General features: G+C 46.9%; 1 protein-coding gene across 2 annotated transcripts; it reads right to left on the reverse strand.

Annotated features, from left to right (window-relative positions):
* Positions 1-3,100: 3,100 nt before the first annotated feature.
* LOC132835990 (adhesion G protein-coupled receptor E2-like) lies at positions 3,101-60,543 on the reverse strand. 2 transcript variants are annotated; one of them, XM_060855168.1, is made up of 17 exons: positions 60,451-60,543; positions 47,960-48,052; positions 40,538-40,696; positions 36,396-36,536; positions 33,834-33,974; positions 24,307-24,344; positions 22,006-22,183; positions 20,035-20,154; positions 18,431-18,606; positions 17,831-17,989; positions 15,341-15,541; positions 11,892-12,112; positions 11,314-11,380; positions 8,942-9,033; positions 5,582-5,750; positions 5,136-5,225; positions 3,101-4,483 (listed from the first exon to the last, which is right to left on the reverse strand). In XM_060855168.1, exons 1-17 carry the CDS (start codon positions 60,482-60,484, stop codon positions 4,451-4,453), a joined length of 2,112 nt encoding a protein of 703 aa, XP_060711151.1. In that variant the 5' UTR covers positions 60,485-60,543; the 3' UTR covers positions 3,101-4,450. The 2 variants fall into 2 exon arrangements, with proteins under 2 accessions (XP_060711151.1, XP_060711152.1); XM_060855169.1 differs by lacking the exon at positions 47,960-48,052.
* Positions 60,544-72,089: the final 11,546 nt, after the last annotated feature.

The following is a 72,089-nucleotide window of genomic DNA, read 5'->3' on the forward strand; positions in this document are numbered from 1 at the left end:
TCTGACAGTGCAGCACTCCCTCAGCACTGATCCTCTGACAGCGCAGCACCCCCTCAGCACTGACCCTCTGACAGTGCAGCACTCTCTCAGCACTGACCCTCTGACAGTGGAGCACTCCCTCAGCACTGATCCTCTGACAGCGCAGCACCCCCTCAGCACTGACCCTCTGACAGTGCAGCACTCTCTCAGCACTGACCCTCTGACAGTGCAGCACTTCCTCAGTACTGACCCTCTGACAGTGCAGCATTCCCTCAGCACTGACCCTCTGACAGTGCAGCATTCCCTCAGCACTGACCCTCTGACAGTGCAGCACTCCCTCAGCACTGACCCTCTGACAGTGCAGCACTCCCTCAACACTGACCGTCTGACAGTGCAGCACTCCCTCAGCACTGACCCTCTGACAGTGCAGCATTCCCTCAGCACTGACCCTCTGACAGTGCAGCACTCCATCAGCACTGATCCTCTGTCAGTGCAGCACTCCCTCAGTACTGACCCCCTGACAGTGCAGCACTTCTTCAGCACTGACTCTCTAACAGTGCAGCACTCCCTCAGCACTGACTCTCTGACAATGCAGCACTCCCTCAGCACTCACCCTCCGACAGTAAGACACTCCCTCAGCACTGACCCTCTGATAGTGCAGCACTCCCTCATCACTCGCCCTCTGACAGTGCAGCACCCCCTCAGCACTGACCCCCTGACAGTGCAGCATTTCCTCAGTACTGACCCTCTGACAGTGCAGCACTCCCTCAGCACTGACTCTCTGACAATGCAGCACTCCCTCAGTACTGACCCTCTGACAGCGCAGCACTCCCTCAGTACTGACCCTTTGACAGTGCAGCTTTCCCTCAGTACTGACCCCCTGACAATGCAGCACCCCCTCAGCACTGACCCTCTGACAGCGCGGCAATCCCTCAGTACTGACCCTCCAACAGTGGAGCACTCCCTCAGCACTGACCCTCTGACAGTGCAACACTCCCTCAGTACTGACATCCTGACAGTGCAGCATTCCCTCAGCACTGACCCACTGACAGTGCAGCACCCCCTCAGTACTGACCCTCTGACAGTGCAACACTCCCTCAGTACTGACCCCCTGACAGTGCAGCATTCCCTCAGCACTGACCCCCTGACAGTGCAGCATTCCCTCAGCACTGACCCTCTGACAGTGCAGCACCCCCTCAGCACTGACCCTCTGACAGTGCAGCACTTCCTCAGTACTGACCCTTTGACAGTGCAGCATTCCCTCAGCACTGACCCTCTGACAGTGCAGCACTCCCTCAGCACTGACCCTCTGACAGTGCAGCACTCCCTCAGCACTGACCCTCTGACAGTGCAACACTCCCTCAGTACTGACCCCCTGACAGTGCAGCATTCCCTCAGCACTGACCCCCTGACAGTGCAGCATTCCCTCAGCACTGACCCACTGACAGTGCAGCACTCCCTCAGTACTGACCCTCTGACAGTGCAACACTCCCTCAGTACTGACCCCCTGACAGTGCAGCATTCCCTCAGCACTGACCCTCTGACAGTGCAGCATTCCCTCAGCACTGACCCTCTGACAGTGCAGCACTCCCTCAACACTGATCCTCTGACAGCGCAGCACCCCCTCAGCACTGACCCTCTGACAGTGCAGCACTCTCTCAGCACTGACCCTCTGACAGTGCAGCACCCCCTCAGCACTGACCCTCTGACAGTGCAGCACTTCCTCAGTACTGACCCTCTGACAGTGCAGCATTCCCTCAGCACTGACCTTCTGACAGTGCAGCATTTCCTCAGCACTGACCCTCTGACAGTGCAGCATTCCCTCAGCACTGACTCTCTGACAATGCAGCACTCCCTCAGCACTCACCCTCAGACAGTAAGACACTCCCTCAGCACTGACCCTCTGATAGCGCAGCACTCCCTCATCACTCGCCCTCTGACAGTGCAGCACCCCCTCAGCACTGACCCCCTGACAGTGCAGCATTTCCTCAGTACTGACCCTCTGACAGTGCAGCACTCCCTCAGCACTGACTCTCTGACAATGCAGCACTCCCTCAGCACTCACCCTCCGACAGTGAGACACTCCCTCAGCACTGACCCTCTGACAGTGCAGCACTCCCTCAGCACTGACTCTCTGACAATGCAGCACTCCCTCAGTACTGACCCTCTGACAGTGCGGCACTCCCTCAGCACTGACCCTCTGACAGTGCAGCACTCCCTCAGTACTGACCCTCCGACAGTGAGCCACTCCCTCAGCACTGACCCTCTAACAGTGCAGCACTCCCTCAGCACTGACCCTCTGACAGTGCAGCACTCCCTCAGTACTGACCCTCCGACAGTGAGACACTCCCTCAGTGCTGACCCTCTGATAATCTTTAATGACTTGTACTGTAACAACACAGAGATTGTTGAACACAATCCCGCTGTAGATGGCTGAGCTGTTAAACCATTAGTCCATTCCATCGGCTGGCCTGTGAAGTTCAGAGGAATGAGGGGATTCTCATCGAAACCTAGAACATTCTGACAGGACTAGACAGGGTAGATGCAGGAAGGATGTTCCCCATGAGCAGGGAGTCCAGAATCAGGGGGCTCTAAGGCTAGCGGTGGGCTATTTTGGACTGAGATGAGGAGAAATATCTTCACACAGAGTGGGGAGCCTGTGGAATTCATGACCACAGCATGCAATGGAGACCAAAGCACGGAATGTTTTCAAGAAGGTCTTAGATACAATTAATCGGACTGAAGGGATCAGAGGGAATGGGAGGAGAAAGTGGGAAGAGGGGAAGTTCCATGATCATATGGAGTGGTGAAGCAGGCTGGAAGGGCTGAGTGGCCTCCTCCTCCCCCTGGTTTTCCATGTTTCTATGTGGGAATACTGAGGGATGCCAATAGCTCGTGTTGACTTCCTGTAATGGCTGAGGTCACCATGAAGAGTCTGCTTCCAGAACCTTCCCTGAGAGCTGATGGCCCTCAGTGTGAACACACCCCACCAGCTGTCTCTCTCTGACCGAGAGGAGCCTACGGGCACTCTGGGGAGATACACGGTTGGAATGGTGAGATTATTACACACTTGCACACTCAGACACACACTCGCACACACACACACGCACACTCACTTTATTGTAACAGGGCCAGGAGTGGTCCTGCTGCGCTTTTCCAGCAACACATTTTCAGCTCTGATCTCCAGCATCTGCAGTCCTCACTTTCTCCACGAGTGGTAATGCCAGGATAGATGGGTATCCTGGCCAAGGGATGGTGCTGACTCCATTCCCTCCCCACCCCACCCCATGCCACGTGGTTCAAGTGTCACTTTGCTAAGCCCCAGCTTGGGTTCTCAACCTGCCAATGCATGACTGAAGGTACCTGTGCCCAGGTCTGAACAGACGGTACAGAGGGGCCAAGCCCTGTGCTAACCACCTTGTGACACCATCCAATGGTGCCAATGTCTGTAGATGGTGAACTCTAGGTTGGTGCCCGTCCACCTGCCTTACATGTTAAATGTTCAGAATGCACATGGGACAGAGCAAGTCCGAAAGCCGAACAAAACAAAGAGCTTTATGGAAAACAAATAAAGCTGAAGGCACTTCCTCGGCTAATATCGAAAAGCACATGATGCAAATGAAAGGGTTTGACTGGGTTTGAAAACCTCAGGCGATACCCTGCCTGCCCCTTGGCACCAGACTCAGCTGGTACAGGATTTGCCAAGCTTCCAGTGAGCTGGGTTGGCACTGATTCCGAGATTCCCCAGCTGATTCCAGGCTCAATTCCAAAGGTGCACTGCAACGAAATTGGAAAACTGAAGAGACTTGGCTTGAGTCAAAACCAGGGTATATTTTTTTCCTCTCGGTGTGGGGCCCTGTCTGATTTCACAGACTGCACCACAATCGTGCCCAGGATCAGACAGAGCTCTGCGTTTGGCAAAACCTCCTTCACCCAACGGATGCTTCAGAAAACCATGGACTGACGGATCATTGGGACAATTATCGTGGGGGCAATTGGAGTGTGAACGAGATTGAAAATACCCCCACCAGCCACATTTCACCTTTAACACAGCAGCCCAGGGAGCAAGAGCCCTTTCACGACCTGGGGGATCCATTTAAGGGGAGAAGATGGTGTATAATCCACCGCAGCATCGTTATTGTGCAGTGAGGCCAAATCCTCAGAGTTGTACAAGCCCATTGCGAAAGATGCCCATGGAAGCAAATGCACCCCAGTGGGTGAGAACATTTCGGAATTTAGGAGTGGCACCCACCCCCCCCACCCAAACTCCATTGAACTCTCTTCCATTGAAAGTTCGTACCACGTTGAAACAGAGAGGCTGTGGGAAAACTGGGCAGCAGGAGCGGGACAAGTCAGACCCTCTCAGTTCCAGGCAGAGTCAGTCAGTGCAATGGCTCTCTCACTGTCTCTCGATTGCACCAAAATAAGCAGCTCTCCTGCTAGCTCAGTGTGTGACCACGTGTTCTCCCCTTCACATTCCTGTTTCGTTTGTGCTTTTCAAGCCCTGGAAGAGAAGGAAGGCAGTTACTTCAAACTGCTGAGCCATTTTTGAATCCACTTGCCTGAAAGCAGAAGGGAAATGGTGACACGATGATAATGTCACAGGGCGAGGAATCCCTGGCTAATGCTCCAGGGTCAGAGGTTCTAGTCCCTTGCGATTTATAAACAATTAAAAACATCGGGAATTGAAAACTACTTTCAGTAATGGTGACCATGTCAACTTCCTTCTGTTCACCCAGAGGATGTGGTGTCGCTGGCTAGGCCCTGCGTTTATTACCCGTCCCTAGTAGCCCCTTGAGAAGGTGGTGGTGAGCTTCGTTCTTGAACCGCTGCAGTCCATTTTGTGGAGTTAGACCTATAGCAATGTGGGTGACTCTTTAATAGCCCAGCAAGACTTTTTAACCTCATGCTGGTTGAGGACAGAGTGGAAAATTCACACATTCAGTATCTCCAACAGTGCAGCACTCGATCAACACTGCACCGAGAGTGTCCCTTCAAGCCGTGTGAGCTAAGAAAACGTATCCACACGGACAAGATTATGGGCAGGAGTACGGCCCGGTCAGTATGCAGAGACGTGCTGTCTGGTGGACAGCGTATCAGAAGACGTGGGTCCCTCCTCTCTGACCTGTCTGGTCTGGTATCAAACATATACCTACCTGGGTGGAAAAGGTCGAAAATTCAGAGTATTTAGATGCTTTCTTCATTTGGCAAACTCTGATGAAGGCCTTGCTGTATTCATCCCTCACCTGCAAGACAATAGGAACATGGAGATTGTACCGGAGATGGAGAGAGCAGAGAGAGAGAGAGTGCAGTGGAGAGAGCAAGTACAATGGAGGGAGGGAACACTCTATCCAAGGCCATCCTACAACAGCCCAGTGACTATCCCAGGATGGTCCAGGGCATGTCTGGGAGAGGAAGAGACAGTGTGTGTCTCCTCTATATCCTCTTCACAGAATTCGGTGCGGACTCCGGCAGGTTATAGAAAAGGGGCCGGCACTATTTTGTGTTCGGTCGTTTGGAGGTGAAGGGTTAATTCCACACGGGGGGAAGATCACAGTCCGAGTGGGGGTAAGGTGTCCCTCCAGTGGGTTCGGCCTCGTACCTGCTTGTTGAAGAGACAGTGCAGGATGAAGATGAATGCTCCTTGCAGGCTGTTGATGACGGTGAAGATGTAGGCCATGACAATGGTGTTCTCCTGGAAATGCAGCATTCCGAATATCCAGGTACATCCCAGGAGGCAGAGCTGAGCGATGGCCGTGAACGTGAAGGCCCTGAGGAGAAACAGGGGAATATGGAATGAGTAGGTCACGGATATTGTCTCTCACCCACGTGTCGGGAGCACTTTGGGAACACTCCTGCTGGGAATCAAAATCCTGGAACTCTGTCCCAAGTTAATGTTGATCTTGCTGTCTGGGCACCTTCCCTGCAGCTGTAACCTTGTATTCCTCTCTCTGTTCTATTACCCGAACACACTTTATTTGGTACGATCTGCCTGTTACTGCACGCAAAACAAAACTTTTCACTGTACCTCAGGACATGTGGCAACAATAAATCAAATCAAATCAAAAATGTAATGATGGGACGGGCGTGTTGCTGAGAAATCCCACATTGATTGACCATCCCTAACTATCCTATGAGGAGAGTGAGCCACCCTCTAGAAAACCCAAACACTCGGTAGGCCGGTTCAGAGGGTTGTTACAAATGATCCACTCGAGGCTGAGACTGGAGTCACTTGTAGGCCAGACCATGTACAGACAGCAGGTATCCTTCCCTAATGGATAACGATGAACAAGCCTGTCTTTTATTTCAAACCGACAGTTATGTTCCTCATAAACCTCCTTTTATTCTTCAAAAAATGTGTTGGCATTACTTCCTGATCTGAGTTTAAAATCCTGAGGCAATGGCAGGATTTGAACTCATGTCACTGCTCATTACAACAGCCTATCGCTGAATAGTGAATGCTCTTCCATAACTGCTCCTGTTGCAGTCATAGGAGCACAGCTGACAACCAGCCTCCAGTACTTCAAGACGGAGACCCATCACTACCTCTAACAGTAAGTATTGGTGGGGAAGGCAGGTATGTCATTGTTCCTTCACTGTCTGTGGGTCATAAACCTGGAGCTCCCTCTCATACAGCACTGTGCATCCATTCACAATCAAAGGGCAGCAGCAGTCATAGAGTCATACAGAGGTACGGCACGGAAACAGACCCTTCGATCTAACTCATCCATGTCAACCAGATCTCCAAACCTAATCTTGTCCCATTTTTCACGGCCCATATCCCTCTAAACCCTTGAGTTTCTGTATGTTTCAAATACATCCTCCTTCATCCTTCTAAACTCCATCAAGTATACGCCGAGACTCCTCATGCCTCTACTCTTCCTGCATGACCTCCCATTTTCCCACAATGCCCTTCATCTGACACTTCTTTTCCCACTCTGCTGACCTGTCCAAATCCTCCTGCAGCCTCCCCCCCACTCCTCAGTACTATCTATCCCTCTACCCAGCTTTGTATCATCTGCAAACTGCAAAATGTTGGCCATAACACAACTAATATCATTGACACATTCATAACGATGGACCAAGTCACATTGTTAATGTTTAACCTGCTGTTATTTGTTGAAATGTGAACCTCTCTCTGACAAGGCACGGACAGTGGGTTACCCAATCTCTGAGGCCTAGTAGTTGGGCCTCATAGCCCCAAGCCACAGGCTCATTTCCTACCTTCATAATCAACATTATTCTCAGCGTGGAAGTAATGCTACACCTCTACAAATCATTGGTTAGGCCATATTTGGAGATTTGCGTTCAGTTCTGAGCACCTTATTTAGGGAAGAATTTTGAAGCCCTGGTGAGAATCCACAGGATGATGTCCCAGAAGGATAGCAGGAATGAGGGATTTTAGATACAGGGAAAGATTGGAGAAATTGGGCTTATTCTCCTTGGAGTGAAGAAGATGAAGAGGTGACTGTATTGAGGTGTCCGATGTTCTGAACAATCACGACAGGGTAAAGAAGGATGTTCTGTTTCCATGAGTTGGTGTGTCAGTAACTAGGGCCCACAATTTCAGGACAGTCTGCAAGGGAGCTAGGAGTGAGATGAGGAGAAATGTCTTTACTCAGAGAGTTGTTAGGATTTGGGATGCGCTGCCTGGGAGCGTAGAGGAAGGGGATTCCACAGGAGCTTTCCACAGAGTGTGGGATCATTATTAGAAAAGGATTAATTTAGAGGGTTACGGAGATAGGGCTGGAGAATGGGACTAGCCAGTATCGACATGATGAGTCGAATGGTCTCTTTCTGTCCTGCAAAATTCAATGATTCTAGTTTGGGTTTGTGAAGGAAAAACTTTGAAATGATTACAGTCTTTCGGAGAAAAGATATGATTGCCCTGGAGGGGGTGCAGAGGGGATCCACCAGGACATTCCCTGGATGGAGCATTTCAGTGATGGAGAGAGGCTGGATAAGCTCGGGTTATTTTCTTTGGAACAGAGAAGGTTGAGGGGGGACCTGATCGGGATGTGTAAGATAATGGAGGGGCATGGACAGTGGGGTGGAGGGGCAGAGTTAGCAGCTGTTCCCCTGAGTGGAAGGATCAGTAAAGTGTGCAGTAAAAGATTTACAAAGATGTTACCAAGACTGGAGGGTTTGAGTTATAAGCCTGGCCAGGCTGGGATTCTTTTCCTCAGAGTATCGGAGGCCGAGGGGAGACCTTATAGAGGTTCATAAAATCACGAGGGTCATGGATAGGGTAAATAGACAAGGTCTTTTCCCCAGGATTGTGGAATCCAAAACAAGAGAGCATAGGTTTAAGTTGAGAGGGGGAAAGATTTAAAAGGGACCTTTTTCACACAGAGGGTGGTGTGTGTATGGAATGAGCTTCCAGGAGGCTGGTAAAATTACATTGAAAAGGCATCTGGATGGGTCCAGGAAAGGAAGGGTTTAGAGGGATATGGACTAAATGTTGTCAAATTGGGACTAGTTCAGTTTCCCAAACCTGGTCAGTATAGACTGGTTGAACAAGGGGCCTGTTTCCATGCTGTATCACTCTAGGACTGGAGGTATAGAGGGGGTTTGAGGAGAATCTTTTCCACCTAGATGGTGGGTGTGAATCTGGAATGCACTCTCTGGGAGGTGGGAACATTAAAAAGTTCTTGGATGAGCACTTGAAGTGTCGTATCATTCAAGGCTATGGGCCTAGTGTGGGGACGGCAGACTGGTGAAGGTAGTAGCATAGTTTTGGCATCACAGACTTGATGGGCCGAAGGGCCTCTGTACCATATGATTCTACAATAACAGCAAGATCCATAATGGTAAGTATATGTGACAAATTCATGGACTGATCATCTCATGAGATTTAAACTTGAAGCCTGCTGAGCTCCAGGTGAAGACAATGAATATGAAGACAAAAGACTGGATCCATTTTCCATTCATTAAACAAGGAAGGCAGCAGCAATCTCCTCACCTGACTTTCTTCAACTCGCTCATATCGGGATTAAGGCTGGAAAACTTATTGACGAGCCGCCATACAGTAAGGATGAAGAATCCTGTGTTAACCTGCATGGAAAAGGGAGAACACTTAGATCAAGGTAAACACGGTGGATACAGGAGCAGGTCAGAGGCTGGGAATCCTGTATCGAGTAACTCACCTCCTGAAACAAACTTCTCCTCGATAAGAAATAGGAACAGGAGGAAGCCATTCGGCCCATCAAGCCTGCTCCACCATTCGATAGGATCATGGCTGATCCAACATTCCTCACATCCGCTTTCCTGCCCTTTTCCCTTAATCCTTGATCCCCCTGACTGATTGAGAAATGGAAAGTTCCCCACTTGCTTGGATGGGTGCAGCTCCAACATCACTTGGGATGATGCTGCTCCTTTAACAAGGTTATCTTGTCCTTGTGTTTTTTTCACAGGGGCCATAAAAGCAGAGTTACCGCGATGTCTGGCTCAGGTGGGTTTTAGGGCCAATTTGATTATAGCTAACAGATACTGCCTCAGGAAAGAGGCTTTCAAGTTTAATAAAAACCTACTTGTGCAATGAAAGTGGAGTGGCCAGTTCTCCCAGCTCAGCTTAGCTCTGGTTTGGTTTGGTTTTAACAAGCAGTCAGTTTTGAGGCTGCTGGACCAAATCACAGCTCCCTGGAAGAAGATGTTCCTGGCTGAAACGCTCCGTCATCTCACTCTCCCCCGGAAGACCCTGGCTTTAATTTTACCTGTTTTTGCCGAAAGGTGTTTATGAGGATTGTTGCAGGAATTTGGAACAGAATCATTACATTGGGATAATCTGTTGGGTTTGTGGGTAGGTTTATATTCTATATCCTTTTCTCTTTTGTTTGTGTTTCATTCAGTAATCCTGTAAATAAATCCTGTTTTGTTTAATACTAAGTGGTTTGACCAGCTGCATCCCTCCTGGGATATCCCCATCAGACCTGCTCAGAACAATGAGCAAAGTTGAGATCTGGTTTACTATCTTGAAATATGTTGAGGAGGTCTGGCCTGGGCCGTAACACACTCAAGGAGCTCAATACCATCCAGGACAAAGCAGTCTGTTTGATTGAAAACACATCACAAATGCTCACTCCCTCCATCACTGATACTCAGTAGCAGCAAAGTGCACTATCTACAAGATGCACTGCAGAAATTTACCAAAGATCCTCAGACAGCACCTTCCAAACCCACAACCACTTCCATCTAGAAGGACAAGGGCAGCAGATACATGGGAACACCACCCCCTGCAAGTTCCCCTCCAAGCCACTCCTCATCCCAATTTGGAAAGATATCGTTGTTGCATCAGTGTCTCTGGGTCAAAATTCTGGAATTCCCTCCTACAGGGTATTGTGGGTCTTCAGGGAGGGCATTGTTTGAAGAGACATGACAATTCTCACATTCCGGTCACTAAACCTGCACTCTCGGCAGTCGCAGAATGTGGTGCTGGAAAAGGGCAGCCGGTCAGGCAGCATCCAAGGAGCAGGAGAGTCGACATTTTGGGCATAAGCCCTTCATGAGGAATGAGGCTCACTCCTGATGAAGGCTTTATGCCGAAACGTCGTCTCTCCTGCTCCTCGGATGCTGCCTGACTGGCTGTGTTTTTCCACCACCACACTCTGCGACTCTGACTCTCCAGCATCTGCAGACCTCACTTTCTCCTGCACTCTCAGCTCCCTTTCTCTCCCAGCACTCCACCCCTATCGCAGAAACGCTGCCCTCTCCACACTTCCCTCCAGCTCTCATGAAGATCCATTGAGACTCAAAACGTTAGCTTGCTCTCTCTCTCTCTCCTCTCTCTCTATCTCTCCCATTGGCTGCTGCCTGACCTGCTGTGACCTCCAGCATTTTTTGTTGTTAGTTTGTCTCAACTTGGGTGGAAGTGAAAGCATCAGATCGGGGCGTTGGTCATAAACTTGGAGGAGGAACCTTACTCTGAGGATACTCCCTGCTGTCCTTATTGGTTGAGGAGAACATCTTAGTGTGGCTCTGTGAACTATCTTTCTCCCTCGGGATCCATTTGAAATTTGTTTAAGGTGCCGGATGTTTGCCAACACAGTCGGGTCTGATCCCAGGATAATCTGGAGGTCATCGTGTTGACCATTGGAGCTCCCACGGTGCCACAGTGAAGGGATTTTGATCTTGCGTGGTAGTGAGGTGGGGAACAGTGAGGGAACAACTGATATAGATCCCCGGTCAGATGGTGACTATCTTGGAGGGAGATGTGCGATGTTGGCTTGCCCTTCGAGGTGATAGAGGTGGCAGGGTTTGGGATAGAGGTGTCGAGAAGAAGCATGAATCCAGACGGAAGGTTTGATTCTTGTGTGTTTATTTTAATGGAAGACTTACCAGAATAATGACACAGACTGGAGCAATGAAAGCCCACAGGAAACCTGACTTCAGGCTCAACCAGCAACTGGAAGAGAAAATTGTGAAGGTTTTTGTTACTTACATTCCCACTCTCCATTACTAAGCATGTACGGTGATCTCTCCCCCAGTCTATAGATGTTAGCCCATTCCCCAGTTACTCTACTCAAATGGCCGTCCCTCCTCATATTCTCCCATGGGGTGCATCGTTGACTGCCCAGCTCAATCCTGCCCTCGACGTGGGGACCCATCAGGAACAGGAGCCTGATATTTTGTCTCGGGCCTCTCGGGGTTGGAAATGCAGGAGTGGTTTGGAGTCAGTCTCCCCTCTCCCTGTCCGTTCATCAGGAAGGTTAGGATAACATGTATTGTGGACATTTTACATAACAAAAGGCTCAAGGGGCCGAATGGCCTATTCCAGTTCGCATGTTCGTCATCAGTGATGAGGTAAAGGTGGAAATCAGTAAAGGCTAATCCCATCTCAAGAGCAAACTCAACTGTAAGAGTTCCGACAGTGAGAATTCAAAGTGTTGTTCAGTCAATGTAAAGTCCATACTTACTATCTGTCTGTCCCGTATCCTTCAGAGTACACAACGGCTGAGATGGTGACCACCAGCAGGGGAAAGCCGTAGCCAAACAGGCACATGTACCTCAGGCGCATGCTGTTTGCATTGAACACTTTCACCACCATGAGGTAGAGCTGGATACCTTCCAGGAGCATCCAAGAGAAACAGGCCAGGAACAGGTAATGCAGGAGTCCAGCGATGATAGCACAACTGGTCTGAAAGGGACACACAGGGCTCATTCACTTTGTGAATACGTTGGGAGCAAGGGGGGATGGGGGTGGCGTGGTTTGTGTTGGAGGGTTCAAGGGACAAAGTGAACTGAAGCCAACTAGAATGGCAGATGGAGGTCAGTCCAGATAAACGCCAGGTATTGCATTTTGGTCCAACAATTAGAGATACGACTTACATCATTAATGGTCAGGCCTTAGGTAGTGTTGGAGACCAGGCGGGCCTAGGGGTGCAGGTACATAACTCTTCGAAGTTTGTGTCACGTGTAGACAGGCTGGTTAAAAAGGCATTTGACATATTTGCCTTCCTTGGTCAGTCCTTTGACTATTGGGAGAAAGTGAGGATTGCAGAGGCTGGAGAGTCAGAGTTGAAGAGTGTGGTGCTGGAAAAGCACAGCCGGTCAGGCAGCATCCGAGGAGCAGGAGGATCGATGTTTTGAGCATAAGCCCTTAATCAGGACGACAGGAGTTGAGACGTTATGTTGAGGATGTTAGTGAGGTCTCTGCTGCACTATTGTATCCAGTTCTGTTCTCTCTGTTACAGGAAGGGTTGGCGAGGGTTCCGAAGAGATTTACCAGGAAGTTGCTGGGTATGGAAGGTTTCAGTTATAAAGAAAGGCTGGATTGGCTGGGACCTTTTCTCAGTGAAGTGTAGGAGGGTGAGAGGTGATTGAAGTTTATAAAATAATGAGGGAGACAGCCAGAGTTGCTGGGAATTGTCTTTTCCCTAAGATGGGGGGGGGTGTTCGAGCAGAGGGACCACATGTTTAAGGTGAGAGAAGAGAGATGTAAAAAAGGCATGAGAGGGAAATGTTTTACACAGAGGGTGGGTCGTGTGTGGAATGAACTTTCTGAGGTAGGGTTGTATCGAAGGGTCTGTTTCCGTGCTGGATAACTCTATGACTCTGTAGGAAGAGAACCGAGCGAGTGTGTAAAGAAGTTCCTCATGTGTACGGACGCTGGGTGCAGGAATGCCTTGGTCAGGGTTTCTGCTCCTATTCCCTGGATAAAGGATAAACCAAACAGGGCTCCTGATCACTCCAGCCTGCCCTGGATATATGAGGGCATGGTTAAGGCCAAACGGATTAGATTGGGCAGCAGAATACAAGAAAAGTTAGTAATGAGATCAGGGTCAAAGGTCAGAAATGGGATTCGGAATGGACCAGACTTCTCCTTCAACTAATTGATTATTCAATATGGCCAATAATTCTATCGTCATACACACCTTCCCACACTGCCCCTGAGCCCCTGCATTACTTTCACATCCATAAATACATTGTGCTATCTCTTGAACATATTCAGAAGTCGAGCATTTCTCTGAGGTTCGGATTCCAAGGGTTTATAACTCTGAAGGAAGAAATTTCTCCTCATCTCAACTCAAAATGGGGGACCCTTTACTCTGAGAGAGTGACTCTTGAATCAAACTTCCTCAGCCAGGGGAGATACTTTCCTTCACATCGACACCATCAGGTCCATTAAGAGTTTTATGTGTTTCAATGAGATTAACTCTTGTTCTGCTGCACTCCAGGCAATACAGCTATAGTCTTCTCAGTCTTTGTGACAGGAACAAGTCTAGGGAACTTCTGTTATACTCATTCCAGGGCAACTATGCCCTTCTCAGGAAAGGAAACCAAAGCTATCCCTCTCCCAGAGTGGCTCAGTGGTTAGCACTGCTGCCTCACAGCGCCAGAGACCTGGGTACAATTCCAACCTCAGGTGAGTGTCTGTGTGGTGTTTGCACATTCTCCCTGTGTCTGTGGGGGTTTCCTCTGGGTGCTGTGGTTTCCTCCCGCAGTCCAAAGCTGTGCAGGGTAGGTGGGTGAGCCATGCTCTATGTGAGGTTATTGGGTGGGGGGGTGGGAGGCTCTTCAGAAGGTGGGCTGAATGGCCTGCTTCCACACTGTATGGTTTCTATGATTCTGTAGCCCGGTGTAATTGCAATAAAATCTACTTTTCTCATTCTTATTAAATGTACTGTGGGTTCATGGAGATTCAATGTTAGAAATATAGAACATAGGAGCAGGAGTAGACCATTTAGCCCTTCGAGCATGCGCTCTCATTCAATATGATTATGGCCAATCATCCAACTCATTCCCCTGTTCCCACTTTTCCCCTTTGCTCCCTTTAGCCTGAAGAACTATATCTGACTCCTTGTTGAAAACATTCAATGTTTTGGCCTCAATTGCTTTTTGTGGCAGTGAATACCCCAGACTCCTCACTCTCTGGGTGAAGACATTTCTCCCCATCTCAGTCTGAAATGTCCAACCCCATTTCCTTAAACTGTGACCCCTGGTTCTGGATTCCTCAGGTATGAGGAACATCCTTCCTGTGTTTACCCTGTCTAGTCCTTTTTGAATGTTATAGGTTTCTATGAGATCCCCCCTCATTCCTCTAAACCCCAGTGAATATAATCCTCACCAATCCAATCTCTCCTCATACGTCAGTCCTGCCATCCCAGGGATCAGTGTGGTAAACCTTTGTTACCCTCCCTCCGTAGCCAGAACACCCTTCCTCAGATACAGGGACCAGACCTGCCCACAATGCTCCAGGTGTGGTCTCACCAAGACCCTGTACAATTGCAGCAAGACATCCCTGCTCCTGTACTCGAACCCTCTCACTGTGACGACCAACATCCTATTTCCCTTCCTCACCTCCTGCTGCCCCTGCAATGCTCCCTTTCAGTGACTGGTGTACAAGGACACCCAGCTCTCACTGCCCCTCCCTCTTTCCCAATCTATTGCTATTCAGATCATAATTACAAGCTGTTGGCTCGCTGCTCCCTTGTCAGGTTCTCCACTTCACCTGAGGAAAGAGCAGCGTTCCAAAAGCCTGTGATTTTAAATAAACCTGTTGGACTGGAACTGTGTGACTTCTGACTTTGTCTGCCCCGGTCCAACACCAGCCCCTCCACACCCCAGATAACAATCTACCTTCCTGTTTATGTGGATAATCTCACATTTATTCACATTATACTCGAAGTGCCATATATTTACCCAGTCCTCAATTTGTCCACATCACACTGAAGTACCTGTGCACGGCTCCTCTCAGATCACCCACCTACCCAGCTCTGGGTCAGCTGCAGACTCGGATTAGTTACTAATCTCAATCATTAATGAATAAGTCACTGATTAGCTGGTTTGGAGAGGTTGGGCTGAATGGCCTGTTCCTTACTGTCCTTCAGACAATGAGAGATTATGAACATTCACGTTCTCTGACCTGGTTTTCAGTCCGAGATATCCCAACGAGGAACAAGAACTCAGCCAGGAACAGGCTCACACAGAGGTGGGTGTGAATAGTGGTCCTCACACTCTTGATGGAACGACACAAGATGAATGTGAGGATCGAAATGAAGAGGCACACGAGTGATAAAATGATGCCGACTGTGGTGATCACGTGTAGATTGAAACTGTGAATCTCCTGAAGAAGGGAAAATGGAAAAGGACAGATTATGAAATGGCTTGACATGTCAACCTGAAGATGACTATTTCCCCTGGAGCATCATCAGAGGCTGAGTGGTGACCTTGTAAAATCCAGGAGGGTAAAAAATGAGGTCTGCAGATGCTGGAGATCAGAGCTGAAAATGTGTTGCTGGTTAAAGCACAGCAGGTCAGGCAGCATCCAAGGAACAGGAAATTCGACGTTACGGGCCAGAGCCCTTCATCAGGAATGGGGGGCATGGATAGGATGAATAGACAAGGTCTTTTGAAGGGAATGATGTAAAAGGGATCAAATGGGTGTGTGTGAAATGAGCTGCCAGAGGAAGTGGTGGAGGCTGGTACAACGACAGCATTTAAAAGGCATCTGGATGGGGATATGAATAGGGAGGGTTTAGAGGGATATGGGCCAAGTGCTGGCAGATGGGAGTAGATCAATTTTAGATTTCTGGTCAGCATGGACGAGGTGGACCGAAGGGTCTGTTTCCGTGCTGTACAAGTCCGTGACTCGATCTTCTTTGGAGGGGCATCCTGCAGAGAGGTAGCAATGATCAGATAATGCCAACCTTCACTTTAAACATCGGTGCATTGGATGGAGAAAGGAAGGCTGAGGGAGATGCAAGGACTGACATCGAGAACACTGGAGAAACTCAGCAGGTCTGGCAACTCTGTGGAGAGAGAAAGAAGAGTGAAATGTTTCGAGTCTGATTCGATTCTACTTCAGGACAGCAGTTCTGAACTGAACTGTGCCCAGTGGGGTTCTGAACTGAACTGTGCCCAGTGTGGTTCTGAATTGAACTTGCCCAGTGGGGTTCTGAACTGAACTGAACTGAGCCCAATGGATCTCTGAACTGAAATGTGCCCAGTGGGGTTCTGATCTGTACTGTGCCCAGTGGGGTTCTGAACTGTACTGTGCCCAGTGGAGTTCTGAACTGAACTGTGCCCAGTGGGGTTCTGAACTGAACTGAACTGAGCCCAGTGGTGTTCTGAACTGAACTGTACCCAGTGGGGTTCTGATCTGAACTGAACTGAGCCCAGTGGATCTCTGAACTGAAATGTGCCCAGTGGGGTTCTGATCTGAACTGAACTGAGCCCAGTGGATCTCTGAACTGAACTGTGCCCAGTGCGGTTCTGAAATGAACTGAACTGTGCCCAGTGGGGATCTGAAATGAATTGAACTGTGCCTGATGGGGGTCTGAATTGAACTGTGCCCAGTGGGGATCTGAACGGAACTGTGCCCAGTGGAGTTTTGAACGGAACTGTGCCCAGTGGGGATCTGACCAAGACCCAGCTCGATATGTTAACTCTGTTCCCCTTTGCACAGACATTGCCAGACTTGCTGAGTTTCTCGCACCTTCTCTGCTCCTTTCAGATTTGCACCATTCTGTTTTTGTTACAGAGCTGGGAGTTATTGGAGCCAATGGTGAACTGCATGCTGGTGTCCAGCACTATCACTAAGTTAGCGACACAAAACTCAGTCCAATCTCCTGGGGACATGGAATTAAATCCCTCCATAGCTGGTGGGGAGGGAGTGGGGGGGACATTAATTCCAGCATTGACGCTACTCTCAGGAACTATGATTATTGTCAAACTCTCATTTACAGCGGGAAATCTGTGGTCATTACTCGGTCTGGCCGATATGTGAGGTGGTTGACATCAGTCTGGCCTTCACCATGGCGCGGTGACTCAGTGGTTAGCACCGCTGCCTCACTGTACCAGGGTCACGGGGTCGATCCCACACTTGGATGACTGCCCAAGTGGAGTTTGCACGTCTCCCCTGTCTGGGTGGGTTTTCTCTGGGTGCTCTGGTTTTATCCCACAGTCCAAAGATGAGCAGGTTAGCTGGACTGGCCATGCGAAATTGCCCCTAATGTCCAGGGATGTGCAGGCTAGATGGGATAGCCATGGGAAATGCAGACCTTACAGGGATGGGATAGGGGACTCAGACTGGGTGGGATGCTCTTTAGAGGGTTGGTGCTGACTTGATGGGCTGAATGGCCTCTTTCTGCCCTGAAGGGAATCTAAAATGGCTGAGCAAGCAGGGGCAATGTGGGACAGGGACCCAAATCCCACACGAGAGAAGAAATTAATCTCCTGCACTTCAAAACTCTGCAACGGGTTTTGGCCTTTTGTCCAGAAGACAGGCTCTTTGAAGATTGGTCCATTTCAGAAGGGGAACGCAGCCTGTAGTAACTCAGAGCTGGTCACCCCCACCCACCCCCCAACCCCCGCTCCACCCAGTGATGTCCATTCCCTTCCCGTGAGGACATACCCCAATATCGTGCAGGGCCATGAGCACAGCAAAGCTCGACAGATGTGTACAGCTGCAGACGGTGACTGTGACGTTGGAATCCCTCAAACTGCAGCCCTGGATGGACCAGGCAGCCACTGAGCTGTCCCAGTAGACGCACTTCACCTTCTTGTTAGAGTGCTGTGGAAGGAGCAAAACATTCAGGGGGATGTCAGATCAGTCGCCTCGGGAAAATCTGCACGTTCGCCTGTCAGTTAGCCAGGTCCCACCTCCTGATGGACATCCCTCACCATCACCGCCCCCCACAACCCTCCCATCAATGGTGGAAGAGCAGTTACAGAGAAATATTGATGCTTCCCTCCATCCCTTGGCATTCCCACTGTGGTCAAACTCAATAATCAGCTCACATCCCCCTCTCAACCTCCTTCATCTCTGTCTCCAGTCACCGATCCCCCACCAAGGGGAAAAGTTCCTTCCTGTCTCCCCTTTTGATGACCCACATAATGTTATACATCTCAGTTCGTATCCCCTCTGAGAGATCTCAGTTCGTTCCTGAAGGCTCCTCACTTCGGAGCGCTCTGGTAAACAATGTGGAAACTCTGGGACTAAAAGGGAACAAACCTTCTTGTTTTCAAAGGTCAGGATGACTGGATCATTGGGGTTCTCCTTGACCTTATTGGTTACTGCCGCAGTGACAACTTCGGAGATCAGCTCGAGCTTCTCGCCACTGTCCAGCTGGTTGTCTTTCATCAGGGAGTCCAGCTCTTTGTATGAAATAAGGGCAGCGGCAGCAACATCTGGGTGGGAGGAGACGACAAACGGTAAATGAAGGTGACACCCACCAGCAACACATGATTCTTCGAGTGGGAGTCAAGCTGTGAGCACTCTGCTTGGATTAGTGTTCTCAGCCTTCCTGGATTCACCCTGAAACCTTCAAGAATTCAAGGCGTGATAGTATAAACGTTGCAACTTTAATAGCTGCTCATGGCTTTAAAGATGAACCATTACACACAGAGAGAAGCAGCATTAACTGTGTCTGGAATAAGCTTTTAAAGAACAAAGAAAAACTTATCCAGGAGTTGGAAGCAATCAGCCATGGCTGGGAAAAGAAGGAGTTCCACGGACATGAACAAAACTGTTTTAACATCTGCTGAACAACTGCCTGCTTTCTGTCATACAGATACATGATTGTCCTGCAGAAGAATTTAAGGTGTTAATAATCTTCAAACAGACAGTCAGCACCAAATGAAGCAAGGAACAGAGAAGCTACTTCTGATAAGAAAGCAAATTACAGATCGGTGGTTCCGGGAGCGTGATCAATGTTCCAGATGGATGAATCTCAAAGATTGTCAGTTATGTCACTCCATATACCTGAAGGATGGGAAACACTGGGTTGGAATCCAGCAGCAGAACAATGAACAGCAGAACTTTGAAGGAGAATACTGCTCAAGGACTGAACCCTGGACATCAGAGACAGATGTTATTGGTTTGAGTTGGAGCCACACCAGGTTATGGGCTGACAGGTTTATTTGAAATCACAAGCTTTTGAGCGCTGCTCTTTCATCATCTGACAAATAAACCTGTCGAACTATAACCTGGTGTCGTGTGACCTCTGACCTTGTCCATTCCAGTCCAACACTGGCACCTCCTCCTCATCATCAGGGAGTAGCCAAGTTGGGTTGTGAGGTTGCCCCTGTACACTTGGGGGGGTCTGAGTTTGGTTGCTACATCCTATAAAGTTTAACTCCTTTTTTCAGGACTTGATTGTCTGTGAGATTCCTGAATAATTGCTCGTATTAAAGCTGTCTTGTGATGATTTACTCACAACAAAGGCTAATTCTGCTGCCAGCATGTTGGGAAGTAATTCCAGGGGGAACTGGGGCGAAGATCAAGACTGGAGCACAGTGGCTCATAGCGCTAGGGATCTGGGTTTGAGTCCATTTTCAGGCAACTTTCTGTGTGGAATTTGCATGTTCTTGCCGTGTCTGCTTGGGTTTCCTCTGGGTGCTCTGGTTTCCTCCCACAGTCCAAAGATGTGCAGTTTAGGTGAATTGGCCATGCTCAATGTCCAGGGATGAGTACGTTACGGCATTGGTCATGGGAAATGCAGGTGTGTAGGATAGAGGGGGGAGTGAGATAGTCTTCAGAGGGTGGGTGTGCACTTGTTGGGCCAAATGGCCTGTTTCCACACTGTCGGGATTCTATGATTACGCACTAAGACTCACCAAACTTCTCCTTCCCTGCCACATTGTTCCAGCTAATATCCATGCTGTTCCTGGAAGTGGATAACTTTGTCCTTCCGCCCTTCGGGATTGTGCTGTTCCGGATAGCTTGCATGTTGACATCTGCAAAAGACGGCAGATACAGAAAGGTCAGAATCAAAACATCAACGGGAAGGCAAGGCATTACTCGAAACATCGACCCTCCTGCTCCTCAGATGCTGCCTGACCTGCTGTGCTTTTCCAGCACCACACTCTCGGCTCTGATCTCCGTCATCTGCAGTCCTGACTTTCTCCCATTACTGACAACACCCTACTCCCACCCACCCCACCACCCACTCGCTAAATCTGTTTTCAGGCGTGAGTCCGCTAATCCCAGTGACCTTTGCCCCTCCCCACAAATGCTTCACATTTTCATCAAGTGGCTCCCAAGACAAACAAAGTATTAATTTCAGATTGAGATGAGGAGGAATTTCTTCTCACAGGGGGTTATGGGTCTTTGGGATGTCCTTTTGCCTCAGAGAGCTGTATGGGGGTAGACTCCTTGTGTGTAGTTAAGGCTGAGATAGATTCGGGTAAGAGAGGGTCAACTTTAATTTGTGACAGAACCCTTTTCTGGAGCAGCTAGGATGTGGTTACCAAAATGTCTTGTCCCGTACTCATAACCCTGATCCCTGAGCTAATGTCCTGGACATGTGGGTTCAAATCCTACCATGGCAGGTCTGTCTTTTTAAAGATCGGGAATTAAAGCTTGCATAATTATAGCCATGTAACCAATCTCGATTATCATAAACATGACTGACCTTTAGGGAAGGAAATCTGCCGTCCTTACCTGGTCTGGCCGACATGTGACTCCAGACCCATAGCCATGAGAGTGACTCTGAACTGCCCTCTGAAATGGTCTGGGAAAATCATTGAGTTCCAGCCCCATTAGGGATGGACAATAAGTTAGCGATTTTTGAGAAGATTTGAAGCTCAGGTTGATGGTAAATATGTCAGTTAGCTCGCTGAGCTGGAAGGTTTGGTTTCAGACATTTCGTCACCGTGACTAGGTAACAGCATCAGTGTGACCAGTGCTTCACCAGAGACTCCCACTGATGAGTCTCAGTGAGCTAACTTACAGACTGATGGACAATATGTGCTGACCCAGCCGACAATGCCCACATCCAGTGCATAACAAAACCTAAAGCTGTAGGTCAATGCTGCATTCAATTTTCACACAACAAAATCCCACAAGTATCACCAATGCGTGCAGATAGATGGCTCTGGTGGGGGGGGGTGTTAGCCTGGCAAAAGAACATTCTCAGGAAACGAGAGTTCTCTACATGCTGTCCAAGGGTACCATTACATTCTAAATGATATATTGAGGATAAGGTAGATGGGAATTAACAGCTAAAACACAAATGAATTGATACACAGCCTGGAACAAGTGACTGTCAGAGTCATAGAGGTACACAGCACAGAAACAGACCTTTCGGTCCAACCTGTCCATGCCGACCAGATATCCTAACCTAACCTCCTCCCATTGTTCCAAATCTTGGCCTGTATCCCTCTAACCCCTTCCTATTCATATACCCATCCAGATGCCTTTTAATTGTGGCAATTGTACCAGCCTCCATCACTTTCTCTGGCAGCTCATTCTATACACGCACCACCCTTTGTGTGAAAACGTTGCCCCTTAGGTCCCTTTCATATCTTTCCCCTTTCATTCTAAACCCATGCCCTCTACTTCTGATCTCCCTATCCCTGGGAAAAGCCCTTGTCTATTTACCCTCTCCATGCCCCTCATGATTTTATAAACCTGAATAAGGTCACCCCTCAGCCTCCAATGTGCCAGGGAAAACAACCCCAGTCCATTCAGCCTTTCCCTGTAGCTCCAAGCCTCTAACCCTGGCAATACCCTTGTAAATCTTTTCTGAACCCTTTCAAGTTTCACAACATCCTTCCGACGGGAAGGAGACCAGACGATGACATTACCGAACCCATTAGTTGAGAAGTTCTTCATCTCTTCATGACCTAAAGTGTTGGCAAGTGCCAGGGTGTGTTTCTCCATCTGCTCGAGGAAGTTGGAAACCAGTTTGCGGAACATTTCTGAATGTCTGTCCTCGATCTTCGAAAGGCTTGAGAAATACTGATTGGTAAACACATCGATATCCTGTGGGAACAGGAGGGGGAAAACACCAATTGAGGAAGATGCTACACATTGTAGAGAGGGACCTGCCCTGATCTCACGTCATGTCAACACAATGAGATTCACTCAATGAGTTTGTGAAGGAAGGAGAGTTTTATATTGAAGCCAAAGATTTGTCATTTGAACTGGGGAAGCGGCAGATGCTGGTGGGTGAGGGAGGGGGTGGGGAACGTGACTGGTTTTGGATTGTGCAAGCAGGGAGTCAAACATAATGGGCAGAAAGGTCTCCACCGTTACAAACCTCTAGGGTTTTATCAACTTCGGGAGAAAGTTCCGATCTTAGCTCAGGTTTAGATTAGATCAGATTACTTACAGTGTGGAAACAGGCCCTTCGGCCCAACAAGTCCACACCGACCCGCCGAAGCGCAACCCACCCATTCCCCAACATTTACCCCTTACCTAACACTACGGACAATTTAGCATGGCCAATTCACCTAACCTGCACATCTTTGGACTGTGGGAGGAAACCGGAGCACCCGGAGGAAACCCACGCAGACACGGGGAGAACGTGCAAACTCCACACAGACAGTCGCCTGAGTCGGGAATTGAACCCGGGTCTCTGGCGCTGTAAGGCAGCAGTGCTAACCACTGTGCCACCATGCCGGTATCCATGGGTGACGGGGAGAGACAAGTGTGGATGAGATGCAGGGCTCATGGATTTCATCTCTCTCATTAGAGAAAGTCAAGGTTTATATTTTTCATAGCTATGAGTGAAATTCAAGGGGCAGGGGCAGTTAGGGACATTCAGTTTGGGACATTTAGAATTAGAACCACAGAATTTTACCTGGATACAAGTACCATGAGGTTCATGTTGCTATGGAGAATGGCTCTGAAGTGATTAAGATTCACAGCCCACCACTATAGTTTTAGATTAAAGGGGTTTTCTAAAGTTATTAGATCCTTACTTATCTCTAGGCAGACTCCCTCTGCTGGTACATGTGGATATGGAAGCTGCAAGTGAACAAAATGTCCACTGCAATTTTCAATTTATGACACCACCCAATCAGTTCATTATGAGTTGTGGCCTTTGAGTCAGGACAAAGGTCAGCTTTGTGTTCTGAAGAATAGTCACTGGACTCGAAATGTTAACAGCGTTTTATCTCCACAGATGCTGTCAGACTCTCCTGAGTTTTTCTAGCAATTTCTGTTTTGTGTGTTGTCCTGCTTGAGCACCCATAATCCTGTTAATGACACAGCAAGAAATGGATGGGACCCATTGCCGAGTAACCTCCACTCATGGAAATGTTATTTGCAGGGGCTCAGGGTACTACAGGGGGATGTTGGAAAAACAGAGAGAGAATTGGATCAAATCCTGTCACTATGAATGCATTGACAAACCGAGTCAACAATGGACTGGGAAATAATGGTCTATTGAATGTATATTCTTGATAGTCTTGATAAATATAAGTGACGTGGTCAAGAAGACAGATGGCATGCTTTCCTACATTGAATGGGGTATTGAATACAAGAGTTGGCAGGTCATGTTACACCGATATAGAACTTTGGTTTGGCCACATTTGGAATACTGCGTACAGTTCTGGTCGCCACGTTACCAAAAGAGTGTGGATGCTTTAGATAGGGTGCAGAGGATGCTCACCAGGATGTTACCTAGTATGGAGGGCGCTAGCTATGAAGAGAGGTTGAACAGATTAGGATTATTTTCATTAGAAAGATGGAGGTTTGGGGAGAGGGCGGGATCTGGTTGAGGTCAACAAAATCATGAGAGGTATAGACAGGGAGGATAGCAAGAAGCTTTTTCCCAGAGTGCAGAAAACAGTTATTAGGGGTCATGAGCTCAAAGTGAGAGGGGAAATGTTTCGGTGAGATTGGTGTGGGAAGTTCTTTACACAGAGAGAGGTGGGGGTCTGGAGCACGATGCCAGTAGAGGTAGTAGAGGCTGGTACGATAGTGCCATTTAAGATGTATCTAGACAGATACATGAATGGGCAAGGAGCAAAGGGACACAGATCCTTAGAAAATAGGCAGCAGGTTTAGTTCGAGGATTTGGATCAGTCCAGGCTTGGAGGACACAAAGGGCCTGTCCCTGTGCTGTAATTTTCTTTGTTCTTTGTTCTTTGATCACTTACCTGGAGAGATGAAGATCTCGGCCGAAGCAATGTCAGGTCTGCAAAAAGAAAATGAGGTGATCAATTTGGAATCAAGCTCACAACTCAACAGGGAATAAATTCCAAAATGCTGACACTCCCAGGGGAGCGCTGAAAGATTGCTATATTCCCAAAGGAGATGGTTTTAACACGGAATCATCGACCAAGCGCCTGTTTGATACAAATACCAGGTCTGTAGGACTGTCATGTTTTGTGAGGGTCTCTTCCATTTCCAGTAAAATAGAGGAATGAGGTAGAGTTCATATTATCTGTTATGAATTGTGCTTGACAAGTTTATTTTGTGAAAATCTCTCATGTTGTCTTATTTGGAAGAAGATACAAAATATTCTAATTAGTAAACAATGATTGGGGAAGATCTGCTAAAGTTGGATATATTGTTAGTCTCTAGGTCACAAAGAATTGTTATGAAGGTCATGGTTTGTAAAGGGTCAGGCTTTAAATTGCCTTTCTAACTTCAAAATTGACTTGTCTAGGGTGCCTATAGTTTATTAGATGTTTTACCTGGATATAAGGTCCATGTGATTTATATTTGGTTAGATTCGATTTGTACCTATTGGTGGGATCCATTATTAAGGTTAGGTAGTGTAAGAAACTTTATTGTTAGGTAGTGCTCACGTAAGGTAGTATTAGCAAGTCTGGAACTTGTTAGCTTCACTAGACAACAGTAAGCCATTATGTTACACTAAGAACAGACTGAAAAGCTGATGGCATAGCCTGAAGAGGCCCCAGGGAGGGTGAGAGATAACAGGACATTAGAGCCGTGTCTAGAAGCACGTAGCTCAAACTGAGGTAATAGAACGTTATCATGTGAGACCCAATCACATACGAAAAATTCTGCTTTTTACCAAATAAGGATGTAACTCTGGAATGTGAGAGAACAAAAGGATAGACAAATTTAAAAAATAGTCAGAATGCCTTCTCCAGCAAGCCTGATACCTTGCTGTAACTCGATTCTCTCTCGAATAAAGCAGTCTGTTTCTTAAAATCTGACCCGGTGTCTCATTCCTCCGAAACGAACACGGGGACGGTAGAACCGTCCTAACAGATGGTGACCCCTGACGTGCGGAGGGAATGGAGACACGCTTGTTGGCAGGGGTTGAGAGCCGCCGGGCGGCCGGCCATTCTGAACTGGGTACGGGGACGCCTTTTGCATGAAGGTCTCCAGTAGACATTGACCACTCTAAATTAGTAGTTGTTCCGACGTCTCGAATACCTTTGCCAACCTAAATTGCAGACTTGAGTAGACGACAGAGAATCGCTTTGTTCTATGTGCGAGTCCTTTAGGTGTGTTGGTCGTCCCGGAAAAGCCGGAGGTATTGGACACGGTGAGTTTCTTTTTTATTTGTTGCTTTCTATAGTGAGAAGAGTGAGTCCTCCAGGTGTGCGTTGAAACACCCCTGCAATTCCAAAAGTCCTGGAGACAGTGAGTTATTTATTTTTGGTCTCTTATGGTTATAAAAGTGAATCCTCTAGGTGTGCGTTGAAACAGCCCTGCAATTTGAAAGTCCTAGAGTGGATGAATTCTCCAGGTGTGCGTTGGAACACCCCTGCAATTTTAAATTCCTGGCGATGCTGAGGCATATGTTTATAGTCTCCTATCGTTAGACAAGTGAACCGTCTAGGTGTGCGTTGGAACATCACTGCAGATCGAAAGTCCTGGAATCGGTGAGTAATATTTTTCATTCACTTTCTCTCCTGGTGGTGAGTCGGTGATTTCTCCAGGTGTGCGTGGAAACAACTTTGCAATTTCAAAGCCCTGGAGGTAGGACGCGGGGTGATTGTGTCTTACGGACCGCACGGCTCCCGGAACGGGAGTTGGGTCGGGGGATAGTGTAAGACGCGGGTACTGGGGTTACGGGAGTATAAACCCACGCGCTGACGGACTTGGGGACTGGGAAGCTTCCACTGCGCTGACAAAATAACGGACGTAACGGCACGGGGGGACAGCGTATTACCTAACGGGACGGTTAGATCGGGTGGTTGACGGGATTTTTTATAACGGTCGGAGACCTTTGAGACTGACACAGATGTCGATTGAGAGGTTTAATTACGGGCCCCCTAAACTGGTGGCTTTGCGCCCAACACCTAGGAGTGCCGTGGTGGAGAAAGAGACAAAGACAGAGGACAGGGGACAGAGACAGACACAGAGTTCCGGACAGAGCGATTGTGCGTGTGTGAGAGGGAGTCTGTTCATGAGAAAGATAGAGTCTCTGAGTGTGTAAAAATCTGTGTGTGTGTGTAAGTATTTCTGTGTTTGTAAAGGTCTGTGGGAGAGAACAGAGAGAGAGAGAGAGAGAGAGAGACAGTGCGAGACACTTAACAAAGGACTGCTCGGCCAGCAGACAGTTTAACACTTTGTGTTTCGGCTTAAATTCATCTGCTTGTTAGTGAATGAATGTCTGAGTGCTATCACCTAGAGCTTGAGTCCCTGGACTTTTTTTTGAATGTGATTCTTTTTATGAATGCTTAACATGATTTTTTTTTCAGGTTGGAGATTTTATTGAGATTGAGTGGAGATGGGAAAGATTAGTTGGTAACTGATATTGATATAACTGATATAATAATCTGAGTGGGTCTGTGGAATTAAGAAATTGTGTGTCATATCCCAAGGAGAGAGAGAATGCGAATGCTGCTGAGCACTAGCAGACCGTGTCTGTGAGAGAGATAGATAGAGAGAGTAGGGCAGCACGTTTGAAGTAAACATTTCGGGAGTACAGCCTGCAAAGACTTTAACCCTTCATGAACTGATTCAGATGCATCTGTTTGTTTGGTGATTATTTTCTTGGTTTTGTTTCTAGAGCCTGAGTTCCAGGACTGCTGTTTAAAGTGATTTCTTTTTATGTGAACTTAACATGATTTTTTAAGGCTAATAACTTCTGTTCTTTTATGAGTCATGACTCCCTAACTACTTTTCTTGTTAACCTCTTTTACTTTTACATAAAAGCAATATATGAAGGACAGTCGAAGTTTCGTTCGACAGTGGGTAGTTGTAAAAAACGAAAGTTTCCATGGTTATTATCTGTGACCTTGGATTCGACCATTGTGCATGTGTTAGAAGTTTTTAACTTGAATTGACAAATTGTTGTAAGACAGCTCTGATTATTTTTACGACCTAAAGTATTGTAATTGAGAAATGATTGGTCAGGAGTACATAAGAAAACTAATTTTGAATCTAAATTAGAGTACTAAATCTGGACGATTACAGTGGATTTCAAAATTGGGAACGGTACGCATTTTACATTTTAAATATTAAACACTGAATAAATGGACGTAAATATATAAATATGTTTACAAGTTAGGAACAGGCCTTAAAGTTAGTCAAGCACAAATTGATAAATTGGTGTTTGAGCATATGGGAAGATAGGAACATTGGAAAATTTCTGAAAAGAAAGAAACAGGGAAGAACATAACGACTTGTCCCCTTCGGGAAGTGTTGATAGGGGACAAGGAGATTGGGTTTGTGTGTGACCCCCTCACCAGTAGGGAGGTTGGAACATTCAAAGGGAAATGACGGTCCTGGTTGAGAATCCGATAGGATTGTCAGAACAAATTAATTTATTTTTGAGGCCCAGTCTGTATTTGTGGGCTGAGTTAATGTCTATTTTGAATATACTATTTACTGCGGGAGAAAGGAGACTTATATGGGGATGCTGGATAGGGAAAGATACGGAAGATAGAAGGGTGAAGTGGGATAAATCCATTAAATGAATTGTTAGGAGGGGCACAGAAAGTGTTTGTAAAGAGAGAAAGGACGAGTGACAGGAGCAGAACGCGTAAATGATGGTAGCTGCGGTTGATGAGGTAATTAGGAGAAGAATGCAGCCAAAAGTGAGCAACCGGAGCAGCGAGTGATAGCATGTAGGGCAGAGAAGAAAGGGGATAGGGAGAGACATGGAGGAGCATTTGATAGAGAGTTTGAGCGACAGGGGCAGAGACGAAGGTCTCCACAGGCAGGATGCCATTATTGTGGGAAGATAGGGCATTTTGGGCGGGAGTGTCCTGATCTATAAAGGGAAGAAAAAGCCATTCAGCTTATGATTTTGATAACGACAGGGAGGGGAACAACAACTGGCATCATTTCTGAGCAGTCAGGGGTTAAAAAACCCAGTCATAGATTGGCTGAATAGCACATTCGGTAGATGGGGAACTGTGCTGGGACAGCTGGCCCTTGGTTTATGAATCTCTGTTGCTATCTTTATTACCTGTGGTTGTTGTTGTATACCATGTATCAGGACGCTTGTGACACGAACGATCGACCATGCCCTGATGGGAAAGGATAACCCCCCACCCGCATACCAGGCAGCGGGGCTGGAGGAGCCTGTGATGGGGGCACCCCATGGAAAGATTACGGGATCAGTATCAGAGGGAATGGAGGAGATATGCCTAAGAGAGAAGCGTGGGACAACTTATGATTTTACTTTATAACTGTATCTCTCATTTCTAATCCTTCCCATATTAGGGCCTCAGAATGTGAGGGCTGATGTGCAGAGACCCCCTAGTTGTGTATTTTTATTTTCTTTCCCGTTCAAATTGACAACAGGTAAATTTGTGCTTTTATGCTGCAGTTAGAGATTGTGAAGTGCTATATGCCTCGAGACTCAAGAGACTATTGTTCACTCAAGAGATTCCTAGCCATCATCTGGTATTCCTAAATGGCTTCGATTGGTCTCGACGGCCACTGTTCACAATGATAAGCCAGTTACCACTGCCCGTGTCCGTACTTGACAGCTGTAAAATGGATGTGGGTTTTTATTGGTCAAGTGAAGGTGACTGGTTAGCCAATGACGGGTAAGATTCCTCGAGCGAGGGATAACCTAAGACAGGCACAGTCGTGCATTGACCTTCAGAATAATGGCCTGTGGTCATGTGGTTTTAACAGATGCCTGGCTTTTGTATCCGTGTCGGGAATCTGGTCAAGTTTCTGGCTTGCAAAGCAGCTTGATATAAGGAAAATCGTGGACCCAGCAGTTTGACATTGTATTCACTGTATTTTTGACAAAGGAAAATGCCAGCGACTTAACAACAAACCTTTGGGAAGGAAGGAGAGCTCATTGAATCCTATTACAAAAAAGATTTGACACTATGTCAGTAGTTTGATGTCATGGTATAATACGACCGATTTTACTGGGAGGTTGTACAATTGGGTGTTCTTTGGACAGCAGACCTTCATCCTGCAGGCGTCCTAACTCATCCACTTTGTGTTTTCCCCTGGTTCTCTTCGCTTTTGTTATCATACTCAGTAATCGTTTTGTTAGTTTTGAGATAGCTTTTTGTAGATGTTTACGACTTTTGAGTGCTTATGTCGGTTATGTATTATTTCACTGCTTCTCGTGCCTTAACGATTGTACACGAACTGGAGAGGCGCCTAGAGTAGGGATTTTTTGCGACGCGGATTGCTTTGTGAAGTTGTATGCTGCTTAGGGACTCCTATCCCCTATAACTATGTCTCCCTAGAGTCAGACAAGCCGGGTTAAGCTAATTGGTCGGTCTTGCAAAGGAGCGACGGAGGGGCGCTCACTGACTGTCCGGGTCCTGACTGCTGTGCGCGAACTGCTGTATTTTGTGTGGCCTCTTTCGAGGCCAAGGGAGGGAGTGTTGGGATCCATTATTAAGGTTAGGTAGTGTAAGAAACTTTATTGTTAGGTAGTGCTCACGTTAAGGTAGTATTAGCAAGTCTGGAACTTGTTAGCTTCACTAGACAACAGTAAGCCATTATGTTACACTAAGAACAGACTGAAAAGCTGGTGGCATAGCCTGAAGAGGCCCCAGGGAGGGTGAGAGATAACAGGACATTAGAGCCGTGTCTAGAAGCACGTAGCTCAAACTGAGGTAATAGAACGTTATCATGTGAGACCCAATCACATACGAAAAATTCTGCTTTTTACCAAATAAGGATGTAACTCTGGAATGTGAGAGAAATAAAGGATAGACAAATTTAAACAATAGTCAGAATGCCTTCTCCAGCAAGCCTGATACCTTGCTGTAACTCGATTCTCTCTCGAATAAAGCAGTCTGTTTCTTAAAATCTGACCCGGTGTCTCATTCCTCCGAAACGAACACGGGGATGGTAGAACCGTCCTAACATTACGTACAGTGAAAAGCTTTGGTTTGTAAGCAGTACAGGCAGATCATAGAAAACAAGGACCTACTGATCATAGAGTGCTGGGACAGAGTGAGGCACACAGGGTTACAGCTGTACAGGAGGGTGCACAAAGCAAGATCAACATTAGCACAATCAATGTTATTTCAAGTTTGAGGTGACCATAATGTTGGCCTTGCTTTACACACCTCCTGTGCAGGTGTAACCTTGTATATCTTGTTCTGTCTAAGCACCTTATTGCTATGGAGGTGGGATTTGGAGTGATTAACATTTGTAGTATTGGCTTAAAGGGTTTTATGAAAGACATTACCAAATGCGACAGACAGTTTAAGGTGAAGGAATTGTCAAGATATAGAGAAAGAGAAAGAAACAAGGGTTGGGATCCTTAAGATTTTGGAGATGATTTGTAGCTCAGGTTGGGGATCAGGTTGTAAGTTTGCTCGCTGAGGCAGTAGTTTTGTTCTCAGACATTTCGTCACCAGCTCAGTGACATCATCAGTGAGCCCCCGGTGAAGGGCTGGTGTTCTGTCCCACTTGCTATTGATGTGTCTTGGTCTGTTGTGGTGGGTGATATCACTTCCTGTTCTGTTTCTGAGTGGTTGGTAAATGGGATCCAAATCGATATGTTTGTTAATAGAGTTCGGCTTTGAATACCAAGCCTCTAGGAATTCCCGTGCGTGTCTTTGTTTAGCCTATCCCAGGATGGATGTATTGTCCCAGTCGTACTGATGTCCCTCTTCATCTGTGTGTATGGTTACTAGTGAGAGTTGGTCATGTCTGTTGGTGGCTAGTTGGTGCTCATGTATCCTGGGGGCTACTTTCCAATGGAATGTTTGCTGCAGTCCTTGCAGGGTAGTTTGTATCTGATGTTTGCTCTGTTGGTCGTTGGTGTGAAGTTCAGGTTGTGTTTATTCTTTACAACTGAGCGACTCTTCCAGACTTCTCCCCATGGAGTGAGGTTTTAGTGGAGTGGAGAAGGTGGCAATGTTTACAAATTTATGAGATAGCTGACCTCCCCTCATTTCAAACTTTTTTTTGCATTATCACTCAAAGTTCAGAGGTAGGTTCTTTACTCAGAGAGGAGTATGGGCGTGGACCGGCCTGCCTGTAGCAGGAGTGCACTCACCAACATTAAAGGCATTTAAATCATTATTGGATAAACATGTAGATGATAATGGGATAGTGTTGGTTAGATGGGCTTGAGATTGCTTTCACGGGTCAGTGCAACATCGAGGGCCGAAGGGCCTGTACTGTGCTGTAATGTTCTATGTTCTAGATATCAGTGAGGAGAGGGTAGCGGTGTATCTGGGACCTCAGGGAATGAGAGGTCACCTCCTAAACTAGTGAGAATCCACACTTGGGAAAGGAACAGGAGAAGGACAGAATGGGAAAGTGGAGTCAAATCAGGTACAGAATGAGAAATCAAGGGCAGAAGACATTGGGTTGGGAGAGACTAAAGACAGTCACTTGGTATTTGGGAACTTGAGTATTGCAGAAATAAAAAGACATGCTGAAGCTTTATTCATCTTGCAAAGATCAGGACAGAAACACAAGAATGCCAAATCCCAAAAGGGAAAAACAGTTTAGATAGTGCATGAGAGAAAAAAGTGCTTATCATTTGGCTAATCAGTCAAGACATTTCTAGAGAGAATGTATCAGAGAAATATTCCTCCCATCTGCTTTAAGAAAGGATGTGCTGGCACTGGGAGGGGGTGCAGAGGGGGCTCAATAGGTTGATTCTGGAGTTGAGAGGGTTGGTTTATGAGGGGAGATTGAATGGACTGGGACTACACTCATTGGGATTAAGAATAATTGGGGGAATCTGACAGAAAAATATAAACTTATGACGGGAATAGATAAGGTGGAAGCAGGGAGGTTGTTTCCACTGGTGGGTGAAACTAGAACAAGGGGACATCACCTCCAAATAAATGGGAGCAGGTTTAGGATGGAGTTGAGGAGGAACTTCTTCAGCCAGAGCGTTGTGAATCTGTGGAAGTCCCTGCCCAGTGAAGCAGTTTGAGGCTGCCTCGTTGGATGTTTTTACGGTGAAGGTAGATTTTGAACTGTAACGGAATTAAGAGTGAGGGTGACAGGGCGGGTAAGCGGAGCTGAGTCCAGCCATGAGCTTATTGAATGTCAGAGTGGGCTCGATGGGACCAGATGGCCAACTCCTGCTCCTGGGTCTTATGTTCTTATGTCCCTCCCATTTCATTATAAACATTACAAATCCTTCATACATGTCATTTTTATTCTGGACATGATTAATCTCAGCAGATGAATACCTGCATTTTCTAATCAGTGTAAGTATGCGATCTGTTTGTCATCCTCATGTTGGTCCTGATGACTGCAAGATGCAAGCTTTCAATGGGAACGCTGCTTCTCTTTCAGTGACCTTCAGCTCTCCACAATCTGCACCAGTTTGCTCTTATTTCACTGAGTCCCTTTAGAAATTTAACAGCCAATCGATGTATAAGATCCAGCAAAGTTTTAGACACAGGAAAGATGTTGTGAAACGTGAAAGGGTTCAGAAAGGATTGACAAGGCTGTTGCCAGGGTCGGAGGGTTTGAGCTACAGGCAGAGACTGCATCGACTGGGGCTGGTTTCCTTGGGGCATTGCAGGTTGAGTGCCTATCTTGTAGAGGTTTATAAAGTAATGAGGGGCATGGATCAGGTGGCGAGTCAAGGTCTTTTCCCCAGAATAGGAGAGTCCAAAACTAGTGGGCATTGGTTTAGGGTGAGAGGGGAAAGATTTAAAAGGGACTTCAGGGGCAACTTTTTCACGCAGAGGGTGGTGCATGTATGGAATGAGCTGCCAGAGGAAGTGGTGGAGGCTGGTACAATTACTGCATTTAAAAGGCATCTGGATGGGTATGTGTCTAAGGAGGGGTGAGAGGGATATTGGCCCAAGTGCTGGCAAATGGGACTAGATTAAGGTAGAACATTCAGTCAGCATGGACAAGATGGACCGAAGGGTTCTGTTTCTGTGCTGTACATCTCTATGACTCTCAATAATGGGAAGGGTGAAGACTTCTAAAATCCCCTGTCAGTAGATGCTGGAATCGCAACTGGAAACAACAAATACAGGAGATTACAGTGGGTCAGGCAGTTTCCATGGAGACAGAGCCATCTCCACTCGAAACGTTAGCTTACTCTCTCTCCATGGCTGCTGCCTGACCCACGGTGACCTCCTGCATTTGGTGTTCCCCTGAATTTCGCGGCAGGAATATACGTCATGTACGATTATTTTGCTGACAACATCTGGCAGTTCAGAAACACAGCAAGGCATCTACAGCCATCAGGCTCAGTACCACATGCACAGAAAGCGATGGGCAAACATACTCGAGAAAGGAGAAGGGAAGAGAAGGTGAGGGAGCACTGAGCCTTTACCTTGACAGTTAATCGCTCTGTTAGATCCTTCAGTGGATGAGGCAAAGACTGCATCACAGGTACAATTGAAACCTCCCATTGTGTTGTTACAGCTGGCGTTATGCCCACAAGCCGCCACTGTGTCCTGGCATTCATCTTTATCTGTAAGGAACATGAACACGGCTTAACACATTGGAGGGGAACGACGGGAACGTTTATCTTTCAAAAGATAAGGTTGCTCCTGGGTAAGGGGAGTGAAAGGGTCTTTTGCCAAGCGGTGTGGAGGGAATTAGCATCGAGGGGCAGTGGCTAAAGCGACTCACCAGGGTAACTCCCACATCTCCCAAGGCTGGTCTAGGTCTATCAGGTCGCTCACAGCAACAGCCTGTTTCACAGAGCGAGGCTATTATCACTGGAGTGCTAATCCTGAGACTCAGGGAATATTCTGGGGTCCCGGCTTGGAATCCTGCCATGATGGATGGTCCCATTACAAATCTGGAATGAAGACTCTGATGGTGACCATGATCTGATCATTTGAAATCCTCACCTGGTTCACTAATGCCCTTTCGGGAGGTAAACTGTCATCCTCACCTGTTTCTTTTCGACTCACAATGGTTTACTCATAACTGCCCTCTGGGTAATTGGGGATGGGCAATAAATACGGGCCTAGCCAGCAATACCCTCATCCCATGAATGAATTCAACAAACATGCGAAGGCTCATGGGAACTGACTCCCAAACTGCAAACAGACAGCATTCAAGAGACAAAGGAGGTGAAGGTGTTCTCTGAATGGTGAAAATGGAAGACATTGCACTCAAGTAGATGGGGGCTGGGTTGGCAAAACCAGCTTAGGCTGTCCTTTGAACCGATAGGCTTGCCAAGGCCATTTCAGAGGAGAGTTAAGGAGTTAACACATTGATATGAGTCTGGAGTTACATGTACACCAGATCATGGTGGCTCAGTGGTTAGCACTGCTGTTTCATAGAGCCAGGGACCCGGGTTCAATTCCACCCTCGGGTGACCGTGTGGAATTTGCACATTCTTCCCATGTCTGTGTGGGTTTCCTCCGGGTGCTCCAGTTTCCTCTCACAATCCAAATATGTGCAGATTAGGTGGATTGGCCATGCTAAATTGTCCCTTGGTGCCCAGGGATGTGTAGGTTAGGTGCATTAATCAGGGGTAAATGTAGAATAATAGGGCAGAGGAATGCATCTGGGAGGGGTTAGTCTTCGGAGGGCTGGTATGGAATATTGGGCTGAAGGGCCAGTTTCCACACTGTAGGGATTCTATGATTCCTTCCTAAGTGAACCCGATGCATTTTTTACAACAATTATTGAATGTCACCAGGTCACCATTATTGAGATCAACTTTAGATTCTAGATTCATTGACTCAATTTAAACTCCACCAACTGACTTGGGGAGATTCCAGCAAATGTCCCCAGACCATTAACTGAAGGTGTAGGATTACTGATGCAGTGACATGACCACGGCATCATTGTGCTCACTCACTGACTCCCGGGATGCCAGGACTGATATACAAAGAAAGTCTGGATTGATTGGGCTTGTACTCACTGGAATTTCGAAGAATGAGGGAAGGTCTCAGAAACGTATAAAATCCTGATGGGACTGGACGGGCTGGATGTGGGAGGAATGTTCTCTATGTTGGGGAAGTGCAGAACTAGGATCTAAGAATAAGGGGTAAGCCATTCAGGACTGAGCTGGGGAAGAATTTCTTCACTCGGAGAGTTGGGAACCTGTGGAATTCTCTCCCACAGGAAGCTGTTGGGGCCAGTTCCTTAGATATATCCAAGAGGGAGCTGGATGTGGTCCTTGCTGGAGAGAAAGCAGGAATGGGATACTGAGATTGTATGGTCAGCCATGATGGTACTGAATGGTGGTGCAGGCTCGATGGGCCGAATGGCCTGTTCCTGCACCTATTTTCTATGTCCCTATGGAACCTGACACACCTAGTCTGGGGTTCACACTAACTCCACAACCCAAGGGAATCTCATTCACCATATCTCTGATTGTCTTCTCAGGAGCACAGTTCTCTGAAGCTAACCCGCTCCAGGGGCTTTACAGGACAGCCCCACTTCAAGTTTCAGAAGTCTGGAACAAACATTTGAGATTCCTGCTGGGTCACAAATAATCAAAATCAACAAAACCCAACCCCACTCCAGCTAGTTAGATTCTGTTGTTGGAGATGGGCATTGCCTGGCATTTGTGTGGTATAAGTATTACTTGCCACTTGTCAGCCTCAGGTTAGATATTATCCAGACCTTGTTACATTTGGACGTGGACTGGTTCAGTATCTGAGGAGTCGCAAATGGTGCTGAACATTGTGCAATTATCGGTGAACATCCCACTTCTGACCTTATCTTGCATGGAGCATTTTATTTGCATGATAAATTTGTGCTTACCTTATAAAGAATATTGACAGCCTCATGTGAATGTGTTCAGTAACTGAACCCGCAGTATCTGACCTGGCCATTGGTATCACAACATATTACTGGAAAGGTTCATTCTTCCATTCAATCTTTGTGGGTGATCTTTGAAAGAATATATCAAGAAAAAGATCTTTACCTGCAATGCAGGGCTGTGTGACATTTTTATTCCCTCCAAGGGTTGAGACAAATCCTCCATTACACGTGCAACTGAAACTTCCAATCGTGTTGGTGCACGTTGCATTTGAACCACACAGGTCTGTCTCACACTCATCAATATCTGGAATACAAAATAACCATCAATCTCCCTGACCACCCTCATGCACTGGTCATCTCCAGGTCCATGTTTCTGAAGATAAAAAGGTCCCAGACAGCGCTACCTCACTGGGTCATGGCTCAACTCCTGGAGAGGTCGCAGTCAGGGAATTTGAGCATTGCACAAGGCAACGAGGAGACACCAATAAATACCAAGGGAATTAACTTCCTTATTGAGCCTTGTCCCTCCCTGTCTGAAAGGGACAATGTGCAATGAGTTGGTAACAGCTTGGAGAAACCACCAGTATTAACTGAATGAAGTGAGACTTCATTATTTGTTGAGCACACTGAATCCAGATATTCTGATATCATTGGTTGTTGGGATCAGGGGCACAGCATAGTAACAGCTCTTCAATTGGCCAGATTGTACTTTCTGTGAGAGAAATGAGAATCGTGAGGTAATTGGCTACAGGAATATTTCTCTCTCTCCCTTTCTTTCGTTAAATTACTTTCTCCAATTTTCTGTCTACAATCTACATGCAGATACGGTGGAAGAAATAATTGTAAAAGCAAAAGACAACCAGGAAGACCTGTGGGTCCAACCAAGCAACCAATCACCTACAGTGTGATCATCGCCGTGTGGGTAATATTGAGGCATCTTCAAAGAATCGAACAGATTGAAAAACAATCACATGTTGGTTTGTGGTTTGAACTGGAGCGAGGGGATTGTTAATGATTTTTGCCACGAGTTGAGCTGTTCTGACAATTATTCACCTCCACTGTACATGTGTGTGTGTGTGTGGTCACCCAAACCTATGATGGTGCATTGTAGTTTTGTCTCAGCGCCATTTTCCTCCATTGTTTGGAGCATCTCAAAGTACTGAAAGTGAGCCTCGGGGGCCAAGGTAAACCGAGGGAAGAGCGAGGCCATGCTCTTCGGGAACTGGACCGACCAATCCTATATCCCCTTCACCGTCAGGACTGACCACCTGAAGGTGCTGGGTATTTGGTTCGGGGGTGCTGGGGCGTGCGCTAAGACCTGGGAGGAGCAGATCAGGAAGATGAGACAGAAACTAGGCAGATGGGAGCAACGGTCGCTCTCCATCGCGGGGAAAAACCTGGTCATCAGGTGCGAGGTACTCTCAGTATTGTTATATGTGGCACAGGTCTGGCCTATCCCCAGAACCTGTGCTGCCGCAGTCACCCGGGCCATTTTCCACTTCATGTGGTGATCAAAGATGGACCGGGTCCGAAGAGACACCATGTACAAAGACTTTTCTCCATCTTGTTGGCGATCCCATTGTGTGTGCTTCCTGCACAGAGGAGTCGGATTGTCACAATCCATATGCACAACCCCTATGTTCCAGCGGCTGATGTCCTGACCTTCCTGGGAAGGTACGTCTAAGTTGAGGGAGAAGCCACTGATGTGATCGACCCCTTTGGGATCTGGACCAGTAAGCGGCTGGTCAGGGTAACTCTGAGGGTCGATGATAATGGGGAAATTCTCCACCCACCCTCGAGCTTCGCAATTGAAGGGAGCAGAGGCTACCTGACATATGCAGGGCAGCCGAAAGTGTGCCGTACCTGCGGGAAGGCGGGACACGTGGTGGCGGATTGTAAGGTGACCATCTGCAGGAATTGCAAACAGAAAAGGGTCACCTGACTAAGGACTGTCAGGAAGCAAAGAGCTGCAACCTGTGTGGAGAGGCGGGCCACATGTACAAGACCTGCCCAAGACGGGGGCTCCCCACTTACGCACAGATGGCTGGAGTTGGCAATGTGAGCCGTGAATCCCCAAAGACCAGCAAGGTCCACCCAGACAGCAGGGAAACGGAGACTGGTGGCACCCAGAAAGAAGAACAGGCTGGAGTGGAGGAGGCAGCAGCCAGCGGAGAGACACAGCAGCTGATCCTAGCTCTAGCTGGGCAGATGGAAGCAATGGAGGAGGAGGTAATCGAGAAGGCAGAGGAGTGGATACCTGTTAAAAACAGGAAGAGAAAATCCTGCCAGGCCCCCAAAGCCTCCCAGCAAAGGGGGAAAGGACAGCTGCACGAGGGAGAGACGGCCAGTGCTTCGGATGGGGAAGATGGGCGCAAAGAAGGTCATCACCATCAGAAGAAGAGACAGAGCGCCGTAGATAAAGAGGATGGCATTTCCTCCCAACCAGGAAACAACGGACCCCGCGAAGTCCACCCTCCACCCAGTGAGAACCAGGGGATACCCACTGCCCCACAACTACAGGTAACTGAAAGCTGTGATCCTCTGACAGTCCCATTGTCAGACACAGAACTGGACGGTGCGGATCCTTGCCTTGGCTCAATGACACCAGAGCGGGTAAATGACCCCAGTGAGGAGCTGGATAGCTACCTCAGCCCAGCGAAGGTCCAGCAGTTCGTGCTCACCTCGGGGATGCAGACAGCTACCCCAGAGACAGGACAGTCAAATGGACAATGGTAACCCCATAAACTGGGGATTAAAGAAGGTTCCTTTGCTATTGTATAACAGGGCACCCACTCAGTAGGTGGGTTCCACTGAAGCCACAGCTAAATAATAAGAGACTGGATGGTTAATAAAGGGAACTGTAAATAGGATAACTGTAAATTCGATTAATTCAATCTGTTCTTTGTAATGTTAAGACATACAATGTACATATCTCTGAACAACATGACAAATTGTACAGGTACCAAAGATTTATTTCTATGAATAAAGTATATTTTGAAATTTAAAAAAATCCCCCAAAGTGAATTTCTGTCTTGGTATGCTGAATGGTCTCTTCCTCATGAATCTATCATGGTTTCCCAACCATCTATCAGTTGGTGACACTGGATGCCAGTGGGGAGCATGGACAGTGGCCAACTGCGCTGCTCACACTGCACTGGCTAAGGAAGGTGGAGAGCTCTGAATGTACCCAGGAGAGGGGGGCGACATCAGCAACGAACAGTTAACATCAATGATACGGGCATGAGAGGGGAGATTGATGGGCATGAGGAGGGAGGGGGTTTACGCTTCTCCTGATTGGTCATTGAACATTTGGTGGTTGTGCCATTGGCCAGGATTAAATAAACATGGTAACACTCACTGCTTTGGGTCAACCATAAGGACTGGCCACTTGAGATGGGTCCAACAATGGCCAGGAGAATTATTTCCATGTGCCCAGATTCTGAGAGCTGTATGTTTCACTTTTTCTTAAAGGGGCGACTCTCTCCTCAACAAAAATATCCGTTGATGGATGTCTCATGGTATCACTGGGGAAAAGCAGAGCCTAAGGTATCACTAGGCCACATTGTGTGACATCTTTCAGCCAATGTGTGATATACCTTTAAGGGACACGCTCATGATGTCATCACTTCACATGACCTAATGGGATAACAGGCTCAGTCTCCATCATACTGAGCTCTGACCTCTGGCAGCATGACATGCTGAGGGAATGGTGCATGTGAATAGCTCAGCTTGGGCCCAGCTACATAAATGCAGTGTACATTATGTAGAGAGCAGGGCATTGAATTCTTCATTGTTCCATGGCTCCCAGCATATTGTTACACTGTGGGAGCTAACATGGGCCAGGAGCAGGCAGGTGGGACTAGTTTAGTTTGGGATTGTGGTTGGCATGGACTGGTTGGGCCGAAGGGTCTGTTTCTGTGCTGAATGATTCTATGACTCTGTGAGTATCACAGTGTGATGTTACCAGATCATTAAACCATGTCATGCCACAGATGGGTGACAATGAGTTCACTCCAACCAGACCCTTCCTCAGGGGTTAAAGATTGCTAAACACTTTCCTATTTACAGATAAAGGTGATGTTCCTTTAACAGCGATTGGCTCATTCTATCCCAAAGGTAATTAGATGAAGGAACATTGTACATGAGGAAGATGTGTCTATTGAATACATTAATTCTGTGGAAGGTGAGTTATAATCCCTGGGGCCTATGACCTCTTACTCCTTGAGTTGTGCCAAGGGCACTGACATGAATGATCTCTCCCATCATGCCACAAAGTGAAGCAACAATATATCAGAGGGTTCTCACCTCGGCAGTGTATCATGGTGGTAAAGTTAGTTTCTCCTGATTCACTGGCGTATCCTTTCTTACAGGTACAGTAGAAACTCCCGATGGTATTGTGACACACTGTGTTGGTACCACACAGGGCGGATGATTCAGCTTCATTTTCACCACACTCATTGTCATCTGGAAATGAATAGAAATACGTTTCAAAAAAATACAAGAGTAGTGACAGCCAGTCAATATTAATTATCTTCGATCGCACATTAATAAGGAGCAGCAGTGACGCTGAGTGCAAGATGAGAGCAGTAAGGCTGAGTAAGTCATTAGACTCTCTCCACAAAGATGAGAGCTGGTAGGAGTAAGGTTCCTTGAACCTGTTCTCTATGATCTATAAGGATCATGGGTCACCTTCTGTCTCTGTGCTGTATGACTCTATATCACTCCACTTGCCTTCCCAATTACAATATATCCCTAGGTGTTAGCCAGGACTAAACCCACCAGCTCAGACTTCACAGAGGACACTGAGGATTTACCACTTTCCAAGTGAAGACCTTTCCCTCACGTTAGTCCAAAATGGCACAGACCTCATCCTGTGACAATGACACCCAACCCTTGGGCTCCTCAACCAGTTGGAGGGGCCCTCCTAGATTCTACTCTGTCAGGAATGTAGGTGAGGAGGTATGGATTGTTCTTAGGGATCAATGAGTGACAGGAGAAAGCAGGAACAGGGGTCTGAGTTGGATGATCAGCCATTGTCATATTGAATGGGGGAGTGGGCTCGATGGGCTGAATGGCCTCCTCCTGCTCCTGTATGTTTCTATTGGCCCCTCATTGTTCAAAACTCCAGAGATTCCTTACTCAATTTACATAACTCCTCCTTGTGACCAATCTGATGAACCCGATCTTTGACTGACTTGACAAAAATCTACTGTTGAGATTCACTTTGTGTGTGTGTGTGTGTGTGTGTGTGTGTGTATGTGTGTGTGTGTGTGAGAGAGAGTGTGTGGGTGTGTGTGTGTGAGAGTGTGTGTGTGTGTTTGTGTGTGTGTGTGTGTGAGAGTGTGTGTGTGGGTGTGTGTGTGTGTGTGCATGCGTGTGTTTGTGTGTGTGTGCGTGTGAGTGTGTATGGGTGTGCGTGTTTGTGTGCGTGTTTGTGTGTGCATGTGCGTGTGTGTGTGCATGCGCGTGTGTGTGCGTGTGTGTATGTGTGTGCGTTTCCGTGTGTGTGGGTGTGCGTGTGTCTGTGTGTGTCTGTGTGTCTGTGTGTGTGTGAATTGTTCATAACGGAAGGGTCCAGTCATGTCCACTGGGAAGGAATGGGCCCATTTCCAAGATTTCCTCTCTCTGAGTCTGTGTGAATCCTACAGTGCCATGGTGTTCTCTTGTCAAGCCCTGAGGAGCCGAGTGCTCATGTCTGGTCAATGATATTGTTAATTTTGTTAATGTCTGTTTAAAGTCTGGTTGAAGATTTGTAGCTCGGGTGTCCGTTGTTGTGGTTCTGTTCGCCGAGCTGGAAGTTTTTGCTGCAAACGTTTCGTTCCCTGGCTAGGGAACATCATCAGTGCTGTTAGAGCCTCCTGTGAAGCGCTGCTTTGATGTTTCTTCCGGTATTTATAGTGGTTTGTTCTTGCCGCTTCCGGGTGTCAGTTTCAGTTGTAGTGGTTTGTATATGGGGTCCAGGTCCATGTGTCTGTTAATGGAGTTTGTGGATGAATGCCATGCCTCTAGGAATTCCCTGGCTGTTCTCTGTCTGGCTTGTCCTATGATGGTAGTGTTTTCCCAGTCAAATTCATGTTCCTGGTTGTCTGAGTGTATGGCTACTAGGGATAGCTGGTCGTGCCGTTTTGTGGCTAGCTGATGTTCATGGATGCGGATTGTTAGCTGTCTTCCTGTTTGTCCTATATAGCGCACAAAACACTATATAGGACAAACAGGAAGACAGCTAACAATCCGCATCCATGAACATCGGCTAGCCACAAAACGACACGACCAGCTATCTCTAGTAGCCATACACTCAGACAACCAGGAACATGAATTTGACTGGGAAAACACTACCATCATAGGACAAGCCAGACAGAGAACAGCCAGGGAATTCCTAGAGGCATGGCATTCATCCACAAACTCCATTAACAGACACATGGACCTGGACCCCATATACAAACCACTACAACTGAAACTGACACCCGGAAGCGGCAAGAACATCCATCAACAGACACATCGACCTGGACCCCACATACAAACTACTACAGCTGAAACTGACACCCGGAAGCGGCAAGAACAAACCACTATAAATACCGGAAGAAACATCAAAGCAGTGCTTCACAGGAGGCTCCAATAGCACTGATGATGTTCCCTTGCCAGGGAACGAAACGTTTGCAGCAAAAACTTCCAGCTCGGCGAACAGAACTACGTTAATGTCTGTGTCAAGGTTAAGAGAGACAGGCAGTCATAGAGTTATCCAGTACAGAAACAGACCCTTCGGCCCATCTCATCTATGCCAACCAAGTTTCATGGAATCATAGAATCCCTACAGTGTGGAAACAGGCCATTTGGCCCAACAAATCCACACTGACCCTCTGAGCAGTAACCCACCCAGACCCATTCCCCTAATAATAATAATAATAATAACAATAATATTAGAACCCATGGTGTTAGTGGTGAGGTACTGGCATGGATAGAGGGTTGGCTGATTGGCAGAAGGTAGAGAGTGCGGAGAAATGGGTCTTTTGCAGATGGCAAATGGTGACTAGTGGAGTTTCCCAGGGGTCAGTGCTGAGCCCACATCTATTCATGTTATACATTAATGATCTGGGTGAAGGAACTGAGGGCCTTGTTGCAAAGTTTGCAGATGACACAAAGGTAGATGGAGGGACAGGTAGTGTTGAGGAAGCAGGGAGGCTGCAGAAGGATTTGGACAGGCTGGGAGACTGGGCAAACAAGTGACAGATGGAATACAATGTGGGAACATGTGAGGTTATGCTCTTTGCTCAGAACAATCCAGGCATAGACTATTTTCGAAACGGGGAAAAGATTCAGAAATCTGAAGCACGAAAGGACTTGTGAGTCTGGGTTCAGGATTCTCTTCAGGTTAACGTGCAGGTTCGAGGGGGGGATTCAAGATGGCGGCGACCCAGTCAGTCCAGGTTTGCTGAGCTCTGCCCAGGACCCAGGCAGAGTGGCATATCTACATTCCCTGCATCTCTTAAACTACTAAAACTAGCTTTTTCCAGGCTGCTATAGCCATTTTGCACCAAACCTTAGCAGTTTGGTATATTTTAAAATGACCAAGGGTAAAGGAGCATGGAGTTCACAACAGGCAGGGACCCCTCTCCCCACCCCCACCCCCCCCACAGAAACAGATGTGTCTGCGGCCACCCCGGAGGACTGACCGGCAGAGGTGAGCCTGATCTCAGAGTTTGTCAAGCTCTGAGAGAAGATTGACTCTTCGATTAAGGAGACCCGGTCTAGGTGGGATTCGCTCTCGGTCGTGTTTCTGCAGGATGTCCGGGGGAAATCGAGAAACTCGGGCAGTGTGTTGGAGGGGAGCTGCAATGAGCCGCGGCCTTTGAGACCGCTGCTGAATCTGCCATGGGCGAGGTCCGGGCTCTGGAACATCGAGTCCAGGCCTGAGAAGAACAGATTGACGACCGCGATTTTCAAGGTCTTCGGAAGAATTTTCGGTTGCTGGGCCTTCCCGAACGGGAGAAAGTAGGCCAGCTTGTTGACTTTTTGGAGCAATGGCTCCCACAACCGCTGAGGCTGGAGTCTGAGGTAGGCCAGGCGCGAGTTGGGTGGGCCCAGCGTGTAACTATGCGCAGGCCCAGGTTGGACCAGCGTCCCCTCCCAGTCCTAGTGCCACTCCAGCACTACAGAGACAAACAAATGGTGCTGGAGGCCTCCAGAGCTCTGGAGAAGGATCCCCAAGCTATGGTATCCAAGGGATCCAAAATAATGCAGTTCCAGGACTCCTGTCCAATTGTGATATGCAAGAGCAAGGCATTTGACAAGATAAAGAAGCGTCTTGAGGGATTTAAATATTCAGTATTCCATGAGATACTTAGCAACACTGCACTTCAGTCACAGAGGGTCTGTGTGTAACCTTGGATCACCGGAAAAAGCAAAATAATTTTTGGACGCTCTTAAATAGACTGATTGACCTGAATTATATGGACATCATTTGGTTGTTGGTGCAGGGGGGTGGATTTTGATTTCTGAGTTTTCCTCTAATATATGTCACGATTGTAATTTTATATATCTTATTTCATGTTACTGCTTTGCCAAGAATGCCTAGGATAATAATATGGAAGGGACAGGTTGGATGCCACTTTTAATTTCCTTGTTATAAGATATGGTGTTTGTTTATCTTACTTTGCAATGTCTGGGGTGAGGGTATGGAGGGAATCATGGTGGGATTATGGGGTGATAGAAGTGCACCCTGTGGACAGAGAGAAAAATCTCCTTTTCGTTATGTTTTATGTTGCTATTTCTTAGCGGTAGTTTTTAGTAGTTTTGTATTAGTAGTTTCAAAGGTTGCATTTTTAAATTTGTGTGAATTGTTTGTGGTCTGTACTTGATACTTTTTGAGTGGGGTTCTTCCTCCTGGGGGTTCTCAGATTTTCCTGAACGATCATGGCTAGTCATTTGTTTAAATGGTGTACCTGGAATGTCAAGGGGAGTCCCTCATCAATTAAAAGGAAAGAGATACTATCAAGTCTTAAAGAAAAGGAGGTCGATGTCGCCCTTTTACAGGAGACACACCTAACTGATAAGGAGCATTTGAAGCTGCAGCCTGGAGGAATTGGCCAGGTGTTTTGAGGGTACAAAACTAATTTCATGAGATTAGAGGTCGTGCCGGTAGGGGGTGTTACCAGCATATCCAACTTTGCAGATGGATCCCACTTCCCCTTTCGGTGGTCACTGGGAGGATTTCTCTATTTCGGTATTTTTATTTCCTTGGTCAGCTACATAAAGTTAATTATACCTATGTATTGGAGAAAATAAGGCAGGACCTCCAACATTGAGAAGATCTCCCGATATCCGACAGGAAGAATAGCTTTGGTTAAGATGAATATTCTCCCTCACCTATTATACCCGATGAGAATGCTTCCATTGATGTTGCTGAGACAGGCGCTGTGTAAGCTTTATGGTTGGCTCTGTTCCTTTGTTTGGAATTATAGATGGCCCCTTATTAAATTAGATAAATTGCAGTTCCCACAAGAAAGGGTGGGTCTAGATTTCCCGGATTTTAGGAAGGACCAACTGAGCTCTCTGCAATTATATGTGGCTGACTGGGTCTCTTGCGATTCACAATCAATTTGGCTCAATATCGAGGCTTCCCTCATCAATCTATTGTTTATGGATAAGATGGGAATTGTCACAGATCATTGTAAAAGCCCGATTGTCCGAAATACAATCAAAGCTTCGAGGATAATACGACAGGGTGAGGGCAATTTACAAAAAACATTTCCCCCTATACTCCTATAGTGGGAATGCTGGGATTTCAGCCAGGCCTGACATACACTGGGTTTAAAATCTGTGAGTCCAGAGGAATCTCCTGTTTGGGAGATTTCTTTGATGTCCTTTGAACAATTATGTCAGAAGTTCGGTTTGCTGAGCAAAGATCTCTTTCGATATTTTCAAGTATGAGACTTCCTACAAAAAAGACCACATTGATGACTAATCCTTATAAACTGGTTATCGAAAGGAGAGTGCTCCGGCCAATGGGTGCACCCTCGGTCAGTGCTCTCTATCACTCGCGAGGTAATAAGGTATCAAAGAATATGGAACGGCGATATAAAACCTGGACTCAAACATTAGGGATGGAAATCTCCTTAGAGATGTGGGAGGACATCTGGGAAAATGCCAGGACGATCTCTATCTGTAATAGGACTCAAGCTATTCAATTGCAGATACTTCATAGGGCCCATAGAGTACCACAGTGACTTGCAAACTCTAAGGCAGCAGCATTCTCAATGTGCCCTAAATGTAAAATAAAAGTTGGTAATCTCACTCATTGTTCGTGGACATGTCATACGATTCATAGATATTGGGACAGTGTAGCGAATGCCTTGGTAAAGACTTTAGGAACAGAGATTGGGTCGGACGCGGTGTGTCTCTCCTTTTGGGCTTTCCAAATTTTCCTTCTCTCGATGCACACGGGAAGAAACTGTTTCATATCCTCCCCTTTTGTGAGAGGAAAGGCATTTTAGCAAGTTGGGTATCAGAAAGTCCCCAGGACTTTTGAATTAACTTAGGAGAATCTGGAACACATTCCCCTGGACTTCCTTACAAATATGGTGCACCATAAAATGGAAGTGTTCGATAGAACTGGCAGCCCTTCTTGAACTACACCAGGGGACGATGTATCGGCATATTGTCTCGTGCCTTTGCTTAGCTGTGAGGGTGATGTTTGCTGGTTCGGGGGCCCCTGGGAGGAAGAATCCCATATAAATATGGGTCGTGTATGACTTGATATAATGTTATTTTGAAGGTTTAATTCCTCTTTTTTTGTTAGTTATGTACCGTATTATAGTTTTTTTATAGAATTTTTTCTTATATCTTACTTTGTGTTTTGGTAGTCTATAGAGTAGATTAAGAGTTTGTTTTCTTTATTGATATTGATGTTGCTTTATATTGTAAAGTGGTTACAGTATTTTGTATTAGTTTTGTAATTTTGTTTAAAAAGCCCCCCAAAACTTTTTTCTTTTTCAAAAACAATTTCAAAAGCATGTAGGTTCAGGGGGTGGTGAGGAAGGCAAATGCAATGTTGGCATTCATTTCGAGGGGGCACGAATACGAGAGCAGGGATGTCCTGCTGAGGCTGGATAAGGCTCTGGGCAGACCACATTGAGAATATTGTAAGCAGGTTGGGTCTCCATATCTGAGGAGGTGTTGGTGAGGATCTGCTGGTGTTGGAGAGGATCCAGGGGAGGTTTACTGGAATGATCCTGGGCACGAAGGGCTTGTCATATGAGGAGTACCTGAGGATTCTGGGTCTGTACTCGATGGAGTTTAAAAAGATAATGGGGGGATCTGATTGAAATGTACAGCATCCTGAGAGGCCTGATAGAGTGGATGTAGAAAAGATGTTCCCAAGAGTAGGAGAGACCAGGACCCAAGGGACAGTGAAGGGACGATCCTTTCAAACTGAGATAAGGAAGAATGTCTTCAGCTAGAGGGTGGGGAATCTGTGGAGCCCATTGCTGCAGAGGGCTGTGGAGGCCAAGTCATTGAGAGGAATTAAGATTCTGGAGTTGGAGTTGAAATGTGGATTCAATGATGCCTAGCCCCTGAGCCACCCCTGAATGGGACCTAAAGGGGTAACTAATTTGTCTAGCTCGAAGGCTTCAGTTAACTCCTCTGCATTGTTTGGAGTAACTGGGCTGACCATTCATCGAAGAAAGAAATAGATATCGCCATCAAGTGAAGCTCTGGACACTGACTCACCGACACAAGTCCTGTTTGTTCCAAGGTAATATCCGTCCCCACAATGTGTTGCCTCTCCTCCATGTTGTGTCACCGTGTTGTTGAAGTAAATCACTGTAAGACAATAACCAACCCAACTAATTTAGTCGATGGGCGAAGTCTACTTGAGTGCAATGATAATGACATTCCCACAGCACTGGAGATGGAAGCAGTCAAGTCCCTGTCAGTGTTACAGCTCTCCCTACACCGTGTGGAGTCCCAGGAGGGAGAGTCAGTGACCTACGATGCAAAGGAAGCCAGGGCAAAGCAACACATAGAGTCAGAGAGTCACAGAGATGGACAGCACAGAAACAGACCCTTCACTCCAACTCATCCATGCCAACCAGATGTCCTCAATTAATCGAGTCCCATTTGCCAGCACTTGGCTCATATCCCTCCAAACCCTTTCTATGCATAGACCCATCCAAATGCCTTTTAAATGCTGTAATTGTACCAGCCTCCACCACTTCCTCATTCCATACCCGCACCACCCTCTGCGTGAAAAAGTTGCCAGTTATGTCTCTTAACTCTTTACCCTCTCACCCTAAGCCTATGCCCTCTAGTTCTGGACTCCCCCACCCCAGGGAAAAGACTTTGCCTATTTCTCCTATTCATGCCCCTCATGATTTTATAAACCTCGATAAGGTCACCCCTCAGCCTCCAACGCTCCAGGGAAAACAGCCCTTGCCTATTCAAACCCTTCAAATCCTCCAATCCTGGCACCACCTTTGTCAAACTCCAAATATTTTGGAATTGCACGCAATATTCCAAAAGTGCCCTAACCAATGTCCTGTACAGCTGCAACATAACCTCCTAACTCCTGTACTCAATACTCTGACCAATAAAGGAAAGCATACCAAACGCTGCCTTCACTATCCTATCTACCTGTGACTCCACTTTCAAGGAGCTATAATACTGCACTCCAAGGTCTCTTTATTCAGCAACACTCCCCAGGAGCTTACCAATAAGTGGATAAGTCCCTCTAAGATTTGCTTTTCCAAAATGCAACAGCTCGCATTTATCTGAATAAAACTCCATCTGCCATTCCCGAGTCCATTGGCCGATCTGATCAAGATCCCGTTGTAATCTGAGGTAACCTTCTTCACTGTCCACTGCACCTCCAATGTTGGTGTCATCTGCAAAGAGGTTAGTACATTTGCAGCTGACACTAAGGTCAGTGAAGTTGTGGACAGTGCGGAATGTTGCAGGTTACAGAGGGACAGAGATAAGCTGCAGGACTGGACTCAGGTGGCAAATGGAGTTTAATGTGGAAAACTGTCAGGTGATTCACTTTGGAAGTAGCAACAGGAATGTAGACTGTTGGGCTCATGGTGAGATTCTTGGCAGTGTAGATAAGCAGAGAGATCTCAGTGTCCATGTACATAGATCCCTGAAAGTTGCCACCTGGGTTGATAGGGGTTGTTAAGAAGGCACATGATGTGTCAGTTTTAATTGGGAGAAGGTTTAAGTTTGGGAGCCACGAGGTCATGCTGCAGCTGTACAAAACTCTGGTGTGGCTGCATTTGGAGTATTGTGTACAGTTCTGGTCACCGCATTATAGGAAGGATGTGGAAGCTTTGGAAAGGGTTCAGAGGAGATTTACGGGGATGTTGTCTGGTATGGAGGGAAGGTCTGATGAGGAAAGGCTGAGGGACTTGAGACTATTTTCGTTGGAGAGAAGAAGGTTAAGGGGTGACTTAATTGAGACATATAAGACAATCAGAGAGTTAGATAGGGTGGACAGGGAGAGCCTTTTTCCTCGGATGGTGATGGCTAACACGAGGGGACATAGCTTTAAATTGAGGGGTGATAGATATAGGACAGATGTCAGAGGATGTTTCTTTACTCAGAGAGTAGTAGGGGTGTGGAACGCACTGTCTGCAATAGGAATAGACTCGTCAGCTTTAAGGGCATTGAAATGGTCACTGGATCGACATATGGATGAGAATGGAATAGTGTAGGTGAGATGGGCTTCAGATTGGTTCCACAGGTCGGCACAACACCGAGGGCCGAAGGGCCTGTACTGTGCTGGAATGTTCTATGTTCTGTGTTTAAATGAAGCCCCTGTTTTTTGAGCAGAAAAGGAGGCGGAATCTCAATGAGAAAGGTCTTCCTTGCAGCTTTGCTCCTCCTGCCTCTCTCCCTCTGGTGGACCTGTTGTCCCACTCACTCCACCAGGGGGCAGCCTATCCCATTGGTTCCCAGCTTGGAGAGAGAGAGATGGTGCAATTCTCTGTCCCAAGCTGAATCTCTCACATCACCTTCCAGCAAGAGTCTGAGCAATAGGCCACAGCTCTGATACTTACAGCAATCTGCACAGTCATGTCTAAGGCCCAAAGGATGGGGCATTCAACAGCAACTTGCAACTGCGGAGTTCGCACAGGACACTGTTGAGATTAAGCCCAGCATCCTGCATTTAAATATCCTCTTGGGTTTCCCAGCATTAATCACTCCATCACTGAGGGCTGTACCTTACATTTCCAGCTTCTACATTGACAAGCCCATTTCACCTTGTAAGGCTGTTCTGCTATGATTATACACACATACAACATACAACTAACATGAATAACATGCAAACAACATACAAACACATTAACAACTTGGAAATAGCATATGAAATACCAAGCTGCAGCATACATGATATAAATAATATATAAATAACATGCATAGCATGCAAACACATGAACATACGAATAACATGCAAATAACAAATTATAAATATGTGATAAAAACAACATTAAAAAACATGAATGAGATGCCAAAACATTCAGACACACGGACTGCAGAGAAATAATGCATGAATAACATGCAAATAACATACAAATATGTGAAAAAACAACATGCAAACAACATACAAACATAGGAACAACAAAGGAACATACAAACAATGCACAAAAATAGGCCACTTGGCCCTTTTATTCTGCTATCCCATTCTATAAGATCATGGCTGCTCTGATTTTAACCTCCACTCTATATTCCTATGTATCCCCTGATAATCTTACCTCCCCTTGGTCATCAAGAATCCATCTCCCTCCACCTTAAAAATATTGACAGACTCTGCCTCCAGTGTCTTTTGAGGAAGGGAATTCTAAAAACTCACCACCCTCTGAGAGAAAATGGTTCCACATTTCTGTTTTATGTTGGCGCTGCCTTATTTTTAAACCATGACCCCTAGTTCCACAAGAGGAAGCGTCCTTTCCACATGCACCTGGACAAGTCCCCTCAGGGTCTCATTTGTTTGAATTAGGTCACCGAATCATAAAATCCCTACAGTGTGGAAACTGGCCATTTGGCCCAACAAATCCATACTGACCCTTCGAAGAGTAACCCACCCAGATTCATTCCCCTACCCTATTATTCGACATTTCTCCTGACTAATGCACCTAACCTACACATCCCTGAACACTATAGGCAATTTAGCACAGTCAATTCAGCTGACCTGCACATCTTTGAACTGTGGGAGGAAACCCACGCAGACACGGGGAGAATGTGCAAACTCCACACAGACAGAAAATGCCAGCTTTTCTAATCATTCCTTTCTGGTGCTACTTTGGAGATTCTCTGATTTATTTAATTTAGATTTATGATGCATTATTGATACTAATTATAAAGGTATTACATTCACTAAACTGTTGTGCCTTCACTAGAAATTACAAGTGGTCTACATTGATTATCATTTAACATGACACAGGGAGAACGTACAAGCTCCCCACAGACAGTCACCTGAGGGTGGAATTGAACTCAGATCCCTGGCACTGGGAGGCAGCAGTGCTAACCACTGAGCCATTCTGCCACCTCTGACACTGCTAACCTCCAGAGGAGATAGGTCAAACCTGTCTGCATGAGGTGATCTCGTCAAATGTGTCAAGATCACGGTATTTAATTAAGCAACAGTGAACTGGGGCTGGTTGCAACTCTGTTACCTCCCAGAGAAAGGGTGAGCTGAACGTTGACTGTAAAACAGTCGCCAGGGTTACCCGGGCAATGGCTAGAACTGAGAATAGAGAGTGACTGTGAGATTCCTCACACACTCCAATGAATAGCTCCATCATGTTGCGTTATCGTGGTCCTGTAACTCTCCTGAGGAAGGGCTTTGCAGGATTTGGGACATATCCCAGTGATAAGGATCATGGTTCAAGGGCAAAACAACCGTAAGGAATAGGCACAGGAATACGCCCTGTGATCCTGCCCCACCATTCAATGAGGTCACGTAGGACAGAGAGACCTAGGGGTGAGGAACATAATTCTGTGCAGTTTGTGTCACATGTAGACAGGGGGGTTAGGAAGGTGTTTAGCACGCTTGCTTCAATGGTCAGGCCTTTGAGTATAGGAGCTGGGACGTGATGGTGAGGTTTTACAGGGCCTTAGTGAGGCCTCTTCTGGAGGACTGTGTCCAGTTCTGGTCCCCCTGCTATAGGAAGGATATTATTAAGCTGGAGAGGGGTCAGAGAGATTGACCAGGATGTTGATGGGAATGGGGGGGGTTGAGATATAAGGAGAGACTGGGATTATTTCACTGGATCGTAGGTGTTTGAGGGGCGACCTGAGAGAAGTTTATAAAACCATGAGGGGTATAGATAATGTGAAAGGCAGGTGTGTTTTCCCCAGGATGGGGGATTTCAAGATTGGGGGCAAATTTTTAAGGAGAGAGGAGAAAGATTGAAAAAGACAGGAGGGGCAATGTTTTTACACAGAGAGTGGTTTGTGTGTGAAGTAATCTTCCTGAGGAAGTGATGGACATGGGGACAATTACAGTGTTTACAAGGCAGTTGGATATGTCCATGAAAAGGGAAGGTTTGAAGGGATATGGGCCAAATACAGGCAAGTTCAGGGGCTAGTTTAGTTTGGGATTATGTTCAGCATGCGCTGGATGACCCGATGACTGATGAGGGGCTTATTCCTGAAGCGTCGACTCTCCTGCTCCTCGGATGCTGCCTGACCTGCTGTGCTTTTCCAGCACCACACTCTCAACTCTGATCTCCAGCATCTGCAGTCCTCACTTTCTCCTCAATGACTGATTCCTCAATTCCCCTGCCCTTTCCCCGTAACCCTTGATTCCTCGGTTGATCAAGAATCACTCGATCTCAGCCTTAAATAGACACAAGGGCTGTTAAGCCTGACCTCACACATTTCATGTTGTCATGTACGTTTGTGATCATTATCACGAAATTCACAGAACCCAGGAGGTTGGTACTGTAGATTTCCGATGATCTGTCATGTCCAACAGATCACGGGGTAGTTACTCTGAAGCAGTTTAACCCCTCAGTTCCCGGGTTCTGTTCAAACGCTGCCAGCCCCTCTTCAAGAAAATGGTTTGCCGCTCGATGCAGCTGGAAGACGAGAGACGGGCAAGTGCCATGGGCCATGGGCCATCAGAGTGTCCCTGGGACAGAGTCAAACATGGCAGCGAATTCCTTGTGCACTCCCCTGGCATGTTAATGATGCCCTGATACCCACTCTGGTGTCTGCCCAGTGCTTGATGTCCACTGGAACAACCATGAGGCTTCTCCTGTTGATTAATGGCCAAGCTGCTGGCTCTCCCGGTAATGGAGACGTTGTGGAGATTTGAGAAAGTTGGTTGGAGCCAGTGCCAAGATGCCAAACCCCAGGAAGGGGGCATAAGTTCTCCAGACTCAGTCGGGTCAAACAGATAGGTAGAGCGCAGGAAGTTCAACTCCCTTGATATATAAAAGTGAAACTGTGGGTTGGGCAAGAATCTACCCAGTCAGTGAATTAATCCTCCAAAGGGCCTCGGGGCAGAGGGTTTGGGATAATTGCAAGTATAGTCCTTCCAAACATTTCCAACTCTCTCTAACAATGAAGGGGATACTGGCAGTGGTCAATGAAGGTTTGTTCATTTGATTCCTGTTTGTCTGATGGGGAAAGCGCCGAAATCCATTGGAGTTTTGAAGAGCTATCATGGAATCATAGACCCCTACAGTGTGGAAACAGGCCCTTCGGCCTAACAAGTCCACACCGACCCACTGAAGAGTAACCCACCCAAACCCATTCCCTATTACTCTGCATAGAAGGTGGTATAGAAACTGTGGAAATATTGGAGCCAGACAATTCTGGAGAAATGTTAGGAAGCATTTCTGCACAAAGTGGGGAGAGGATTGGAACTCTCTTCCACGAGTGGAGTTGGATGCTGGATCGGTTATTCATTTTAAATCTGAGGCAGATAAATAGTTCCCAGCAAAGTTATTCAGGGATATGGGCCATAGGCAGGTCCATGGGGTCAGGCCACAGATCGGCCGTGATCCCATTGAATGGTGGGACAGACTTGAGGGGCTGAATGGCCTCTTCCTTTTCCGACATTCCTGATCTGTTTTATTTCATAGGGCATTGCCCCTCCCTAATTGTCCCGGAACTGAGCAACCTGCTCGCACCGAGGGGCAGTTAAGAGTCAGTCATGTTGTTGTGTGGGTCTGGAGTCACATGGAGGCCAGGTCAGGTAAAGGTCAACAGTCTCCTTCACTAAAGGACACAAGAGCACCAGACGGGGTTTTGTACGGAGATCGATGACAGTTTCATGGTCAATGTTACTGGGACGCCTTCTGTAATTCCAGATTTCCAAATCAAGTTTAAACTCTGCCAGAGCCTGGTTTCTGGATTAGAAACACAGTGATGTTAGCCCTACATCACCATCTCCCCATCTTAATGAAATGTGTTGGATTCTGTGAGGACTTTGCAGAGGAGATGCTCGGAGGATTTTGCCTCTTAAGGGCGTATCTTTACCGAGGCAGAGTTTAATTGGGGAAATGATAATGCCAAGCTGGGATATTCCTGAGGCCAGGAATGAAACATTGCAGACACTTTGGCGTATGGCAGGAAGGCACTGTGTACGCAATGTCAGATTGCAATTTGAACTGCAGTCACAATTGAAATAGCCCCTGGGTTTGAGACGACTGGACACTCAGTGAGGCTGGACACTGACCTTCGACCTGGGAAGTCAGAGTTCAGAATCAGACAGTACCCTTCCTCTCTCACCGCCTCGTGAGACTAGGCCCCAGTTGACTGAATGTGTGTTAGAGTTCACTCAGTCAGAGTTGCCATGGAAACAGTGTGCTTGCTGCTGGAGAGGGACAGTGAAGGCTCCAATATTTCCCCTATCACTACGGCAGGACAGAAAATCTCTCCCGCCCTGACTGTCAGACGCTGGGAGGATTTGCAGGCTCCCACTCTCGCCATGTTTGATGACATCGTGAGGACATCTTTCCTGGACAATGGAGCCCATCCATGGATTCCTGGCTCAGAGATACTCCCCACTGGGTCACATGACCTCCCATAGCAACATGCTTTCCCGTGTTCACAGTGTCCACAGCCAGCACCACACAGCAATCACACTTATATTTACTCTGTCTCTAACCTCATACTGCCCCTGTCCCGGGTGTGTTTAATAGGGATAGTGTAGAGGGAGCTTTACTCTGTCTCTAACTCCATGCTGTCCCTGCCCTGGGAGTGTTTGATGTGGACAGTGTAGAGAGAGCTTTCCTCTGTTGCTAACCCCGCACTGTTCCTGTCCTGGGTGTGCTTGATGTGGACAGGGTAGAGGAGCTTATTCTCTAACCCTGTGCTGTCCCTTTCCTGGGGGTGTTTAATACGAACAGTACAGAAGGGCTTTACTCTGTATCTAACCCTGTGCTGTCCCTGTCCTGGGAGTGTTTGATGGAGATAGTGTAGAGAGGGCTTTACTCTGTATCTAACCCCATGCTGTCCCGGTCCTGGGAGTGTTTGATGGGGACAGTGTAGAGGGAGCCTTACTCTGTATCTAACCCCATGCTGTCCCTGCCCTGGGAGTGTTTGATGAGGACAGTGTAGAGGGAGCCTTACTCTGTATCTAACCCCATGCTGTCCCTGTCCTGGGAGTGTTTGATGGGGGCAGTGTAGAGGGAGCTTTATTCTGTATCTAACCCTGTGCTGTCCCTGTCCTGGGAGTGTTTGATGGGGACAGTATAGAGGGAGCTTTACCCTGTATCTAACCCCATGCTGTAACACATAACATGTAGTCAGTGCCACTCAATGAGGGGGACAGCCCTGTTTGTGTGAACCCTGTCCTGTCAATGGACAGTGCTCATGAGACATGGCCTAGTTCACCAACTGTGTCCTGTTCTTGAATTTTTGTGCAACTTGCCACATCTTGGTGTTTCGGTGTGAAGGTTCCACATTGGGATGACCCCCTGCAGATCTCTCCTGGTGGGTGGGCTGTAGATCCCCCAGTGAGTTTGCTTGTTGTGAGTGTGCTGACCTCAGTGGGGGGAGTCTGAGCTGGTTTCCATGTGTTGGCGAGTGGAGGGGGTTAAGCTCAGTGTTGACCCCCTGATCATTCCTCATCAGGTCCCATGATGGATTGGACTGGCCAAGTCCATGTGCTCTGGTTCCATGAGGGAAGGGATTCAGGGGAGCTCACATTTGGAGTTGTTCTGGAGTCAGTGCCTCGATGGGAGGGGGCGAGGTGAGAGGGCACTTGAGGGGAGGGGGAGGGTGCCACACGTCAATCCATGGATTAGGCAGCACAGCAAACCCTCCTGAACAACAGGCTAACCCCAACATATAGAAACCAGAACCGGGCGGCCCGTTGGCCCCTATTGTAAGAGATTGTCCCTTTACATCAACTATTTGTCCATCAGCCACAGCTTTCGACTTGTATTCAGAGGGAAGTGTGTGGGGTACTGAGGCTGGGAGATCCCAGGATGTGACCCTCAAATATGGCCACATATTAATGTTGATCCAGAGACCCAGGTAATGTTCTGGGGACCTGGGTTCAAATCCCGCCATGGCGAATGATGGAATTTGAATTCAACAGGAAATCTGGAATTAAGAGTCTAATGCTGACCGTGAATCCATTGTCGATTGTTGGATCAAACCCAGCTGGGTCACTGATGTCCTTCAGGGATGGAAACTGCCATCCTTACCTGGTCTGGTCTACATGTGACTCCAGGCCCCACAGCAATGTGGCTGCTCCCTGGGCAATTAGGGACGGGCAATAAATGCTGGCCTGGCCAGTCACACTCTCATCCCATGAGTGAATTGAGAAAAAGGAGCAGAATTAGACCATTCAGCCCATCGATTCTGCCCCGTTGTATGATCATGGTGGTTGTGTTCCTCAGCTCCACTCTCCTGCCTTCCCCTCCCTCAATCCCCTTGATGGGCAAGAACTGATCTATCTCCATCTTAAATACACTCAATGACTTGGTCTCCCCCGGCCTCTGAGTTCCACAGATTCACTCCCCTCCACCCCCTCCTAAGAGTGTCCGTTCTGCTTGGGGGTCCACTGCTGAACCAGACCCCCCCCCCCCGCCCCCGAGTTCAAGGAGAAAGTGAGGTCTGCAGATGCTGGAGATCAGAGCTGAAAATGTGTTGCTGGAAGAAGGGCTGAAGAAGGGCTTATGCCCGAAACGTCGAATCTCCTGCTCCTTGGATGCTGCCTGACCTGCTGCGCTTTTCCAGCAACACAATTTCACCCCTGAGTTCAAGTCCCACTTTGGGACTTAACAGCCATCGCTCAGTGAGTTGACTATCGATTTGAAATTTCTCACAGAGAAATTGACAGCAAAGTGCTCAACGTGGGAGAGTTCCCGGATTCGTGCCGCCAAATCCAATGTGTTAGTTACAGCAGCAACAGCCTTCCCATGTTGGAGGGGTCCACAGTTAGTTAGGGGCTCTCACATTCTGAAAATGTACACACACATACGCACACACATACACAAACACACACACAGACACACATACACATAGGCAGACACACACACATACATACGCAGACACAGACACACACGCACAGACACAGACACACATACATACACAGACAGACAGACACACACACAGCCACAGACACAGGCACAGACACACATACACAGACAGACACACACACACACAGACACACAACAATCACAGACACACACAAACAAACAGACACATACACACAAGCACACAGATACAAACACACAGACAGACACACAATCACAGACACAGACACAAACATACGCCAATACACAATCTCACACACAAAGACGCACACACAGGCACATACACAGAAACACACACTCATACACAGACACACAGAAACACAAACACAAACAGATACACACAGAGATAAAAAGTGAGGACTGCAGATGCTGGAGATCAGAGCTGAAAATGTGTTGCTGGTTAAAGCACAGCAGGTCAGACAGCATCCAAGGAACAGGAAATTCTACGTTTCGGGCCAGAGATACACACACAGAGATACACACACATGCTCACACAAGCAAACAAACGCAGAAATACACACACATGCAAACAGATAACACAGAGATACGCATACAGAGATACAGACTTGCACACCGATATACACACACACAGACAATGCACCTGCACAGATGCACACACAGACACAGACATAAATGTACACATATTAATACACACAGGTATATATCCATTTAGACAGCCCCATATAGTCACACATATACATGCACAAATACACACATACAGATAGACAAAGGCACATGCTCACATATCCACACAGATAAACACCCACAGATACAAACATATCACTGAACAGAAACTTATGCACACCTACACAACTACATACATATACACAGATAGACACACACATAAATATAGAGAGACACATCCACAGACATACACACACAGACCTGACTGCTTGCACCACACACACACACACAGACGTGTGACTAACACTGAATGTGCGCATATCACACAAACATACATCGGATGAATTTAATACTGACTCTGCACACACACACACACACACACACACACACACAAAGTGACTTGACTGCTCTCTCTCTCACACATATATACTCACACAGTGACACATACACAGACACACACACTCACACATATACACACACAGTGACACACACACATACACACAGTGACACACACACACAGACGTGTGACTAACACTGAATGTGCACGTATCACACAAACACACATCAGATGAATTTAACACTGACTCTGCACACACACACACACAAAGTGACTTGACTGCTCTCTCTCTCTCTCACACATATATACTCACACAATGACACATACACTCACACATATACACATACTCAGACACACACACACACACACACACACACACACACACACACACACACACACACACACACACACACACTGACTTGACTGCTCGCTCTCTCACACATATATACTCACACACACAGTGACACACACACAGACACAACCAGAGAGACACAGCCAGAGAGACACACTCCCTTCAGTTGCCGTCAGGAGTAACGAAAGCCCTGATGGAGCCTGATCCTTATTGGGACAAGCAGCATCACAGAGACACATTCCCCAGAAAAGCATGTGGAATACTCTCACAAATCTTCACACATGCAGCTCAGGAAACATTCCAATGAAAAGTCTGCTGAGTTTTGAATGATTGTTTTCCGATTTCTACAGAAGCTGTAATCCAACACCTCTGGCCGTGTTTCACTCAGTCCTGAGGACCATCATTCTGTCGGATGGTTTAACTGACTCAGTGCAGACGGTCCCAAACCCACACCTCCTGCAATCTGAGCCTTCACAAAACTCCACACTAACTCAACACTCACTCTTCCCCTTTCCAGACATTGACTTGGGATCAACATTCATTGTTCCCCGTGGGTCAGCTCCACAGATATTTTATAATCATCATGGCTGCTTCAGTTTGACTGGAAAACACTTTCACAACTGAGACAGACTGGCAGGGACCAGAGGGAGAGAGACACAGAGAGGAAAGTGTGGGAGTTGTTAAGTGGTGGTTCTGAAGGCAGGAAGGAAAGAAGGTGACAGGGGTGAAAAGAGAGAAACACAGTCATGGGATGTACAGCGGGTCGGTACATAAATTAAGGAGATAACCTGCAATCAGGGAAGCAAAAACAGAAAGGGAAATGATAAATTCTCCATAATCCTACCAGGGTGATAGGGCAGCTCTCTCTCATTAGCGAGGGGAGGACTGATGCTGGTTTAATTTGAGGGTCCCCATGCCTCAGGGAGAGTGGTAAAGGAGAGAGAGAAAGCATGAAGAGAGACATTACACTTTACTGTAATAATATGTTCTTGTATAAGCATCATAGTCTTGTTCAAGTAACAGATGCCTTTAGTTTGTTTGGATAGATCAAAACTCCAGTGTTTTGTCTGTTTCCGTGAATTGTGAGTGTACTGAACCAAAGTGTATTTGTGACGATGTAAATATACAAAAATAATTTTAAGAATAAAGCATATTTTGAAATTTAAAAAAAAGCAAATGCATCCAGACACAGGGAGAATCTTGTCAGAGGGAGAGAGTGAAAATGTCGGATAAACTGTTCAGAAAAGAGTGAGAAATAATCTTTTCTCATGTTGAGAGATTGTGTGTGTGTCAGAGAGAGCGAGAGAGAAGTAATATTACAATAGAGTAATAATACAACAGAGGGAACCCAGCAGTATGAAGCTTCGATAAGACACTATAATCTTCCCCGAACTGATCAGTCAGTACATACCGAGTATTAGCTGGATGCTGTGCCGGGTGGTCATGGTTCCTTAAGGAGGGTTTCCCAGTTGGTCTAGTCACTCTCTCAGCCTGGTAACTGCACTCTCTCCTCCAGCACTGAGACCATCTGGCAGCACTTCAACAATTGTAGTCACAGACCCACCCGAAAAGGGGGAGGAGAGTCTGTCGTTCATTGGGTCAGACTCTGACGCTGCTTGGTTTGTTAAAGGTGCAGTGTTTTATTTCGATGTTCCTCAGGAAATCTCCTGTGTGGCCTGCTTTCTGTTCTCCCCCTCCAGCCTTTGGGCCTCAACACCTCCAAGGAGAGTCGAACCCTTGAACTGGGGGAGTCCCCATTCAATGTTTATGTTTCTCTCCATTCTCCCATGGGATGTCCAGGTTAGCCCTTTCTTGCCCGTCTCTGATAGATTTTGAAGGAAATGGTTTGCTGGAGGCATTTCAGTGGGCAGTTGAGAGTCGATCACATTGCTGTGGGTCTGGAGTCACATGTAGGCCAGACCAGGGAAAGATGGCAGTTTCCTTCCCTAAAGGACATGAATGACCCAGATGGGGGAGGTGATGGCCTAGTGGTGTTAACCTTAGACTGTTCATCAAGAGACCCCTGTTGATGTTCTGGGGACCTGGGTTCAAATCCTTCCACAGCAAATAGTGGAATTTGAATTCAATAAAAATCTGGAATTAAGAGTCTAATGATGACCATGAACCCATTTCCAATTGTTGGAAAAGCCCATCTGGTTCAATCATGTCTTTTAGGGAGGGAAATCTGCTGTCTTACCTGGTCTGGCCCACATGGGACTCCAGACCCATTGTAATGTGGTTGACACTTAGCTGCCCTCTGGGCAATTAGGGATGGGGTAATAAATGCTGGTCTAGTCAGTGATGTTCTCATTCTCTGAGTGAATAAGAAACTGTAGAGCCCCCTGAGATTCACCACTGCAATGACATGTCAGACAATGCTCATGGGAGGGAAATCGGACCGTAGTCAGGAACCTTTTCCACCTCTTCCGAGACCTGGTGATGAATAAACTGCTGAATTCAATCCTGAGGAAGCCAGTTCTGGAAGAGAATTCGAAGAGGGGATGATTCTAATAACTGACTGTTTTTTGTAAATTAATCTCACTCATGGGGTGCAGGCATTTCTGGGTAGGTCAGCATTTACTGCCCATCCCTGATTGGCCAGAGGGTAGTTAAGAGTTGACAGCATTGCTGTGGGTCTGGCGTCACATGTAGGCCAGACCAGGTAAGGATGGCAGGTTTCCTTCTCTACAAGACCATGAGTGAGGAAGGTGATTTTGTAAAGAATAATCGATAATCATTTTGTGGTTGCCATTACTCAGAACAGAAGGACTTCACTCGGCCTGACTCTCTCTCTCTGACTCTCACACATCTCTCTCTTTCTCTTTCCCTCTCTCTGACTCTCATTCATCTCTCTCTTTCTCTCTCGCTCTGACTTTCACAGTCTCTCTCTGTCTCTGACTCTCACACCATCTGTCTCTCTCACTCTCTTTCTCTCTCTCTTTGACTCTCACAGTCTCCCTCCCTCTCTCTGACCCTCACACATTCTCTCTCTCTCTCTCCCTCTCTCTGACTCTCACACATTCTCTCTTTCTCTGAATGTGTGGGTATTGCTGGTGATGCCAGTTCTTGTTCTGGATCCTGAATCACTCTGGGGAAGGGGATGATGGGCCTTTGGAACATCCTTGTAAATCTTTTCTGCACCCTTTTAAGTTTCACAACATCTTTCCAATAGCAAGGAGACCAGAATTGAATGCAGTATTCTATTCTGGTTCACACACAGAGGGATGGACCAGTACGAGTGAGAAATGAACATACTGGTTTTCCCAGACCTCCGTGTTGATGTACGTCAGACAGGATGGACCAATATTGCCTTTTTCACCAGTTTTGCTGATTTTCCCTTTTGGGATAACATTCCTCATGTTAGTTCAAGGGAAGAAGTGAGAGAGAAAGACTCCTTGAGAAAGAGAGAGAGAGTGAGAATGTGTGTGAGAGGGAAAGAGAATGTGAGAGAGAGAGAGAGACAGACAGAGATGATGACAGAGACGATCTGAAAGTCAGAGAGAAAGAGAGAAAGGCTATGTGAGAGTCAGAATGAGAGAGAAAGAGAGATAGAATGTGTGAGAGTCAGACAGAGAGAGAGAGCGACAGTGAGAGTGTCAGAGACAGAGAAAGTGAATGTGTGGTAGTCAGAGAGAGAGTAAGAGAGAACATGTGAGTAAGAGAGAGATAGAGTGTGTGAGATTCAGAGAGAGAGAGATAGAGAGAGAGAGACAGTGTGAGAGTTAGAGACAGAGAAAAAAAAGAGACTGTATGAGAGTCAGGGATAGAGACTATGTGTGAGTCACAGAGAGTGAGAGAGACTGCATGAGAGTCATGGAGAGAGATGGAGAGACACTGTGACAGAGGTGAGAGCAATGCAGTAAAGAAATGGATTCTATTGCAGTATTCTGCATGAGCCAGGGTGTGTGTGCATTTGACAACCCATTAGGTTAACCACACTGAACAAAACAGTAATACTGGGTGTGAACAGACAGGTCTCACTGGGCCATAGTTCTGAGGTACAAGTCAGATCAGCTGGTACCATTGACAAGTTGTGCTGTTTATTCCTTCACAGTGTGGCTGTGTGAGCTGGCAGCTTAAACAGCCTCCTAGTCACACAGTGACCGTGCAGCCTGATGAACAGATTACACCTGCAGACCCTGATCAAACAGACTGGACACATGAGGCATGGGGTGGCTGAGACGCTTGAGGCCTGGAAACAGGCTGCGGTACATGAAGCCTGCTGCAGGTTAGACACATGCAGCCTACTCCGACAGGCTGCACAGGCAGCCCTCCCCAAACAGATTATTTCTTGAGACTCCTTGTGAGCAAGAATGTGCAAATTCTGATGCTGATCCTATCACTCTGTTGGGTAGAGGTTGTGGAGATGTTGCTTCACAGCCACAGGAACCAGAGGCCTTGCTGATATTTCCTGTGAGCTGTATCTGAGTGTGGGAGAAAGATCTGTCACCTGACCCACCCACAACATAACCACATTAAAAACAAAACAAGCCTGACAAAACACACAGAACACACCCACAATGCACCAGTCTTGGCCAAACAGGCTAACATAGAAGCCAGACATGGCCAAGCTACTCCCAGACCAGAGAATACACTTCCCAACAGCCTTCACAGTGAGCTCCCAGCCCAGCTTAGCACCGTGGTCCCAGTACCCTTCGGGCAGGCTCCTTTCCCACTGAAACCATAGCGCGTAAACAAAGAGGCAGATTGAGAGACCCTGGAAAACTTCGCTCCCAGGAGGAACATAATGGACACACCTGAAAGCCAGGAGAAGGGGCATTTACCCAAATTCACACGGACGGGAAATCCAGTGAAGAATCTTCTGGAAGACATTCTCACCCACTCACGGAGATGGCTGGAATCTCCTGTGCCAGTTCCAAAGGGATGACAAAAACAGTCAATGAGGGGGAGAGTTGTGCTGTCTCAGATCTGGAAAGGTATCGGGGGGGTAGTCTTCATAAACAGAGAGAGCTCTTCACAGAGCCTCAGCTCAACGCCTCGATGCGGAGCTGGTGAAAGCAGCGGGGAATCTCACAAAATGCCACCTGACCTTCTCCAGTCAGGGTCTTCCTGCACAGGCTGAGGTAACCCATTACCAAGTGGAGTATGGCCCTCACCTGAACAAAGAGACCTTGGAGTACAGGTTCATAGCTCCTTGAAAGTGGAGTCGCAGGTAGATAGGTTAGTGAAGAAGGTGTTTGATATGCTTTCCTTTATTGGTCAGAGTATTGAGTGCAGGAGTTGAGAGGTCATGTTGCAGCTGTATAGGACATTGGTTAGTCCACTGTTGGAATATTGCATGCAATTCTGGTCTCCTTCCTATCGGAAAGATGTCATGAAACTTGAAAGGATTCAGAAAAGATTTACAAGGATGTTGCCAGGGTTGGAGGGTTTGAGCTATAGGGAGAGGTTGAATAGGCTGGGTCTGTATTCCCTGGAGCATCGGGGCTGAGGGGTGACCTTATAGAGGTTCATAAAATCATGAGGGGCATGGATCGGGTAAATAAGCAAAGTCATTTCCCTGGGGTGGGGGAGTCCAGAACTAGAGGGCATTGGTTGAGGGTGGGAGGGGAAAGATATAAAAGGGACCTGAGGGACAACATTTTCACACAGAGGGTGGTACGTGTATGGAATGAGCTGCCAGAGGAAGTGGTGGAGGCTGGTACAATTACAACATTTCGAAGGCATCTGGATGTGTATATGAACATGAAGGGTGTGGAGGGATATGGGCCAAGTGCTGGCAAATGGGACTAGATTAGGTTCAGATATCTGGTCGTCATGGGTGATTAGGACCAAAGGCCCTGTTTCTGTGCTGTACATATCTATGACTATGACTCTAAACGGCCCACCCCTTATCCTTAGGCTGTCACCTCCTGGTTCTGGACTCCCCCGTCATCAGGAACATCCTTCCTGTGTTTACACTGTCTCGTCCTGTTAGAATGTTATACGTTTCTATGAGATTCCTCTTCATTCTTATAAACTCCAGAGAATATAGTCCTAACCGATCCAGTCTCTCTTCATACGTCAATCCTGCCATCCCAGGAAACTTCTGGGAGTCCTTTGTTCCCCTCCCTCCGTAACCAGAGCACCCTTCCTCAGACACAGGGACCAGAACTGCACACACTGCTCCGGGTGTGGTCTCAGTGAGGCCCTGTACAATTGCACGAAGATATCTAATATAAAGCACAATCGAGGAATCATAAAAAGTGAAGCCATCAGCTCACCAGGAACCATCTTGCCGATAAAGAGTGTCTTGTCCAAGCTGCAGAAGACCGAGCCTGCACACAGCCTGGAGTCTAACACTGGCTTGATCTGTGTGCTTTAGCCATTAATAGACACTCTGATAACTTGACAACTGCAGCTAGCTGCGTGAAAAAGATACCCCTCAGATCCCTTTGAAATCTTTTCCCTCTCACCTCAAACACACAAGGCTATAAACCAACTTCATATGGGAAGGTCAATCATTTCGACAGTTCGGATCTTGACATAGCGTGATTGAAGAGCAGGGTTCAGCCAATTTCCACTCGGATGATGAACAGTAATGACTAACCCGGAAACAAGGAAATAAAGTCAGGATTAAAATTGCTGCCTTTTGTAATTGACTGACCAAAACAGCCCGGCCCCAAACATCAAGAACTCCAAATGGGCCTGACAGCCTTGATGTTGGCCAGGGAATGTGTTAACTTCCAAACCTAGGTCTTGTTCAATTCACCGGAATCTCCTTCAACAAGGAGGGAACCAGTACAGATCATGTTTCCTGCTTTGCCAGGAATTGGCCAAACCTGCCGCACGGAATACCCAATCCTATCGCGCCTGCTATGTTTTCTGCACCCCAACATTGGGGTTTTAAAATGGCCGACCCCATCCCTTCCCTGGTTTTGGTGGGTTCCTTTGGTTTTTGCTGGGGGAAGGCCCCATACACAGTCCGGGCAGCACTGCAATACACGTCCTAATCTGAATTCCATGATCCACCCACATTCCTGGGGAATGTTTCTCATATGCAAATGTCCGATCCAGAGGGATGTCAACATTGGGGGTTCAATTCCTGCACCAGCTGAGTTTACCGTGAAGGATGCCCCTTCTCACCCTCTCCCCTCGCCTGGGGTATGGTCACCCTGGGGTTAACTCACCAGCAGCGTCCCTCACTCTCTCTCATGGGAGTGCAGGACTATGGTCCACTGGGACTACGGTCCTATTTTACAGACAGGTAGTGGCGGCTGGACAGAACATGGAATCACAGGCCGATACAGCACATGGCCCAATATATGGCTGTGATGTTCTTCAGTGGAGCTAATGGATCAGTCCCACTCTAATTACAATTCCGTTGTAAAAAGCCCGTTCATGATTGGGAAACCCTTGAATCTTCCCTTCGGTAGGACGGCCTGTTTACTCTCCTCTATTCATTCTCAGGGTAAGGCTGACATTAGTTGCACATTGCTCATTGCCTTTGGGGTCTGAGTACAACCAAACGGTTTCCATGGCACATCAAATGGTAGCTCCGTCAGAATAAACGACGTGGATGGAGGCGTCTCAACCACATGTAGGCCAGGCAGGGTAAGAACGGCTCGAATCATAGAGATGTACAGCACGGATACGTTCCCAACAAAGGTTAGTTTCATCTCCACAAGGACATTACTGAACTAGATGGGTTTTTAGGACAACTTAGAGTTTCATAGCTGCCTCACAAGACTTATTTATTTCATTTCATCAGAAATTTAGTTTTTGGTCTTTTTTAAATAACACTAGTTTTCCAATTCTCATTGTTCTGGATGGGACCAGAATCACATTTTTGAATCATCCAATCAGGTGTTACGATTCCTGGTCTCGTGACATAAACAGACTGCGAGTCTATACAGCATGAACTAGTGGACAGTTATGTTGCGTTAATTTTATAATGCTAAGTTCCAGTTCTGCTTCTTCTCTCTCTCTCTCTCTCTTACACACACACACACACATTCTCTCCCTCTTTCTCTCTCTCTCTCTCTCTGATTTTAGCCATACATTTTGGTTCGAACACAGAGGGATGGACCGATACAAGTGAGAAATGAATATTCTGGTTATCCCAGACCTCCATGTTGATGCACGTCAGACAGGGTGGACTGATATTGCCTTTTTCGCCAGTTTTGCTGATTTTCCCTTTTGGGATTACATTCCTCATGCTAGTTCAAGGAAAGAAGTGAGAGAGAAAGACACCACGCGAAAGAGAGAGAGTGAGAATGTGAGAGAGAGAAAGAGAGATGGTTTAAGACTCAGAGAGACAGAGAGAGAGACTGCGAGAGAAAGAGAGAGACAGAGAGAGGCTGTGTGAGTCACAAAGAGAGAGGAAGAGAGAGAGAGATGGTGTGAGAGTTACAGAGAAAGAGAGAGATGGTGTGAGAGTCTGACATAGAGAGAGAAAGACTGTGTGAGAGTCACAAAGAGAGAGAGAGTGCGAGAGTCACAGAGACAGAGACAGAGAGACTGTGAGAGTCGCACAGAGAGAGGCAGAGAGAGAGATGGTGTGAGAAACACTGAGACAGAGAGAGAGATGGTGTGACAGTCACAGAGATAGAGAGAGGAAGAGAGTGTATGAGAGTCAGAGGTAGAGAGAGAGAGACTCTGAGAGTCAGAGAGAGAGAGAGACTGCATGAGAGTCATGGAGAGAGAGATGGAGAGACACTGTGTGACAGAGGTGAGAGCAATGCAGGAAAGAAATGGAGTGTATTTCAATATTCTGCATGAGCCAGGGTATGTGTGCATTTGACAACCCATTAGGTTAACCACACTGAACAAAACAGTAATACTGGGTGTGAACAGACAGGTCGCACTGGGCATTGTTCTGAGGTACAAGTCAGATCAGCTGGTACCATTGACAAGTTGTGCTGTTTATTCCTTCACAGTATGGCTGTGTGAGCTGGCAGCTTAAACAGCCTCCTAGTCATACAGTGACCGTGCAGCCTGATGAACAGATTACGCCTGCAGACCCTGATCAAACAGACTGGACACATGAGGCATGGGGTGGCTGAGACGCTTGAGGCCTGGAAACAGGCTGCGGTACATGAAGCCTGCTGCAGGTTAGACACATGCAGCCTATTCTGACAGGCTGCACAGGCAGCCCTCCCCAAACAGATTATTTCTTGAGACTCCTTGTGAGCAAGAATGTGCAAATTCTGATGCTGATCCTATCACTCTGTTGGGTAGAGGTTGTAGAGATGTTTCTTCACAGCCACAGGAACCAGAGGCCTTGCTGATATTTCGAGTGAACTGTATCTTAGTAACCATCGGTCAGCAGGTCAGAGTTGAAGTATGTCTGGCACATCATTGTGGAGGGGTGTTTGCACACGAGACAAAGCAGAGATGAAAGAGAACAGTGCTTTTACTAGTGAAGGTGTCACACAGGACATTTTATCCGAGGAACGCAGAGTCATACAGCTGTACAGCACAGAAACAGACCCTTCGGTCCAACTCGTCCATGCTGACCAGATATCCTAACCCAATCTAGTCCCATTTGCCAGCACCTGCCCCATATCCCTCGAAACCCTTCCTATTCATATACCCATCCAGATGACATTGAAATGCTGTAAAATACATGAGGGGCAAACTTTTTTACACGGAGGAGGTGGTTCACATGTGGAACGAACTACCAGAGGAAGTGGTGGATGCAGGTACAGTTACAATGTTTAAAAGACACTTGGATAAGTGCATGAACAGGAAAGATTTGGAGGGATATGGGCCGGGAGCAGGCAGGTGGGACTAGTCCAGTTTGGGATTATTTTCAGCATGGACTGGTTGGACCAAAGGGTTCGTTTCCATTCTGCAAGACCCTATGACCCTATAACTTCCTCTGGCAGCTCATTCCATACAGGCACCATCCTCCACATGAAAATGTTACCCCTTAATCCCCTTCAGTCAACTAACCCCCCTCCCATTCTTCTAAACCCCACGTGACCAAGTCCAACTGTCCTCATAAGTCGAGCTCTCACTCTCAAAACCCTCTGGGCTCAGGGGAGTGATTGGATTTTCATTGTAATCAGTGAATACAGCCACAAGGGATATGAAGTGAAGGGAGAGGAGGCATGAAATGGAGTTTAATCAGGGTTACGGTTAGGATTGGGGAAAATAATTGGTCGAATGATCAACTATTACAGGCATCACGGTGGCTCAGTGGTTAGCACTGCTGCCTCACGGCGCCTGGGAACCGGGTTCAATCCCACCCTCAGGCGACTGTCTGTGTGGGGTTTGCACACTCTCCCTGTGTCTGTGTGAGTTTCCTCTGGGTGCTCCGGTTTCCTCCCACAAACCAAGGATATGCAGGTTAAGTAGATTGGCCATGGGAAATTGCCTGTGGTGTTTAGGGATGTGCAGGCTGGGTGGGTCAGTCAAATGGTAAAAGCCAATGTCGGGCTGGGGGGGGGTCTGGGTTGGTGCGGGTATGATGGGCTAAATGGCCTCTCCAACACTACAGGGAATCATATCCCCATGGAGAGCTTAATGAGTCCTCACACCCTTCCCAATGAACAAGTCCACACTTTGCAGACATCCCATTTTGAACAAGGTCAGGTTATCCTCTGCTCTACCTCAAGGACACTCTGGGTAGTGACAATAATTTCCCAAAGAGCATCAATTAGAATGGAAACAAGATGAAGATTAGTCATGACTTGAATGAATTATGAAGCAGACTTGAAGGATCTGAATAGCTTCCTTCTGTTACTTCCTACCTCTCCTTAATAATTGCATTTACTTCAATTGACTGCACTAATGACCGTCTGGACATTTGTCTCAAGCACCCACGGTGCTAGTGAGTTCCACATTCCAGGCACAGACTGATTGGTGGTTATCTGGTCTCCCTCCCTTTGGGAAATGACCAGGTTCCCATAAACCCCTCTGGAACAGAAGGATGTAGCAACGTGTCAAAATCAATTCGGAGCAGGCAGCAGACCAACTTCGAACGTTCCCGTTGCAACATCGGAAAGTGAGATTTCTGACAGTTATTGATGAGAAGGTGTTGTGAGTGAATAAGACAGTTTTCAGGGTGAAGCTGTGTTTGTAACCTTCCCTTTTCAATCCAGGTTAAGTGCCCTTCAAGACTAGATGGCGATGTACAATGATGCCAACATCATGGGTTCAATTCCCACATCGGCTTGAAGGACTCTCTTTCTGCACCATTCCCCTCAGGTGTGACCTGGTGACCCTGAGGATTAAACCCCCCCCAAGTTGTCTCTCATTACACTCACTTATTCTTCAAAGAGAGACAGATTGGCGATGGTCTGACTTGAGGGTTACCATGATACAGGGGATCGGAAAAGTTCCGGAACAGTCTCTCTCTAATGAGACACAACCTTTTAAAGATTGTGGTAGCTTTAATTTTTGCTTCAATAATTTCATCATTAATTTGTTTGCTTTAATTTTTATAATTACTGTGTGATTATAGACATTTAGATTATATTACTTTATTTACAATTGAGTTTGAGGCAATTCAATGTTACAGCAATGTGTGGCTTAATTGTGATATTATTAATATTAATAATATTCTTGTTTGCTTTAAAATTGAGTATCTTAAATTAAAAGCTGATAATTTGCTGATTTCCATCGTGTTTATCTCAGGTTTAAGGGTTCTAGATTTGTTCCTGTTTTTGTTTTGTTTACACCATTCTTTGCAACAATCTATGGTTTTTAAATCAACAACAGAGGTCCTTTAATCCCAGAAACTGGATGTGACTTGGTTCGGGAAGGAACATGGAATGTTGGTCTTTATTTCAAAGGGATTGGAATTGAAAAATGGGGAGCTTTTGTGAAAACTCTCCCAGGCACTAGTCAGAGCCCAGATGGAATACAATGTGAAGGTCTGAGTCCCTTATGGAAGGAAATATATTCTGACATTGGAGGCAGTGCAGAGAAGGTTCACTCTGCTCATACAGGGATGGAGGGAATGTCTTATGAGGAGAGGTTGAGGAGATTGGGCTGTTACTCATTGGAATATCGAAGAATGAGAGATGACCATCGGGGACTTTGACAGGTTAGATGTGGAATGTCTCCCCCTTGTGGGAGAGTCTAGAACAGTCTCAGAATAAGAAGGCACCCATATCAGACAAAGTTAAAAATCACACACCAGCTTATTGTCCAATAGGTTTAATTGGAAGCACTAGCTTTCAGAGTGACGCTCCTTATCAGGTGGTTGTGGAGGACACCATTCTAAGGTTTAGAACTTATAGCAAGCATTTATAGTGTGATGTAACTGAAATTATACATTAAAAAATACCTTGATTGTTGAGTCTTTCATCTGTTCAAATACCACGATAGTTTCACTTCTTTCATGTATAATTCTCAAAACCTTTTTTTAGAGTTGCATTCTCAGGTTAGCTGCAACAATTAGTGTTAGCTCGACAATATGTTGAAGGTGTTAGCCCCCTGTGTTCTCTGTCTATGCCATGGTGATTAGATTGATTCTAATCTAAAAAGTGAGATAACAGAGTTTTATATGAATTCATGCAGTTTTTGAGCAAAGTACAATATAACTCTGCAAGTACAAATTCACCCCACACTAACTCCACATTAAACCCACAATAACCCCATGCTAAACCCACACTAACCCCACACTAACCCCACTCTGACCCCACACTAACCCCACACCATCCCTCCACTAACCCCAAACTAATGCAACACTAACCCCACAATAACCCCACTCTAACCCCACACTAATCCCACTCTAACCCAGGTCTAACCCCACTATAACCCCATAATAACCTCCCTCTTACCGCATTCTAACCCCACTCTAACCTCACTCTAACCCCACAATATTCCCAATGAATCTCACACTAACCCCACTCTAACCTCACAACAATCCCAGTCTAACTCCACAGTAATCCCACTCTAACCCCACTCTAACCCCACTCTAACCTCCCTTTTACACCACTCTAACCCCAGACTAACCCCACTCTAACCCCATGCTCATCACACACTAACCTTACACTGACCCCACATTAACCCCGCACTAACCCCACACTAACTTCACACTAACCCCACATTAACCCCAAAATAATCCCACTCTGACCCCACACTAACCCCACACTA

The sequence above is a fragment of the Hemiscyllium ocellatum genome, chromosome 45 (genome assembly GCF_020745735.1).
Source record: "Hemiscyllium ocellatum isolate sHemOce1 chromosome 45, sHemOce1.pat.X.cur, whole genome shotgun sequence".
NCBI lineage: Eukaryota > Metazoa > Chordata > Chondrichthyes > Orectolobiformes > Hemiscylliidae > Hemiscyllium > Hemiscyllium ocellatum.

Coding starts and splice junctions, on each gene's coding strand:
- LOC132835990 (XM_060855168.1), bottom strand. CDS start 60,484: ATGACCACCCGGCACAGCATCCAGCTAATACTCG. Junction 33,975..36,395: donor CACACAGCCCTGCATTGCAG/GTAAAGATCTTT, acceptor TGTTCCTTACAG/ATAAAGATGAATGCCAGGAC. Junction 11,381..11,891: donor GGATACGGGACAGACAGATA/GTAAGTATGGAC, acceptor TTTCTCTTCCAG/TTGCTGGTTGAGCCTGAAGT.